Raw genomic sequence first — 72,089 nt, forward strand, 5'->3', positions numbered from 1 at the left:
TAGGGATTGCATTGAATGTGTAAATTGCCCTGGGTCACATGGATATTTTCACAATATTAATTCTTCACATCCATGAGCATGGAATATTTTTCCATCTCTTTGTGTCTTCCTCAATTTCTTTCAGAAGTGTTCTATAGTTTTTAGGGTAGAGATCCTTTACCTCTTTGATTAGGTTTATTCCTAGGTATCTGATGTTTTTTGTTCCAATTGTAAATGAGATTGACTCCTTCAGTTCTCTTTCTTCAATCTCATTGTTAGTGTATAGAAATGCCACTGACTTCTGGGCATTGATTTTTATTCTGCCAAACTGCCAAATTGCTGGATGAGTTCTAGCAATCTTGGGGTGGAGTCTTTTGAGTTTTCTATGTACAGTATCATTCATCTGTGCAGAGGGAGACTTTGACTTCTTTGCCAATTTGAATGCCATTTATTTTTTTTTGTTGTTGCCTGATTGCTGAAGCTAGGAATACTAGGACTATGTTGAATGGCAGTGGTGAGAGTGGACATCCTGTCTTGTTCCTGATCTTAGGGGAAAGGCTCCCAGTGTTTACCCATTGAGAATATTTGCTGTGGGCTTTTCATAGATGGCTTTCAAGATGCTGAGGAATGTTCCTTGTATCCCTACACTCTGAAGAGTTTTGATCAGAAATGGATGCTGTATTTTGTCAAATGCTTTTTCTGCATCTATTGAGAGGATCCAATCGTTCTTGTTTTTCCTCTTGCTGATATGATAAACCACATTGATTGCTTTATGTGTGTTGAACCAGCCTTCCATCCAGTGGATAAATCCCACTTGGTCATGGTGAATAATCATCTTAATGTATTGTTGTATCCTATTGGCTAGTATATGGTTGAGAATTTTTGCATCCATGTTCATCAGGGATATTGGTGTATAAAACTCCTTTTAGTGGGGTCTATGTCTGGTTTTGGTATTATGGTGATGCTGGCCTCATAGAACGAGTTTGGAATTATTCCATCTCTATCTTTCTGAAAACCTTTAGTAGAAGAGGTATGGTTTCTTCTTTAAACGTTTGATAGAATTCCCCAGGGAAGCCATCTGGCCCCGGACTTTTGTGTCTTGGGAGGTTTTTGATGACTGCCTCAATTTCCTCCCTGGTTATCAGCCTGTTCAGGTTTTCTATTTCTTCCTGTTCCAGTTTTGGTAGTTTGTGGTTTTCCAGAAATGCATCCATTTCTTCTAGATTGCCTAATTTACTGGTGTAAAGCTGCTAATTCTCAGTTTTTAAGATCTTTTGTATTTCCTTGGTGTTGGTGGTGATCTCTCCTTTCTCATTCATGATTATATTTTACCAATTTGAGTCTTTTCTCTCTTCTTTTTTAATAAGGCTGACTAATGGTTTATCTATCTTATTAATTCTTCCAAAGAACCAACTCCTGGTGTTGTTGATCTGTTCTACAGTTCTTCTGGTCTCCATTTCAATGAGTTCTGCCTGAGTCTTTATTAACTCTCTTCTTCTGTTGGATGTAGGATCTATTTGTTGTTTTTTCTCCAGCTCCTTGAGGTGCAAGGTTAGCTTTTGTATTTGAGTTCTTTTCAGTTTTTGGATGGTTGCTTGTATTACAATATATTTTCCCCTCAGGACTGCTTTTGCTGCATCCCAAAGATTTTGAACGGTTGTATCTTCATTCTCATTAGTTTCCATGAATCTTTTTCATTCTTCTCTAATGTCCTGGTTGACCCTTTCATCTTTTAGCAGGATGGTCCTTAACCTCCACGTGTTTGAAATCCTTCCAAACTTCTTGTGACTTAGTTCTAATTTCAAGGCCTTATGGTCTGAAAATAAACAGGGACGATCCCAATCTTTTGGTATCAGTTAAGACTTGATTTGTGACCCAGTAAGTAGTCTATTCTGGCAAAAGTTCCATGTGCACTTGAGAAGAATGTGTATTCAGTTGTGTTTGGATGTAAAGTTCTGTAAATATTTGTAAAATCCATTTGGTCCAGTATATCATTTAAAGCTCTTGTTTCTTTGGAGATGTTGTGCTTAGAAGATCTGTCGATTGTAGTAAGTGCTACATTCAAGTCACCAAGTATAAGTGTATTATTATCTAAGTATGTCTTAACTTTGGTTATTAATTGATATACTTGGCAGCTCACACCTTAGAGGCATAAATACTCATGATTGTTAGGTCCTCTTGTTGGATAGATACTTTAAGTATGATGTAGTGTCTCTCTTCATCTCTTACTACAGTCTTTGGGATAAACTTTAGTTTATCTGGTATAAGGATGGCTACCGCTGCTTTCTTTTGAGGACAATTTGAATGGTATATGGTTCTCCAACCTTTTATTTTCAGCCTGTAGGTGTCCTTAGGTGTAAAATGAGTCTCTTGTAGACAGCAAATAGATGGGTCTTGCTTTTTTATCCAGTCTGAAACCCTGAGCCTTTTGATGGGGTCATTAAGTCCATTCACATTCAGAGTTACTATTGAAAGATGAATTTAGTGTCATCATGATACCTATTCAGTCCCTGCTTTTGTGGACTGTTTTCTTGGAATTCATCTTTCTTTTACAGAGTCCCCCTTAATATTTCTTGGAGAGCCTGTTTGCTGGTCCCATATTCTTTCAGTTTTTGCCAGTCTTGGAAGATCTTTATCTCTCCTTCTATTCTGAAAGAGAATCTTACTGAATAAAGTATTCTTGGCTGCAGATTCTTCTCATTTAGGACTCTAGATAGATCCTGCCAGCCCATTCTGGCCTGCCAGTTCTTGTGGAGGGGTCTGCTGTTATCCTAATGCTTCTCCCTATAAAAGTTAGAGATTTCTTGTCTGTTGCTTCTTTAAGGATCTTCTCTTTATCTTTGGAATTTGCACGCTTAACTATTAAATGTTGAGGTGTTGAACGGTTTTTAATGATTTTTGGGGGGGGGGGTCTCTCTATTTCCTGGATCTGAATGCCTGTTTCCCTTCCCAGGTTAGGAAAGTTTTCATCTATGATTTGTTCAAATACATATTCTGGACCTCTGTTGCTTTTAGCGCCCTGGGAAACCCCAATTATACGTAGGTTTTTCTTCCTCAGGCTGTCACTTATTTCTCTTAATCTATCCTCATCATCTTTTAATTGTTTGTCTCTTTTTTCCTCAGTTTCCCTCTTTGCCATCAACTCGGCTGCCATGTCACTCACTTGTTCTTCCACCTCGTTAACCCTCGTCGTTAGGACTTCTAGTTTGGATTGCATCTCATTCAATTGACTTTTAATTTCTGCCTGATTGGATCTAAATTCTGCAGTCAGGAAGTCTCTTGAGTCCTTTATGCTTTTTCCTAGACCCACCAGTAGCTTTATAATAGTGCTTCTGAATTGGCTTTCTGACATTGAATTGTAATCCAGATTTTGTAGCTCTGTGGGAGAGAGGACTTTTTCTGATTCTTTCTTTTGAGGTGAGCTTTTCCTTCTAGTCATTTTGCTCAGTGCAGAGTGGCCAAAAACAAGTTGTATTGGGAAAAGGAAAAAAGAGAGGAGAGAAAGAAGGAGAGAAAAGATAGAAAGAAAAAAGAAAAAAGGAGGAAAAAAAGAGAAGAAATAGAGAAAGAAAAAGAAAGGGAAAAAAGGTGGGGGAAGCAAACAGAAATCAAAAAGCAAAAAAAAAAAAAAAAAAAAACACGGGGGAGTATCTTCTGATTCTGTATACTTTAAGTCCCTTGACTTCCCCTGGAACTTGTCCGTCTGGTTGGTTTCTGGGTGAGGGGCCTGTTGTGCTGACTTTCAAGTGTTAGCACTTGGGGGGCTGCTCTGCCCCCTGCCTGGTGCAGGGCTCAGTGGGGGGTTGTTTACCCCCTGAGGCCCCAGGAGGAACAACCCCAGTGGCCGCGGCCAGCTCTGCAGCCCTAGAGTCAGCTCCCACAGTAACTAGGGAGCTCTCGGTCTGCAGGGCCTGGAGGCCCCGGGGCGGGGCCGCTGATCTGCTCAGCTCAGGGCAGGAGTGTCCTTGTGGTCCTGTTCGCTCCCGTCCTCTGCCTGTCCCGGGGAGGCACTTGGGGAGCTGCTCTGCACTTGGGGAGCTGCTCTGCCCCCTCCCTGGTGCAGGGCTCAGTGGGGGTTGTTTACCCCATGAGGCCCCAGGAGGAACAACCCCAGTGGCTATGGCAGCTCTGGAAACCTGGATTCAGCTCCCGCAGGAACTCCGGAGCTCTCCGTCTGCAGGGCCTGGAGGCTTTGGGGCTGGCCGCTGATCTGCTCAGCTCCGGGCAGGAGCGTCCTTGCTGTCCTGGGCCGTCCCGGCCTCTGCCTGTCCCGGGGGGAGGCCGGATCCTGGGCTGTGTCCCGGCGCCCTGTGCTCCTGGGCCTGCACTGTTGGATTTGCGCTCCCGGCCCCGCAGCCCCCTCCGCGGAGCCACCACCCGAGCCCCTCTGAGCTGCTCCGGGTCCCGCTGTGCGCGCTGCAGCCCTTAGGGAGCTCCGCGCAGTCTCCCCGGGGCGCAGGTGTCTGTTACTGTCCCAGGGAGCCCCAGGGCATCCCCGCCCTCCTGGGTCCTGCTCCAACTCCCTGCGAGCCCCTTTCTGCCCGGGAAGGTTGGTGCAGCTCCTGCTTCTCCGGGACGAGGCTCTCCTGTCCTGGGGACATTCGCCCGGGCCTTAGCCCGGCTCCTCGCGGGGCCCCTCCCCCTGGCCTTAGCCCGGCTCCTCGCGGGGACCCTCCCCCTTGGATGCCTTTCGTTTCTTTATTTCTTCCCCCACCCGGTCTTCCTACCTTGATAGAAGCGCGAACTCTTCTCACTGTAGCATTCCAGCTGTTCTCTCTTTTTTTTTTTTAATTTTTTTACTTTTTTTTTTTTTTTTCTGTTCTCTCTTTAAGTCTCAGGCCAAATTCATAGATTTTCAGGATAATTTTAAGGTTATCTAGGTAATTTGGTGGGGACAGGTTGTTTGGGGACCCTACTCTTCTGCCATCTTGCCCCTCTTCCAAGGTGCGTATTTTTCATAATTTTTCTACAAAAATACAATGAAGTACATAAATTGGATAAAGCAAGAAGTACTGATTTTACCATTTTTCAATGATGTGAGTAATTGCATGAAAATTTCTAAACATCAACTGCAATATTTCAGATAAGACAACCAATAAATAAGACAGAACATGCAAATACATATTATAATCAAATGCAAACAAGACAGACAAAAGAAATTAAGATGAGCATGGATTATAGAATATATTTTACAATTGTATCAATGGTGGTGATATTGATAATCATGAATTATACATTCCATCTCCTCCCTTTAATACTCTTGCCACCTAAATATCTTTAAAAGAAGAAAAGGAGAGAGAGAAAGAAATGAATCACACAGTGATCACCAAGTTTGTCCTGCTAGGCCTTTCTGATGATCCTGACCTTCAGATTGTGATTTTCCTCTTCTTATTAGTCACATACTTACTAAGTGTCACTGGAAACCTGACTATCATCACCCTAACCTTGGTGGACTCTCATCTACAGACGCCAATGTATTTCTTCCTCCGAAACTTCTCTTTCTTAGAAATCTTATTTACAACTGTATGTATTCCTAGATTTCTGGGGGCAATTATCACCAGGGATAAGACTATTTCCTATAACGACTCTGCAGTCCAGCTGTTTTTCTTTATTTTAATGGGGGTGATGGAATTTTACATTCTCACTGCCATGTCTTATGACGGCTATGTTGCCATCTGCAAGCCCCTTCATTACACCACCATCATGATCAGGAAGGTCTGCACTCTACTTGTGCTCTGTGCATGGCTCGGTGGGTTCTTGACCATTTTCCCACCCCTTATGCTGAATTACTCCAGCTGAATTACTGTGCTTCCAATGTCATTGACCACTTTGCATGTGACTATTTTCCCCTTTTACAACTGTCTTGTTCAGATACGTGGCTCCTAGAGGTAATTGGTTTCTACTTTGATTTAGTTGCCTTGCTATTCACTTTGGCCTTGGTGATTTTATCTTATCTGTATATAATCAGAACTATTTTGAGAATCCCATCTGCCAGTCAGAGAAAAAAGGCTTTCTCCACATGTTCTTCTCATATGATTGTCATTTCCATTTCTTATGGGAGCTGTATATTTATGTATGCTAATCCCTCTGCAAAAGAAAGGGCATCATTGACCAAAGGAGTAGCTATTCTCAATACTTCTGTTGCCCCCATGCTGAACCCTTTTATTTACACTCTGAGAAACCAGGAAGTAAAACAAGCTTTCAAAGATATGGTCCATAAAGTAGTATTTTCTTCAAGTAAATGAAACATTTCTTCTGGCAAAAAAAAAAAGACACTCTAAAGAGTAACTAGGTAAAATCTTGACATTCCTAAATATCTAAGTTGGTATGCTTCTTCTTCTAGTCTCTTATATGCCACTTTGTAATTATTTAATAGGTGCCCACCCATTTTTTCTACTTCCATACCCGTGTTTCTCCAATACATGTTTATTGACATATTGTAAAGTATGGAAAGCTTTATTTCTCCTACAAAGTTTTATGGAAATGAAATGTATTTCTATAAGGCATACTGTATAGCACAATGTAAAAAATAGTGTTAATTTTGTTAATAAACGTCTCTAAAGTCCCTTATAGTTTCAAAATTCATGTGTGATTCTTGTGAATTTTCCAGATGTTTTTGGTGATCTCTTAACATTTAAAAAATCTATACTCCCTATACTATTGTATATTAAATTCAGTCCTTAGAAATCCTAAGTCATTGTGAATTACACTTTAAGTACAGAGCATAATATATTTTGCGAAATTTAGTGCATATTACGAGGTAAATATCGATCATGATATTGAGTACTATTTATAGAATTTCTATTTCTCTCTCATTTTTGAAAAAATATTGATATCTGTTAAAGATTTGAAGCAAATGCAATAAAACTAAAACACCTGTCACTTTTCTAATTTTTGAGCCCCTGTATGACAGTTATTTTGAGTAATTTGTCAGATGTATCTATATTTCTCTAGAGTCTGCTAATGAAGATTTTGTTTCTTTGGACCATTTTCCTCTGCTTCTTGACATTCCTTGTATCTTTATGTTGATATGTATGCATTTGAAAAAACAACCTTGTCTCACAGTCTTGTAAAACTGGATTTGTGCAGAGGAAGACCATCACCTCTGAGTCCGGCTTCAGTCCACAAAATTCTGGGGACCTCTTGAACCTTTTGCAAGAATATATCTTCTCAGACTTCCATGTGAATATTCTCAATGACAAGATTTTGCCTTCTTTTGGTTTCTCTGATGGAGTTTGTAATCTCTTGCTTGTTCTTTGTCTGTGTTAACTCATGTCCTTGAAGTAACAGCTCACCATCCAGATTTTTTTTCTCATCAGCCCACAGTCACCTAGAGTTTGTCAGTTGCCCTAAGTGAACAAACAAATGTGTTTCTCTTCCCTATTCCTTCTGCAATGCTCTTTCTTACTCTATGTAGATATGACTTTGTGAACTGTACTATTTTGCTTCTCTTTAAAGCATTTCTTTTCACATTTCCTTCAAACCTGGGATACTGACAACACATACACTTAATTTCTGTTTTGTCTAAAGAATTCTTTACTTCTTCTGGTTTTTTTTTTTTTTTTTTTTTTTGGATTTTCAACCCTCTGTTTATCTTTCCCTTCTGTTTTTGCATTCTGTCTACTTTCTTCACTAGAGCCCTTATCATATTAATCATAATTGTTTCAAATGTCCAGTCTCATCATTTTCACACCTCTGCCATGTCTGGTTCTCTGCCTCTTCAAAAAGAGTGTTTTTTTCCCTTTTTTATGCCCATACAGTTTTCTTGACACCCACATGTGATGCTCTGGTAAAAAGAACCACAGCAAGTATGCCTTTGGAAATGTGGTAGTCAGGCATGGGGGGAGGTGAAGCATTCTCTAGTCCTAAGGTCAGCGCTCAGTTTCTTAGTGAGCTTGGGCCTCTGGGAGGTGAACTTCATTAATTGTTTCTCAGTTTTTTCTCCCCACTTAAGCAGAACAGGAAGGTTAGTGTGAGCTGGAGTCAGGTATTTTCCTTCTCCCACATGGAAGGCTAGAAGATTCTGGAGTTGGGTATTTCCTTGTCCAAGGTCAGCTCAGCTCTGATAGTGTCCCAACAGGTTAGGCTCTGGTCATCTAGGTTCCTGTGAGGGCTGGATCTCTTAAGAATACAGCATTCTCATGTATTTCAAAATGGTCCCTTTTTCTCTCCCCTGACAGAAACATGAGGTGATTTTTCTCTGACACTCCACCTCTGAATCCTGTTGAGCTCTTAGAAGCAAATATCATGATGTGGACTCCCTGAGTTTCCCCACTTAGCCTCACAAACCATACATTTTACTTCAGGTTTTCTTCCTCTGGCACCAGACCCTAGGGCATTTTCTACTTATGAGCCTCTGCTCTCTTAAACCTTCACTTTTTGTACTTAGTTGTCTGATTTTCAATCATGAGGGCAGTGATTTTTCTGCTCAAAGGATCCAAAAAGGGGGATCCCTGGGTGGCGCAGCAGTTTAGCACCTGCCTTTGGCCCAGGGCACGATCCTGGAGACCCGGGATCGAATCCCACATCGGGCTCCCGGTGCATGGAGCCTGCTTCTCCCTCTGCCTGTGTCTCTGCCTCTCTCTCTCACTGTGTGCCTATCATTAATAAGTAAAATAAAATTTTAAAAAAATTAAAAAAATAGGATCCAAAAAGAGTTGATTTTCAGGCTGTTTATCTTTTCTTTTTTTTTTTTTTTTTTATTGGTAGACCCAAGTGGTGACTTGTGACTTCTTACATGCAGAGCTGGAAACCAAAGGTGTCACACGTCTCATAACACATTATTTTTCTGTTTTACCTCACATTTCTTTTTTTTCCTTTTTTTATAAATTATTTTTTATTGGTGTTCAATTTGCCAACATATAGAATAACACCCAGTGCTCATCCCATCAAGTGCCCCCCTCAGTGCCCATCACATTTCTATATGTCCTTTGCATGGGTATTCATCTGTCTCAAGAAACTCCTTCTTATGGAGACAGAGGGCTTCACTATTATGTTTTCTTTAATTATTTTTTAAAAATGGCAAATTCACTGATAATACTTATTAGAAAAGAAGAAAGGCCTTTAACAATTTTCCAATCTTGCAACATGACTAAATAGCAATATTTGAATTTGAACCTATCTGTTTTGGATCTAAGACTGTATTTTAAAAAATTCCTTATGATATACTACATCCCACTGATATTCTTATATATTATAGGTACTTACATATTAGACTAAAAATATCTTTTAAGCCCCAAAGTAACAAAATTTCGTATACTTGAAACTTTAATAGAAATTAAAGATACCTGTTAAAATAGCTCTTTTCATAGATACACTGACTATACTGATTAGCTGTGATATGAACAATTAGATCAATATCAAACAATTTTATTAAATACTATGGTTGAATCAGAATAACTTAGAATATTTAACAAGCAAAGAGTCACTATTTTTGGACAACTTTTGATGAACATGTGATCCAAGAGAAAAATTAGAAAATGTTGAATGTAAACTTTTGTATAAATTCATATCCAAAAAATGGCTAAAGAATAATGAGATCAGTAGTATATATGACTTGATATAATTGTGTAATATTCCTCATTAGAAAATGGCTTGGTGTAGTAAAAAAAGTTCTGAGCTGAGAGTCAGGTATTTTATTTATATCTTTCAGAACATTGCCTGCTCTTTTTAAAAAAAGATTTCATTTATTTATTTAAAGAGAAAGAGAGGGATCCCTGGGTAGCGCAGCGGTTTGGCGCCTGCCTTTGGCCCAGGGCGCGATCCTGGAGACCCGGGATCGAATCCCACATCGGGCTCCCGGTGCATGGAGCCTGCTTCTCCCTCTGCCTATGTCTCTGCCTCTCTCTCTCTCTGATGACTATCATAAAAGAAAAAAAAATAAAGAGAAAGAGAGAGTGACAGAGAGACAGAGAGAGCATGAGTAGGGCGGGCAACAGAGGAAGAGGCTTAAGAATCCCAAGCAGAATCCACGCTGAGCACAGAAGCTGAGGCAGGCTTCCATCCCAGGACCATGAGATCATGACCTGAGCCAAAATTAAGAGTTGGACACTAATTGACTGAGCTGCCCAGGCACCCCAGGACTTTGCCAATTATTATGTGACATTTTTCATGTCCTTTTCTCTCCTTGGCTTGCCCTTGAGTTTTGATACTTGCATGACAGTGGGAATCATATCTATCTTTTTCCATTTTATCCTCAGTGCTTTGTATACTATTTAAAGATAGTAGGTCCTTGAAAGATATTTGTTGAAGGAAAAAATAGTGATTGAGTCAACAGACTTCTTTTCTTGTCATTTCTTAAATGAGATAGAAAGAAATTGGATTTGTAAAATCTTGCCAAGTTCCTAGATATACTTCCATTAATTATGAGGTTAAACCCAGCACATCTTTTAAATGGAAAGGGACCTTCTGATTAGTAGATGATTTTCAAGAATTAGCACCATTACCATTATGGGAGAATGACTTCAAGTGATTCTTGGAAAAGATTGAAAAGTTCAATAAGTATCTAATCTGTATTTTTTTGGTGACTTGCAATGGGAAATCCATGAGCACTGAACTCTATCTCATTCTTTTTAATATTCTGTATTCGGTGTTTTTGAATTATTTATTTGACAATTAATGGTTTATAAAATCATTTTTATGGAAACATTTTAGTATATGATAAAATTGAAATGTTTTCATATAAGATTAAGTTGTTCCAGTATTTTACTCAGCAAGACAAGAAATGGGGCATCTATTTTTCAGAGAAATCTTGATTTAGGATAGTCAGGAGACCTCTCCCAAAGGCTTTGCACATTTAGTTATTTTTTCATTTAGACAGTCTGCAAAATATTCCATGTGCTTCTGGTTTATTTTTTATGCCCTTTCTATTTCTTTGGGTGATATCCCAAAAGTTTCCTGTTCCAATATTGATGCAAATTCATATAGTCCTTATGTACTTTCCTCCAGGCCCTCGTTGGCACGTTTTATTCACTGGAGTATTTGTCGTGAGACATGGGCTTATACGGTAGATAAAACATGTGCCTTATGCAGGGGAAAATTCATAGACTCCTTGTCCAGAAAGGCTTAAAGTAACTCCAGTTCAAACTTCTCTTCACTATCGTTGCTCCCATAGCTACCATGGAAAATGTGTAATAGGATATCAGCTATAGAAATAAAGTAATTCCAAATGTACTGAGAATGATTCTTAGGAATACTGAATCTCTTAACCTAAAACTGAAATAGTTGTCAATGTGCTTTTTGTATCATTTCAACCAGCTGATGCAGTGCATTTGTATGACAGAGGTAAGATTATAAAACCAAAACCAATGAAAAATTTCCTTTTCTTAGCACTGATTCATTAGTTCTTAACTTTTCATTAGCTATTATAGAATAATTTAGGGTTGCTATTTCTTTCCACGTATACCTAGTGTTATGAAGAATGAACATGTTACATTTCCTGTTTTTCATAATAATTTATTCCTTTATTAATTTTCAGAAAATTATTTTCTCTGAGTTTGATCTCCCCCACAGTATATAGGTTTCCTAAGTAGCCCATGCTTCATTTCCTGGCAGAAAATTAGACTTTCAGTTCTACCATTTAGTAGCTATATGATCTTGTTTATGTCATGTAACCTCTCTCATTGCCAGTTTCTTCAAATTAACATAGGGTCATCAAAAAAAGGTAGAGATAAGGGCATGATTTTTGTTATTTTGCAGTGGGGCTATATTCCTCAAATGTGATCATTTATTTTATTTTTGGGAATAATCAAGATAGTAGTTAGTAACTGCTGTCTAAAAATATATGCTATAATATTGTTGTATAGTTTAATTTTACTTATAATTATATTAGCCCTAAATAACTCCATGATATACTATTCTCATCTTAAAATAATAAAAAAAAACAAATTAAAAGTCAGAGAGATTAAGAAACTTGTATAGGGACGCCTGAATGGCTCAGTGGTTGAGCATCGATCGAGTCCCACATCAACGTCCCTGCAGGGAGCCTGTTTCTCCCTCCCTGTGTCTCTGTCTCTCTGTGTATCTCTCATGAATAAATGGATAAAATCTTTTAAAAAACCCAAAACTTGTATAAAGTCATAATACTATAATGTGGCTAAGTTATATTTTTTAAAAAGATTTTTTTTTTATTTTAGAGAGAGAGGAAGAGAACAATGGGGAGGGGCAGAGGGAGAGGGAGAGACAATTTCAGACAGACTCTGTACTGAGTGCAGAGTCTAAGGCAGGGCTTGATCTCACAAGCCTGAGATCACAACCTGAACGGAAACCAAGAGCTCACATGCACTGTGCCACACAGGCACCCCTACGTTGCATTTTTAATCCATTTCTCTTTGAATTCAAAGCCCACAAGTTGCCCCAATAATACCACACATTATAAAATAAGTTCTGATGCCATGCATTTTATAAAAATTCCTTTCCTTTGTTTTAAGTTGAAAGTTACCTGCAAATATAGATATATAGTTAACAAACTGAGATAATCAGAATATAAGGAGAACATCTTTATGAAAACCTACAGATTATGATGTGATTTAAGTGATTACTGTTTTTCCTTCATTATTCCTATTCATACCAGTTGGTGCTCTGATCTGACTTGGAATTCAAATTCATTTTCTAATAGGAAAAAAAGCAAAGGTCATTTATTTTTTTTCAGAGGCCTCAGGTAAACTGCATTCTGAACTAATTTTAAGAATACTCTAAGGCATTGCTAAGGTAATAATCTGAAAAAATCTACATTGGTTCTTAGGAGATTTTTTTATATTCAATCACTATGAAGTTCTTACATGAGATTAAATGTCACCAAACATTTTTTCATCATAAACAGAATGCGTCATTCCATGGGGAAAAATAGTACTTGGTACAAACCAAATAATTAATGAAGATATCAAATTAAATCAGAATTTTGCTCTCTTTTCTGACAAATTAGCCTAACATATAGACCTAACCTCAAGAAAAAGATTATCAAGTGAGAGAGAAAGATAGAGAATTGGAAAACTGTGTGTTAATGTTGTGGGTGCAAATTATCTTGAGGACATATGTGTTCACAACTATTTTTAGGACTTTTAACTTGAGATCTCAGCACACATAGCAAATGCAGAATGATAAAGTTAGTTTCCAATTATATTGCAGAATTTAGGGAGATTCTTAACATTACTCCAATTATTTTTTAAAAAATAAGGAAAAGCAATTTTCTTAATCCTTAATAGATCTTCTTAAACTGTTGCACTTTAAATTGGATGATTCAGAGAATGAAATTGTTCTTTTCTCTACAAGGCCATCCACTCTTAAAATTTATATGAAATGGCAGAAGTGTCCTAAAAGGCATTTATTTAAATAAGTGTAATAACTAGTTGGTGCTTATTATTTCATTCACATATCAGCTATTTCATTTAACACAATAGCAAGTATTCATTCATGAAATAGATAAATTCACTTTCACTTAACCACACAGGTAATTCAACAATAAGATATCCAGGATGGGTTAGCCTTCACTGAAACAAAAAGGGGTAGGGGCCACATTAAACTTGCAACCATAGCTTACATGTTATTGAAAAAAAAAGAAATGTGGGTGAGTAGTTAGGAGGGAAAGCCTAAAATTATATTTTAAAGTCTCAGATATATATTTCATTTTTCTACTGAAAACATCACAGAAATTGTTGAGAGATCAGAGCCTACACACAGCTGTTAATTATAGAGGGTTATTTATTGAGAACAATGACTCTTATGATCGAAATATCCATCATACACTTGAATTGCCATAAGTTTCTTTACAAAATATGTCATTGTAATGTCTGATTTCTCTTGTAAGAGCTCTTCAGCCTGTTTCCTCCAGTCCCTTAGAAATAGCAAGAGAAATGTTTGTTTCTTGTGAATCTCACATGCTTCCCCAGTAGTGTTAGAACTATCCATCTTAGCTGGAATTTGCCTAAACTTAATCGACAACAATATTTTTTGCTAAACAGTAAAGTGAGTGAAAAGAAGGCTCAGGCATGTAAGAGAAAAAAACTTAAATTTCACAGTGTTATAATGCATTATGTGCTACAAATCAGCAATTCTACATCTTAAAACTAAATATTCTATTGCAAAACTTCTCTCATGACTCTGAATTCAAAAATTTACTATTTAATGAGAATGCACAGAATAAAGGATCAGATAACAGACTGGTTTAATTTGTTGAAGGAACTTTTAGCTTCACTTTAAAATATATTGTTGTTATTATTATTATTATTCATGAAGAGAAAATAAATGGATTTCATGTGCTGTTTCATTGATTTCTCCAGGGTGTTGACAAAATAGAGCTTCTATAAGTGAATGCTGATATAAATAAAAGGAAAAATATAAAAATGTAATATAGGATAGAAAATAGAATACAAACAATATTTAGATGCAAAAAAACTTTGAAGGAAAAAACGTTCTGTAAAAAACAATGTTTATTTTAGATATTCATACAATTTTACTTCCTTAGCCCATGAAATATACAGATCCATTGTATTAAATCTCTGCTCTGGCTTTTCATATTCTGTACTCCCTAGTACCTGACGACATTTTGTCAATGAATTCATTGTCTGTGGCTTGGGACGAGGAGTAGGTGGTTGAAAGGAGAATATGAGGCAGAGTGAAAACAGAAATCTGTCACATTGTTAAAGATTTAACTTCAGTGACTTTCAAAATTTGGAGACCTCACCATTTGAGTGATCTTTTTCCTGACAGATCTGTCTTTTTTATATTACACTAGTGTAGTAAATGATAACACAAGAAATTAGGCAACAGAAATAAGGAAATAGGACACTTTTATTGTCGTTGGAAAAAGGACAAGTAGTTTCCCATTAAGAAGTGAACTCCTAGAAGAAGTGAATTTAGGGTACGTGATTTGGATAAAGTTTTTAAAAAAACTTTTTAGATTCAATTTCCATTCTGTGAAATAAGGATTTTATGGAGAAACATTCTCTGTAAAACAGTACTACATATGGTAAGATCTTACTTTAAAACATTTTACCTGCTTTTATTGAGTTGTCTTAAAGACATCCTAAATTAAATCAGTAGGGCATAATATGTTTATTTCTAGAGACAAATTCCAGAACAATCCATGGATTATCCTCTTTTCTACAATCTACTTGTTTTTTCCCCCTCTAGATTACAAAAGAAAAGGAAAAAAAATGAGAAACCACACAGAAATAACAGATTTTATTCTCCTGGGATTGTCAGATGACCCACAGCTTCAGGAGGTGATCTTTGTCTTTCTGCTTATCACCTACATGCTCAGCATCACTGGGAACCTGACCATTATCACCCTCACCCTGCTGGATTCCCACCTCCAGACCCCCATGTATTTCTTCCTCAGAAACTTCTCCTTACTTGAGATTTCATTCACAACTGTGAGCATACCCAAGTTCCTGAGCACCCTGATTACAGGAGATAAAAACATTTCCTTTAATGATTGCATGGCTCAGTTCTTTTTTTTCATCTTATTGGGAGTCATTGAATTTTGCCTTCTGGCTGCCATGTCCTATGACCGATACATTGCCATCTGCAAACCTCTGCATTACATGACCATCATGAATCCCAGAGTCTGCATACTCCTTGTCTTTGCTTCTTGGTCGGCTTCATTCTTAATCATATTCCCATTACTCATGCTGTTCATACAGCTTGATTATTGTAAGTCCAATGTTATAGACCATTTTACCTGTGACTATTTCCCCTTACTACATCTTTCTTGTTCAGACACTAGATTCTTAGAGATAGTGGGTTTTTCCTGTGCTGTTTTTACGTTAATGTTCACATTGGCATTAATAATTCTGTCCTACATATATATCCTCAGAACAATTTTGAGGATTCCTTCTACTAGTCAGAGGACAAAGGCCTTTTCCACCTGTTCTTCCCACATGATTGTCATCTCCATCTCCTATGGCAGCTGCATTTTCATGTATATTAACCCAGCAGCAAAAGACAGAGTGTCTCTGAGCAAGGGAGTTGCTGTGCTAAACACCTCGGTAGCCCCCATGCTGAACCCCTTTATTTACAGCCTAAGGAACCAGCAAGTCAAGCGAGCCTTCCTGGACAGGGCAAAGAAGATTGTATTTTTCTCAAGCAAATGAAAAAATAAAAGCGCTGTCATAAATTAGAGGCATAATGAAGAGCAAGTAAATAAAAACCATAGTTCTCAAAAGTCTAATACCCACATAGCCTCACTAGAGTTCTATTTCATTGCTTATATTTCTATTGCCAGCAGTTTGTTGAGGATATTTGAATACATATATATATTTTCCATTTAAATTCCACTCCCTTTTCATTGCATTTCCCTTCCTTTAAACTAGTCTTTCCACTCTATAACTATGAGACTGGCCTCATTTCCTTCTTTTAACTATTTTTAAATTTCAATTTTTCCACAATAATCTTAGAAAACAGAAATCTTAGAAATCTTAGGAAAAGAACAAGAATACAAGAGAAAATGTTTTATGATTTAATCAGGAAAACACTTTCTAGAAATTCAGAAAATATTGTCATGTTTAATATTATTTTTAATTTACTCTACAAGGACCATAAATATGCTTGACAGTCTTATTGGGAGATTACAGGCACTATCTTCTCCATATTGTAGCACACTTAGTAACTATATAAAAACAGTACAACTGAAGGAATGATGTAATTATACATATTTTTTGAGAGATCAAGAAGCATCTCTCATTAACCAGTTTAAAATTTTCTGTGCCATATAATTTCTCAACTTAAAACACAAGTATGAAGACACAGTTACTTAGGGAAAGCTTGAAGTAGTCCTTATTTCTTCAACTCCATAATTACCACATATACCATACCAGTTCTTTAAAAAAGCCTGAAGAAATAAAACACATACAATAATGTACATAACACTGAGCTAGCTTTTAAAAGTGTTCAAATAAAATGTGCATTTTATCACAACTAGACATTGTGTATGACAAAGAAATAATTGAACGTTTTCTAAAGCATTTGGCATTCATTTTCTTTTATTTTACATTAGGCCTTTTGACAACTATGTAAGAATCAATTTATTTGATGTGTACTGACTTTTCATGAAGTTAATGATAACACTTTTTGTTAAGGTTTACATGTTGAGCTTTCTTTTTTTAAAGATTTTTAATTTATTTATTCATTCATAAGACAGAGAGAGAGAGAGAGGCAGAGACACAGGCAGAGGGAGAAGCAGGCTCCACACAGGGAGCCCAACGTGGGACTCTATCCTGGGTCTCCAGTATCAGGCCCTGGGCTGAAGGCGGCGCTAAACCGCTGAGCCACCTGGGCTGCCCCATGTTGATCTTTCTAATGATAGGAATTCCTATGATGCAAAACCTTTTTTTTCCACCCAAAAAGATTCCTATAATTATTTGGGTTACACCTAGTAATATATGAGGTGCCAACATCATCTGTCAACTGATACACTTCTGATATTATAAATTCAAATAGAATAATAGCTCAGTTTGATGATGGTAATCAGTAAATGGGAGGTCAGCCAGACATTTTGTGGGAGGCTTACCTAGAGAGGATAATATACCACTGAAAATAATTAGCAATACACACTGGAATTATTCAAAAATATGATGTGAGTTCAGGATTTAGAGAAAATCTTTATTTTATTTTATTTTATTTATTTTTGCAAATTTTTTATTGGAGTCTTATTTGCCAACATGTAGTATAACACAAAAGTTCCTGTCAAGTTCCCCCCTCAGCGCCCGTCACCCTGTCATCCCATCCCTCCACCCACCTCACCTTCTACTACCCCTTGTTCTTTTCCCAGAGTTAGGAGTCGATTTAGAGAAAATCTTAATATATTTGGATCCCCTAACAATTTGATTTAATAAACTTTTAAAATTATGAACATGTTACAGCAAAACTTTATTTGTAACTGAAACCTGTCCTCCACTGTCTGAGGAGAGTGAAACCTGGTAGCCTGAACAATAGTTCATTGACCTAAAACATAGGCACTCATCAACCTCAGAATACATGGAGGTAATTGGCACATTATTAAAAAATCAGATGTCCTACTAGCTTGTGGATAAGAGGCTAACAGTTGTAATTAGTCTTCATCAAAATTAAATTATTAGGAGGCCTAGAGAAAAGCTAGAGAGCTATTAGGAACTAGGAATAAAACAGTAAAGGTAGAAAGAAAGTGAGAGAGTGATCAAGGAGGAAAGAGACAATTCAGCATCTAGAAGTTTGAGGAAAGATATGGAGAAGAAACATGTCTAATAAGATATTTCAAAAAACAAACAAACAAACAAACAAACAAAGCTATTTCAAATGAAGTGCAGTGCTTTGTGAGATAGAACCTCATTTCTTTTCCTGTAAGTAAATCAATAAAGATTTTGTTGCTCACAAATACACAAGTGATAGACACCAGATAGACACTTAACTAACTTCTTTCTGTCCCAGACTCTTTCTTTACCTGAATAGCACTGACCTTAGAGGGTTTTGTATTGTTGGCTTGCTTGAAAAAAAATGAGGTAATATGTATATGGTTAGTGCCTGGTAATCAAGAAAAGCTCAGAATAAAATATGAAAAGATTCACTATTTGGATACAAAAATAAAGGCAAAGGAATAGAATTTTCCTAAGTAGAAAATTAGTTTTACTATCTCTACTGAAATAGTGAATAAATATTTTCAATGCTTATTTTAATGTGTATCAGTTATACATTCAACATGGTGTCTATGTATTGTCCCATGTGTGAGCTAGTGGTTTGTTCATCCTTTCCCACTTCTTTCTTTTGTCCCATTATCTAATATTCTCATTTTTCACTACTGCAAATAATCTGCATTTCTGGCATTAAATGCACACATGTTTTATGTCCACATTTATAACTGTGAGGAAAATAAAGATAATTTGTTAAATGTAACATTATATTACATATTTATGTACATATAGATTCATATATACCTCTATACTATATTATTCTTCTAGTAATAAAAGTGACACCTCTCATTGACGGAACTGTGGAAATAAACTAGTTAAAAATATCCAATGCCAGACTTCCAGATATTTATTTTATTGATTCACAAAAATTCTCAATATGAGAAAATGTCATATGCACAAATATAAATACAGGTATAAACCTTCTCATCAGTCTTTAATAGGTTGTCCATTTCAGAAGACAATCAAGTCATACTAGAAATCCACAGTAGTGTTTTCCACCATTTCATTCTGGTAAAGAATTCTTCCTAGATTGCCAACATTCAAAGGATATAAGTATGCTAATTCTACTGAGACAAGTCCAGTTTCCGGGAGAAAAATGGATTCCTTGTATAATCACAGAAGACTGAAATTCTAAATCAAACTTTCATACACTCAATATCACATTGTTTGTATATTTGCCTATTTACCTCAATATTTTTGCTTCTTATACTTTTTAATCAATATTTGTAAAAATGATTCACCTTTATCTTTAATTATTCCTCTTCTTGGTACTCTATTTACTTAATGAATTCCCCTGGGCCAACAACAACAAAAAAGACACAGATAAAGTAAGTCCAGTTCCATTTGTGTAGCATACATAGAGAAGAACATTCCTTATCTTCTATTTTTCAAAGCAGCATTTGCAGGGAAATATAACAGCCCCTGAACCTAAGGAAAATACTACTCATATTTTGTAGATATATACTCATAGAATCACAGAATATTGATTTTAAATGTTTGCATGAATAGAAAGAAAAATGATTTAATATAGAAATATTTTGTATTATATGAAAAGAGGCAATGGAAAAATACTAGTCAATCCAGATATAACTGAATTTATACATGGAGTTTGAATAAGAGATGAAAAGCAAGAATGAGTTGTATTATAAAAAAAAGTCAGAATTTCACTTTTCAAAAAAAAGTCAGTATCAGGAATGAAGGATATTGTGAGTCAAAGAGAAGTATAATCCCAAAGAACCAAGAAAAAGTTAAGTCAACACACTTGTTCTGAGAGCAAAATAAAAATCAAATATTTTGCTAACTTGATTTACCAGTTCTGAAATTATGTAAATTTAGGCAAATCAGATGATAAAATTTGAGACTAAATCATCAAGAAGAATCAGGAAGTAAGTAAATTTTTTATTCTTCAATATAATATATATATTCAGTTTATTCAAATATTTTTAAAAACCATGTTTATACATGTTTATGGACTTACAACCCCTTCAGCATTGAAAATTAAATAATTGTTTACTACCAAGAGACTATTAATGAAATCCTAAAGCAGGAACACAGAAATAAATCTTGGATTGTTCATTTTTTCTTTTTTTTTCTTTTTTTTTAATTTTATTATTTATTCATGATAGTCACAGAGAGAGAGAGAGAGAGAGGCAGAGACATAGGCAGAGGGAGAAGCAGGCTCCATGCAGGAAGCCTGACGTGGGATTCGATCCCGGGTCTCCAGGATTGCGCCCTGGGCCAAAGGCAGGTGCTAAACCGCTGTGCCACCCAGGGATCCCTGTTCATTTTTCTAATTTGAAATTATATTCTATTATAGATAGGATTATTTTTTAAATTCCCTATTGGAAGGATATCTGCTTTCCAGTAAATGTTATTTTGGCCATCTACTTATTGATTTTCCATAGCAATATTGTAAAGAAAGAGAGAAAGGAAGAAAGGTATGCATTGTATGAATTAAAGTATTTTTAGGCAATTATTTAATTTAGTAATAGAAGATTACCTTCTTGTTCTTCTGCCTTTTTATCAGAAAAAGGAAAAAATTATGAGAGTGATAGCATCGATCAAATCTTTTAGAAAGTGATTCATGAGAGAATGCCAGTAAAACATTGCCATAAACATGCATGTTCCACAGTGAGATGATTACTGTGGTGTCTAATTGTTTAACCTTGTGAAAGTTGCCTAAAATATGTGGGCCTCAAAATACAGAATGTGTAGATGGGCCTAAACAACCCCTGTAAAATTTCAAATGCTTTATTTAGATTATTCATAATCCAGACTAGTTTTTATAACTGGGGGAAATAAAAAATCAATTAAAATATTTTCATTTTTTTATAAAAGGAGCTAAATATTGTAAAGAATAATTAGAGGCTTGATTTTAAAGAAACACTAGAAGAAATAGCTTCCACTTAAATGTCAGCACAAGATATATTTTTATCCATGGCCCATGATAGTGTATTTTCAGCAAAAAGAGATCAATATTTAACTTCAGATAATACTAAATGTGAGATCCAGTAGAAATTGGACAGTTGCTGAAGGAAAACATTTGTTTTTGGATTTCATAGATTACTCATCACTGTGGATATTTTTAAGATTCTATACTCTAACCTCAATACTGTTTTAACTTTTTATGTCCTATAGGGCACATACATTTTCCATTCTAAAGGGGGGGAAGAAAGGATCCTCAATGAAAAACCACACAGTACCCACAGAGTTCATTCTTCTAGGGCTATCAGATGACCAGAGTTTCAGATTGTGATTTTTCTCTTTTTAATTCTCACATACATATTCAGTGTCACTGGAAATTTGACCATCATCACTCTCACCTTGGTGGACTCCCATCTACAGACCCCTATGTATTTTTTCCTCAGGAACTTCTCTGTATTAGAAATATCCTTTACAACCGTCTGTATTCCTAGATTTCTGGGCACAATTATCACCAGAGACTAAACTATTTCATACAATAATTGTACAGCTCAGTTGTTTTTCTTCATCTTCATGGGCATAACTGAGTTTTATCTTCTAACTGCTATGTCCTATGATCGCTATGTAGCCATCTGTAAACCCTTGCATTACACGACTATCATGAACAAAAGAGTCTGCATTTTACTTGTCTTTTGTGCATGGCTGGCAGGATTCTTAAATATCTTCCCGCCAATTATTCTTTTCCTCCAGTTAGATTACTGTGGCTCCAATGTCATTGATCACTTTGCTTGTGACTATTTTCCCCTCTTGCAATTATCTTGCTCAGACACATGGCTCCTAGAAGTGATTGGTTTTTACTCTGCAATAGTGATTCTGCTTTTCACTCTGGCACTAATAATTCTATCCTACATGTTCATCATTAGAACAATTCTGAAACTGCCATCTGCCAGTCAGAGAAAAAAGGCATTTTCTACATGCTTCTCGCACATGATTGTCATTTCCATCTCTTATGGAAGCTGCATATTCATGTATGCCAACCCCTCTGCAAAAGAAAAGGCATCCTTGACCAAAGGAGTAGCTATTCTTAATACTTCTGTTGCTCCTATGATGAATCCATTTATATATACCCTGAGGAATCAGCAAGTAAAGCAAGCCTTTAAGGATACTATCCAAAAGGTTCTGTTTTTCTCCAGTAAATGAAAGTATTGCCATTAAAAGAATGAAGTTCTTGTAGATGCTACTATTCACACTTTCTCAAAACCCCGTTTCCTTTACTAGAGTTATCTATTTTACTCTTTTTTCTTCATTCCCATATTAAAATTTCCCAGTCATTGAACTCAATAAATTTGATAAACTGAATATCGTTTCAGAACTTTCTGTACATTCATGTGTTTTATTCAAAAGTATTTAGATGAAGGAATACATTTGGATTCGTGGTTATGGTTTTGAATGGAAGTGGTTTGCCTTTGAAGAGACACTGAGCATTTAGTTTGATAGAAAGATTGTCAGGATAGATGCAGATTTCTGAACTTTTCATTCTTATCCAGTAATAGGCATGAATGTTGGTAGAAAAATTTAATTCTATTTGTCATATCCATGAAATCAAATAAACACAATCACCAGGAGATTGAGAATAAAATATAAATATCTACTCAAATATTTTAAAAGATTAGAAATTCATACATAATACAAATATTTATACTGTTTATAATAATGATGATACTAATGAGAAGAGAAGGAAAGTAGAAGGGATAGAAGGTAACATAACACTTTTCAGCAATTCCTATATTCTATGTCTATTGTTTGTATTGACTCACTTAATCCTACCATCAACATCAATGAGATGTTTTTAATCACCATTCTCTTTTAGTCAGAGGTATTTTTCTTTAGGTAGATCAAATACCTCCAAAAATTAAAAAATAGGTAGACATCAGACAACGTAAAATATATCAAATGTATAAAATGCACAAAACTATGATAAACCAGTGAAAGTTCATCTTTCTGGACAATTGAGCTTTATTTGTGGCATCTAGAACTGACTTTAGAGTTTGGGAAGTATGGAAGAGAACTAACATCTATTGATAATATTCTACACATTCTATTTTATATTAAGCAAACCACAAATTTATTTTATTTATTTTACAAAACAAATTAGAAAGTGAGCCTTATTATCTCTAATTTATAGGTGAATGAACACAGTGAAATCAACATTGAGAGTTTTTTCTTCTTTAAATCTTATTTATTTATTCATGAAGGACACAGAGACACAGAGAGAGGCAGAGACACAGGCAGTGGGAGAAGCAGGCTCCATGCAGGGAGCCCAACGTGGGACTCGACCCCAGGATCGAGGTCCCCAGGATCACACCCTAGGCCGAAGGTGGCACCAAATGGCTGAGCCACCAGGGCCGCCCAGCGTTGAGAGTTTAACATATAGTGATGGCAGCTTTCAGAACTAGGATTCAGTACATTCATCATATACTCAGTTCGTTAACCTCAAAATCCAGACTTGTTCGGTTACTTTCATTTTCACATTGAGTTCCATTTGTAATAATTTATGAATAGAAGCTCATGTTCAATATTAGAATTGTTACATTAAAGGTCTTTTTAATGTGTGATGGGCTCATTCAGATTTTTCTTACTTATGGAAGGCATTGGGGGTAGTGATGAAAAGGGAGGATTATTGCTCTAAAGTATCTCAAATTCTAGTGGGGAGAAAAAAACAACGTGTAATTAAAATTTAGTTTGATAAATGCAGCAACTTAGGTGTGAGTAGCCTATAGGCCAGAGGATGTTATCATTGTGAAAGAAAATGTCAGTTTCCTGTCTTTCCTCTTAGCACAATTATGGTCAGTTTCACAATAATCACTAAATGTTGGCTCTTTTAACCCTAAAGCCACATGCATTGTCTGCTTTGGCTTTCACTCTTATTTCATTTCTTGGTCATTCTCATATATGTTATACCAGAAAAAAGTAACATTATTTCCGCAGTGAAAAGGGTTTTTGGGAATAGGATTATTATACTCTCAAGACTCTCCAAAATGGCTCCCTCTACCCTCAAACTGTATTGTGAATCATACATTCATCATATACTCAGTTTAACCTGCTAACACTCCATATCTATTACACTCTCAGATCTATTTTAAAGAATTTATTTATTTTTAAAAGATTTTATTTATTTACTCATGAGAGACACACACAGAGAGAGGCAGACACACAGGCAGAGGGAGAAGCAGGCTCCATGCAGGGAGCCCCATGTGGGACTCGATCCTAGGACTCCAGGGTCACGCCCTGGACTGAAGGCAGCGCTAAACCACTGAGCCACCTGGGCTGCCCTATTTGAAAGAATTTATATCGACCACAGTCTAGATTTCCAAGACTTTTTCGGGCATTTATCACCTTACATCTAGGAAACACTGAAGTATGTTTGTCAAATTAAATCCATGCACAAACAAGACAAACTAAGAGAAAAACCAATAACAATACTCAGTACCTGTATGTGGCTATTAACAGCTTGCTATGAGGAGAATAAGAATCTCAAAAATATAATTTCTTCCTAATTCTTATGGGGAATGTTCATTCAGATGTTATTTCTTTTTTTAATTTTTTTTTTATTGGAGTTCAATTTGCCAACATATAGCATAACACCTAGTGCTCATCCCACCAAGTGCCCCCTTCAGTGCCCACCACCCAGTTACCCGAACCCCCCTCCCACCTCCCCTTCCACTACCCCTTGTTCTTTTTCCAGAGTTAGGTGTCTCTCATGACAGATGTTATTTCTAAAAAGTCTTTCAAAACAACTACATTGCAGGCATGTGCTAGACATTTGGATCAATAGAGTGTACCATATCCACCTTATAAGATTTCAAGCAACACATAAATAAGTAGACATTTAGATATAGAACTGACCTTATATAAAAACGTATACCCAGGGCCATATAAATATAAAACATGGGGTTGCTCACAGCATTTGTAGTAATGCAGTAAGAATTCCAAAAGAAAATAAGAATTATAATTAAATGGGTATTCTGGGCAGAGAATAATGATTGCAAATGACAGTCGTGAAAGCAAGAGACGTGAGTAGTGAATCATGTGGAAAGAAACAAAGCAACAAGTAGCCATTGCTTCTCTTGTATGCTTTCCATGAAAAGCTAATTTTATTGACTCAATTTATCATGCACAGAAAAAAATTATGCTATGAAATAGATACTCACTTTCCTCATGTGAATACTACATATATTTATTTTCTTTGTTTAAATGGTAACAATATGGCTTACTAGGGCGTGCTGGCGCTGGGGCTTGCCCAGGTGCTTTTGAGGTGGAAAGCCCAGGTGTTTTTCCAATTCTCGAGCAAGGACACCAGGCAGTTGACGGTTACGTGGATGTTGTAACAAGTTCCTCACCTGGCCATGGCCACCGCCAGACACAGCACCTTCTCCATCTGGACTCTGACGGTGAGCCTCACTTCATCCCCTTTGGCCACCGTTGCTCTCACTGCGGGTCAGCCTGGAAGGGTCCTTGCCAGCTCGTTCAGGCCGGGACTGGAGACCTGTGGGGATGTGCTTGGCACAGATTCTGAAGCCAAAAAGGTGGCCTGCTTGCCTGCTTGCCAAAAAGGTGGCCAATAGTCTTGGCCTGCTTCCTGACTAATTTTTTATTCTTGTTGAGTTTGTTCAGCGTCTCAGGGTCCATGTGGAGAACACACACAATATTGGCCTCATCACTGCCAGTCCCCCAAAAGACTTAAGGAGAACTTGGGGCGCACAGTGGAATTAAGCCTGATGATGCCTGAGAAGTGTTTGTCCTTCTGAGCATCAGAGTTCTTCAAGCTGCCCTGCTGCTCCACCGTCTCTGATAATTTCAGGCGCTGGCGCTGGTACCGGGCTGGACTTCCCACACCACCGGTACAGGGTGTCGCTGGAGACTTCGCTGCTTGTCAAACTCCATGCTGCGGTAACCAGAAAAGAGAGCAAATTTATGTGTTTTAAACTATGTTGAACATTTTACTGGCCCGTCTAGGATTTTACTGATTCCTTTAAATGGGTATGTTTTTCTCCTCCTTTTAAAGAATGAGACAAATTTATAGGAAACTATGTATATATGGCCAATATACATTAGAACAGTGATTCAGATCAAAACTATGTCCCCCCACCAAAGAACCCATTGTACCAATTACTGGGGGAGAGGAGAAATCTTGCTCTATAAACATACACAAGGAAATCTTAGAATTTCACAATACGATACTATTTCTTTCATAATTCTTTCACAAAAGTACTAAATAAGCCCATCTAAAATGTCACTTGACGGGATGAGCACTGGGTGTTATTCTATATGTTGGCAAATTGAACACCAATAAAAAATAAATTTATAAAAAATTTTAAGTATAAGTGGAACTAGATGAAAATGCATGAAGCACAAAATAAATTATTTACTAGCAATTAAAAAAAATGTTAGGCCTGGCTTAAGGAGCTTTCTCTCCAAAATAGCAAATCTCAGAAAATTCAAAATGGAAAAGACAACTACTCCTTTGGAATTAACATAAATCCCTAACCTCAATGCGGAAAGTTACTTTCACTAAAGAAACTCAGAATCCCAAGCTCTTGGATTGGTACTGTCAGATATCACATATACCTGTGTAATAATACCATCTCTCATTGGCAAGACTCTGTCATTTTTGGATTTAGCACTAAGTTATTTAAAGAATCATAGAATATGGGATTGACAATTGATTCTCTCGCTTATAGATATTACTTAATCATTCTCCATTAGATTGATCTGAATCATAGTAAACCCCTGTATTCTTAAGTAATCAGAGCTCTTTGGTGTTCATCATGCCTTCCATCTCGCTATGATATATATCTCCAATTCCAAAAGTCCTCAAGCTCACATTGCTCTTTTTGCTCCATCTATAAAATTGGATGTATATTACTATAATTTACAGCCAAATAGTATCACATGAGCTTCATGGTACAGTATGGTTATCAATATGACTAGAAATTTTCACAATATACTAGAATTTCATCTTTCTTGATTATGTTAACAGACTATGAGCATTTTTCTTGAGAAGAGAATATTTTGTTCATTATTGACTACCAAAGGGCTTCTTATTATAGTGCAGTAATTTACTAAATTATGTGTTAATGACAAAGGAATGGAGGTCTCAAAATGCCTATTTCTATCTAAACTATTAATATCTCCTGCCTTGAAATTATCATTGCTCTGCTCTGATATCTAGTTTGAATACATTGCTATGCCTGGGCTTTCTAGAACTCCTTGTTTTTCATAACCATAGACAGAAATTGCTACAATCCTCAACAATAGCAGCACCTCTTAAACTCCTTACTTAACAGACAGAAACTCTTTTCTTTCTGGTTCTACTCTCAGGATCTCCACTGTGGACATATATAGGACAAAATCCTATCTTTTAATCATTAAGGTACCAGATTGAACCCTACAATTAGACTCTCATAGGTATTAAACTTTATTTTTAGTGGAGTTCAATTTGTCAACATATAGCATAACACCCAGTGCTCATCATACCAAGTATCCCCCTCAGTGCCTGTCACCCAGTCACCCCTACACCCCACTCACCTCCCTTTCCACTACCCCTTGTTCATTTCCCAGAGTTAGGAGGCTCTAATGTTCTGTCACCCTCACTGATATTTTCAATCATTTCCTCTCCTTTCCCCTTTATTCCCTTTCACTATTTTTTATATTCCCCAAATGAATGAGACCATATAATGTTTGTCCTTCTCTGATTGACTTATTTAACTCAGCATGATACCCTCCAGTTCCATCCACGTCAAAGCAAATGGTGAATGTTCATCCTTTCTGATGGCTGAGTAATATTCCATTGTATTTGGCCACATCTTTATCCATTCAACTTTCGATGGACAGCAAGGCTGCATCCACAGTTTGGCTATTGTGGAAATTGCTGCTAGAAGCACTGGGGTGCAGGTGTTCCGGCACTTCACTGCATCTGTATCTTTGGGGTAAATTGCCAGCAGTGCAATTGCTGGGTCGTAGGGCAGGTCTATTTTTAGCTCTTTGAGGAACTTTCACACAGTTTTCCAGAGTGACTGCACCAGTTCACATTCCCACCAACAGTGTAAGAGGGTTCCCTTTCCTCCACATCCTCTCCAACATTTGTGGTTTCCTGCCTTGTTAATTTTCCCCATTCTCACTGGTGTGAGGTGGTATCTCATTGTGGATTTGATTTGTATTTGCCTGATGGCAAGTGATGCAGAGCATTTTCTCATGTGCGTGTTGGCCATGTCTAGGTCTTCCTCTGTGAGATTTCTCTTCATGTCTTTTGCCCATTTCATGATTGGGTTGTTTGTTTCTTTGGTGTTGAGTTTAATAAGTTCTTTATAGATCTTGGAAACTAGCCCTTTATCTGATATGTCATTTGCAAATATCTTCTCCCAATCTGTAGGATGTCTTTTAGTTTGGTTGACGGTATCCTTTGCTGTGCAAAAGCTTCTTATCTTGATGAAGTCCCAATAGTTCATTTTTGCTTTTGTTTCTTTTGCCTTCGTGGATGTATCTTGCAAGAAGTTACTGTGGCTGAGTTCAAAAAGGGTATTGCCTGTGTTCTCATCTAGGATTTTGATAGAATTGTGTATCACATTTAGATCTTTCATCCATTTTGAGTTTATTTTTGTGTATGGTGAAAGAGAGTGGTCTAGTTTCATTCTTCTGCATGTGGATGTCCAATTTTCCCAGCACCATTTATTGAAGAGACTGTCTTTTTTCCAGTGGATAGTCTTTCCTCCTTTGTCGAATATTAGTTGACCATAACGTTGAGGGTCCACTTCTGGATTCTCTATTATGTTCCATTGATCTATGTGTCTGTTTTTGTACCAGTACCACACTGTCTTGATGACCACAGCTTTGTAGTACAACCTGAAATCTGGAATTGTGATGCTCACAGCTATGGTTTTCTTTTTTAAAATTCCCCTGGCTATTCAGGGTCTTTTCTGATTCCACACAAATCTTAAGATGATTTGTTCCAACTCTCTGAAGGAAGTCCATGGTATTTTGATAGGGGTTGCATTAATTGTGTAAATTGCCCTGGGTAACATTGACGTTTTCACAATATTAATTCTGCCAATCCATGAGCATGGACTATTTTTCCATCTCTTTCTGTCTTCCTCCATTTCTTTCAGAAGTGTTCTATAGTTTATAGGGTAGAGATCCTTTACCTCTTTGGTTAGGTTTATTCCTAGGTATCTTATGCTTTTGGGTGCAATTGTAAATGGGGTTGACTCCTTAATATCCATTTCTTCAGTCTCATTGTTAGTGTATAGAAATGCCACTGACTTCTGGGCATCTATTTTGTATCCTGCAACACTGCCAAATTGCTGTGTGAGTTCTAGCAATCTTGGGCTGGAGTCTTTTGGGTTTTCTATGTACAGAATCATGTCATCTGCGAAGAGGGAGAGTTTGACTTCTTCTTTGCCAATTTGAATGCATTTTATTTATTTCTGTTGCCTGATTGCTGAGGCTAGGACATCTAATACTATGTTGAATAGTGGTGGTGAGAGTGGACATCCCTGTCTTGTTCCTCATCTTAGGGGAAAGGCTCCCAGTGTTTCCCCATTGAGAATGATATTTCCTGTGGGCTTTTTGTAGATGGCTTTTAAGATGTTGAGGAATGTTCCCTCTGTCCCTACACTCTGAAGAGTTTTGATCAGGAATGGATGCTGTATTTTGTCAAATGCTTTCTCTGCATCTATTGAGAGGATCTTATGGTTCTTGTGTTTTCTCTTCCTGATATGATCAATCACATTGATTGTTTTATGAGTGTTGAACCAGCCTGCATCGCTGGGAAAAAGCCCACTTGGTAATGGTGAATAATCTTCTTAATGTACTGTTGAATCCTATTGACTAGTATCTTGTTGAGAATTTTTGCATCCATGTTCATCAGGGATATTGGTCTGTAATTCTTCTTTTTTTGGTGGGGTCTTTGTCTGGTTTTGGAATGAAGGTGATGCTGGCCTCATAGAACGCATTTGGAAGTACTCCATCTCTTTCTATCTTTCCAAACAGCTTTAGTAGAATAGGTATGGTTTCTTCTTTAAATGTTTGATAGAATTCCCCTGGGAAGCCATCTGGCCCTGGACTTTTGTGTCTTGGGAGGTTTTTGATGACTGCTTCAACTTCCTCTCTGGTTATCGGCCTTTTCAGGTTTTCTATTTCATCCTGTTCCAGTTTTGGTAGTTTGTGGTTTTCCAGAAATGCATCCATTTCTTCCAGATTACATAATTTATTGGTGTATAGCTGTTCATAATACATTTTAAAATCATATGTATTTCCGTGGTATTGGTTGTGATCTCTCCTTTTTCATTCGTGATTTCTTAATTAGAGTCTATTCTCTTCTACTTTTCTTTTTTTTTAAATTTATTTATTTATGATAGTCACAGAGAGAGAGAGAGAGAGAGAGAGAGAGAGGCAGAGACACAGGCAGAGGGAGAAGCAGGCTCCATGCACCGGGAGCACGACGTGGGATTCAATCCCAGGTCTCCAGGATCGCGCCCTGTGCCAAAGGAGGCGCCAAACCGCTGCGCCACCCAGGGATCCCTCTTCTACTTTTCTTAATGCAGGCTAATGGTTTATCTATCCTTTTAATTCTTTCAAAGAACCAACTCGTGGTTTTGTTGATCTGTTCCACAGTTCTTCTGATCTCTATTTCATTGAGTTCTGCTCAAATCTTTATTAACTCTCTTCTTCTGCTGGGTGTAAGTTTTATTTGCTCTTCTTTCTCCAGTTCCTTTAGTTTCGAGGTTAGCTGTGGATATGATTGTTTTTCCAGTGTTTTGAGGGAGGCCTGTATTGCAATGTATTTCATCTTAGGACTGCTTTTGCTCTGTCTCAAAGATTTTGAATGTTTGTATCTTCATTCTCATTAGTTTCCATGAATCTTTTTAATTCTTCTCTAATTTCCTGTTTGACCCGTTCATCTTTTAGCAGGATGCTCTTTAACCTCCACGTATTTGAGTTTCTTCCAAATTTTTTCTTTTGATTGAGTTCAAGTTTCAAAGCATTATGCGCTGAAAATATGTAGGGACGGATCTCAATCTTTTGTTGTTGGTGGAGACCTGATTTGTGACACAGTATGTGGTCTATTCTGGAGAAAGTTCCATGTGCACTTGAGAGGAATGTGTATTCAGTGCGTTTGGATGTAAAGTTCTGTAAATATCTGTGAAATCCATCTGGTCCATTGTGTCATTTAAAGCTCTTGTTTCTTTGGAGATGTTATGAATAGAAGATCTGCCATTTGCAAGAAGCCTGTGATGATGTCTCCCACTATTAGTATATTATTATCTAAGTATGTCATTACTTTGGTTATTAAGTGATTGATATACTTGGTGTCTCCCACCTGAGAAGCATAAATATTCATGATAGGTCCTCTTGTTGGATATAGATCTTTTAAGTATGATGTAGTGTCTCTCTTTATCTCTTACTACAGTCTTTGCAATAAACTTTAATTTCTCTGTTATGAGGATTGCTACCCCTGCTTACTTTTGGGGACCATTTGAATGATAAATGGTTCTGCAACCTTTCGTTTTCAGGCTGGAAGTGTCCTTATGTCTAAAATGAGTCTCTTTGAAACAGCAAATAGTTGGGTCTTTTTTTTTATCCAGTCTGAAACCTTGCATCTTTTGATAGGATCATTAAGCCCATTCACATTCAGAGGTACTATTGAATGATATGCATTTAGTTTTGTAGTATTACCTATTCAGTCCCTGCTTTTATGGATTATTACTTTGGGCATCCTCTTTCTTTTACAGAGTCCCCCTTAATATTTCTTGCAGAGCTGGTTTGGTGGTCACAATTATTTCAGTTTCTGCCTATCTTGTAAGCTCTTTATCTCTCCTTGTATTCTGAATGAGAGCCTTGCTGGATAAAGTGTTCTTGGCTGCAGGTTCTTCTCTTTTAAGACCTGAGTATATCCTGCCAGCCCTTTCTGGCCTGCCAGGTTTCTGTGGAGAGATCTGCTGTTATCTGATATTTCTCCCCAGGTAAGTTATGGATCTCTTGTCTCTCACTGCTTTAAGGATTTTCTCTTCATCTTTGGAACTTGCGAGTTTATTAAATGTTGAGGTGTTGATCGGTTTTTATTGATTTTAGTGGCCACCTCTCTTTCTTCTGGATCTGAATGCCTGTTTCCCTCCCCAAATTAGGGAAGTTCTCAGCTATAATTTGTTCAAATATGCTTTCCGGTCCTCTGTCCCTTTTGGCACCCTCTGGAACCCCAATTAAATGTAGATTTTTCCCTCTGAGGTTGTCATTTATTGCCTATTACCTTTCCTCATGATGTTTGGTTTTCCCTTTTTCCCTCAGCAACCTTCCTTGCCATCAGTTTGTTTTCTAGTCACTAACTCTTTCTTCTACCTCATTAACCCTCATCGTTAGGACCTCCAGTTTGGATTGCATCTCATTTAATTGATTTTTAATTTCAGCCTGATTAGATCTAAATTCTGCAGTCATGAAGTCTCTTGAATCCTTTATGCTGTTTTCCAGAGCCACCAGTAGCTTTATAGTTGTCGTTCAGAATTGGTTTTCTGACATCAAATTATAATCCAAATTCGGTATCTCTGTAGCAGTGAGTACTGTTTCTTTTTTTTTTTTATAGAGTAGTGTTTCTGATTCTTTCTTTGTGTTTAGTTCTTCCTCCTAGTCATTTTGCTCTGTGCAGTGTGGCTGTATGAGTGGGCTGCGTCAAGAATATCAACCACGACCTAAGTAAATTTCACCCTAGATGATTCTGCTGAGGTCAGAGGCCAGAAATTGAAAACAAGAATCAGAATATATAAAAAATAGTGAAAGGGAATAAAGGGGAAAGGATAAAAATAAGTGGGAAATATCAAAGGGACAGAACATGAAAGACTCCTAACTCTGGGAAACGAACTAGGGGTGGTGGAAGGGGAGGTGGGCGGTGGGTGGGGGTGACTGGGTGGCGGGCACTGAGGTGGGCACTTGATGGGATGAGCACTGGGTGCTCATTATTCTGTATGTTGACAAATTGAACACCAATAAAAAATAAATTTATTTTTAAAAAAAGGACCATTAGAGTGAAAAACGAATTTTAAAACAATGTAGTAAAAGTAAAAGACCAGGAATCCTAAAGCAGGAGAAAGAAAAAGAAAAAAAAGAAAAAAAAAAGAGGGTGGTGATTGGGAAATGTTGATGGTGACGAATTTGTAATGGAGAGAGAATGTAGTCTACCTGAGGGTTTCTAGAGGGTGTTCCTCTTGTTTCTGAGTATATTAAATTCTGTATATTAGAAGATCCTCAGTCCCAAATTTATATAAACCAGAAATACTTGTAGAAGGTCCCACCACTGACCACCCAAACATAAATGAGATAGAAGAGGGGGACAGAATGGGAATGAGGACTCTCACATGATGAACCAGCACGGTGTTACCACTTGGTTCTGGGTGCATGCTGGTCATGTTTTAGAAGGTATTATCTTCCCTCATTGTAGAACAAAATGAGGCAGAGAAAAAAACGAAAAGCACAAAACAATAAAACATATCTTGTATATCTCCCCAAATTATGTTGATTATGTTGAAGGGAATATAGAAGTGGAAAACATATCTAGGACCTGTCATTGTAGAAACATGAAAGTGAAAACAGAAGAAATTTAAAAATGAAGAGGTGGTGAAATATCGTAGTTAAGGTGGAAAAAAGAAAAAAATTGGAAATTTACAGTCTGATATAAAAACGAAGTGTATTGGGAAAAGGAAGAAAAATAATAGGAGGGTTACCCCCTGGTTGTATATAATGCATATCCCTCGACTTCCTCTGGAGCTTTCCAGCACTGCTCCGTGAAGAACTAGCTCTTCCCCTGTCCTTCCAGCTGGTCTTCTGGGGGAGGGGCTGCTCTGCTGATTCTCAGGTGTGTGCACCTGGGGGAGCAGCCCCGACCCCCTGCCAGGTGCCGGGCTCAATGGGAGCTGTTGACCCCGTGAGGCCTCTGTCCCCTGGCAGGCCCAGCTCCATCCCAGGCACCAGGTGGCATCAGGAGGAACAACCACACTGGAAGTGGCCATGTCTCCAACTCTGGAGTCAGCTCCCCGAGTAACCACCAGTAGTTCCCATTATTCACTGCCCTAGATGCTCCTGGGGTGGGGGGCACTGACCTGCACAGCTTGGGGACGCCCGGGGGCAGGAGCGTCCTCCCTGTCCTGTGCCCTCCCTGCCCCTGCCTGTCCCTGGGGGAGCACAGGATACTGGGCTGTGTCCCCCCCCCGCGCCCTGGGCTGCAGGGTTTGGGCTGCTAGCATCGCGCTCCTGGGGCTGAGGCTTCCAAAGGCAGCAGGGCGCAGCGCCCCCCTCCGCCCTGAGCCCCACTGAGCCCCCTCCACCCAGAGCCCCACTGCCCCCCTCTGCCCGGAGACCCCCGCTGCCCCCCTCTGCTTGGAGCCCCCCACTGAACCCCCTCCACCCGGAGACCCCCACTGCCTCCCTCTGCCCGGAGACCCCCGCTGCCCCCCTCCACCTAGAGCCCCGCTGCCCCCCTCCACCCAGAGCCCCGCTGGCCTTGCTCCACTCGGATCTCCGCTGCCCCCCTCCGCCCGGAGCCCCCTGCTGACCCCCTCCGCCCAGAGCCCCCGCTGACCCCCTCCACCCAGAACCCCCCACTGACCCCCTCCGCCTGGAGCCCCCCCCGACCCCCTTCCCCAGAGCTTCCCCAGAGCCCCCCGCTGCCCCCTCCGCCCAGAGTTCCCCGCTGCCCCCCTCCCCCGGATCCCGCCGCTGACTCCCCTCCGCCCGAGCCCCCCACTCACCCCCCCTCCGCCCGGAGCCCCCCGCTGACCCCCTCCCCCAGAGCCCCCAGCTGCCCCACCCGCCTCTCCCCGAGGCCCCACCGGGCGCGCTTCAGCCGGTTCCCGAGCTCGGCCGGTCTGTGGTGCGCTTCTCGCAGGCGCACTTCCTCTGTTAGTGACCCCGGGAGACCGGAGGCCTCACTGCCCTTCTGCACTCCTGCTCCTGCCGAGGATCCCTGCTGAGCGCCTTTGCCTCCGGGAAGGATCCAGGGTGGACTTTTTAAAATTCCCGCCTCTCGGGATCCCTGGGTGGCGCAGCAGTTTGGCGCCTGCCTTTGGCCCAGGGCGCGATCCTGGAGACCCGGAATCGAATCCCACGTCGGGCTCCAGGTGCATAGAGCCTGCTTCTCCCTCTGCCTGTGTCTTTGCCTCTCTCTCTCTCTCTCTCTCTCTCTGAGGCTATCATAAATAAATAAAAATTAAAAAAAATACTTTAAAGTTCCCACCTCTCCGGGGCGGGGCTGTCCTGTCCCGAGGCTCCCGCTGCCCCCTAGCCCGGCTCCTAACAGGGCCCCTCCCTCACTTGATTCTTGTTTTTTACCCGCCTTTCTACCTTGTTAAAAGAGGAAACCCTTCACACTGTAGCATTCCAGCTGTTCACTCTTTAAATCTCAGGTCGAATTAGTAGATTTTCATAATGATTTGACAGTAATCTAAGTCAGTTGGTGGGGCTGGGGGAGTTGAGGCACCTACTCCTCTGCCACTTTGCAAACAAAATTTAAAACAAAGTAGTAAAAAGTAAAAGGCCAAGAATCCCAAAGAAGAAGAAGAAAAGAAAAAAAACGAAAAGGGAAAAAAAGAAGAGAAAAAAAAAGCAAAAGTAAGGAGAAAATAAAAGAGAAGAAAAAAGGGGTGGGACTGGGAGATGGTGGTGGTGACGAAATTGTAGTGGAGGGAGAATATAGTCTGCTTGAGGGGTCCGAGATGGTGATCCTCTTGGTTCTGAGTTATTAAGTTCTGTATGTTAGAAGATTCTCAGTCCCAAATTTATATAAGCCAGCAATACATGTAGAAACCCCAACATTGACGCCCTCCTCCTGAATATGTTTTTTAACCATGGATAGAATTACTGGAAAACTATACAAAATTCTTCTAAGTGCTGTGCTTTCAAAAATTTCCAACATGTTATCAATATCTTGTTAGGTGTACAAACCTTAGATGAATTGATGTACAGTATTTGTGTGTGTGTGTGTGTGTGTCTGTGTGCGTGTGTGTGACTTCACACATTGTACTTCATTAGTGTATGGCTGAGTTTACTTACCAGAGCACACAGTCGAAGGAATTGAAAACTTTATTAAATGGAATGACTAGGCGCTGTGCTTTTCTATACATGTTTTGAGTTTTGATGCCTAAAAACAGATTCTGTAATCCTATATTTCTGTAGAAGATTGGTATGGGGTATTCCATAAAATGATTGAGAAGGGTTAAAAATAATTTTCTGACCTCAAATATCAGGGTAACTATTAAAATGTTTAGAATAATACAATTTTCCATGTAGAGGGGATTATAGATGCAGGGGTAGCAAATGAAAGAGACATGCCACGAACCTTCCTTTCCTGTGGCTATAGCACGTCATTGCAAATAAGTTGCATAGTTATTTCTCAAAAAGTGAGGACATGACCTCAGAATCCTTCTCAACCTCATGCCAATACCATAAGAGTTGACCTATGAGATGAGATTTATTTCTACACCTGATAGAGCTAACTTTCTCACTTGTGAGATGAAGCAACTGAAACCAAGAAAGAGAAGGGAATTCTCCCAGGTGACTCAGTGAATTGGGAGAAATTGAGATCTACGTCCCCGTTCAGTTAACTTTCCATGCACCGTGCTGTCTACTTCCTTGTCCCTGTCCTGGTCACGGTTTCCATACTAACTTATGCTCTCCAAACAAACATGCCAGAAACTAGGAACACCTTATGGGAGTACAAGCAATATCACACCCAGCAAGGAGATTCATGGCATGTATATTCCCCCCAGCTGAGAAAGCTGCATCCTTCTCGCAGTCACCATAAAATGTTTTCCGACAGCCAATCCTCATCCTAAGCGAATCATACACATCCTTTTTCTTGGATATCAATCTTATTCTCAATCCCCTAGTATGCACTCTTTGGCAAGCATCCAGAAGTGATTTTGGCTGAAAGTCTTCAGGCCCCTGACACCCCTGCTTACTGCTGCTTCTACCTCACAGTTGCCCAGATAAAGCTTGAGGCTGCTTAAAGCTCCAAGGCCTGGGTTCCAAATACTTTAATGCTTCCTCCTTCTTCCTTTCTGTGTGGCTGTTTGTAGAGCTGCCCAGAGGAAAATGCGAAAGGGCCACCTTTTTAAAACTGTGGTAAGAAGACTTAACATGAGATCTACTCTCAAAATTTTAAGTGCACAACACAGTATTGTCGGCTATACGCACAGTGTTATACAGCAGATATCCTCCCCACTGTCAGGTTTAATCTGATCAGTAGTGAAAATGAAATAGAGAGGCCAGGGAAAGTTGGTCGAAAGATGTGGTTTTTGTTTTTGTTTTTGTTTTGTTTTTGAAACAGGTTTTTAATGGGATGCGTTCTTGGGCAAGGTTCCAGGGCCCTGCAAGGGAGTGAAGCCAGGGAAGTCTCCAGCCGGTGAAGTCGCGCTCCGGGGAGGACAAGGGGGCTTTTTTTAAGGGGGAGGGGTAAGCGGTTGTGTGTCTGCATGGGGTGATAGGTATTAGGGCATGTCACAGGTGGAATCGCTATGGGGTGATAACTGCTTATGCCCTTATATGGGGTCTGGGTAAGGTATGGTTCAGGTTTCCTGCATAGGTCCTGTCTCCCCGCTGATGGCGTGTCCTTGGGCGGTCTGCTGCTGGTGGGAAAGTTCTGAGGTGGGGGTCACAAGAAGGAGGACCCGCTGCCATTTTATTGGTGCCTCCGGATCCCCCTTGATCCCGCCGGCCCAAAACCCACTACCATTCCACTTTCTAATTCTCTGATTTTGACTGGTCTAGGTATTTCATTATTAGTGAAATTATACAATGTTTGTCCTTTTGTGTCTGGCTCATGAAAATTAGTATAATATCTTCAAGAGTAATTGATATTGAAATTTATGTGTCAAATTTCCTTCCTTTTTATGTTGGCTTACTATTACATTATATGTGTACACCACATTTTTTTTAAGCCATTCATCTATCAATGGACATTTAGGTTATTGCCATACCTTGGCTATTGTAAATAAGGCCACAAAAAAAAAAAAAACATCTCTTTGAGATTCTGATTTCAATTATTGTGGGCACACAGCCAGAAGTGGATTTGCAAGATTAATTGGCGATGCTATGTTTAATTACATAAATAAATATATTTTAAAAATCTGCTTCCAAGGATGGTGGGGCAGTGGTACTTACACTCTCCCACGTAGGGGTGGAAAGTATTCATGTTCTGCAAGCTGAGTTTGTGTTTAAATAAACATTCTTGTGTTGGGCTGGTGGGATCAAGGGGGATTCGGAGGCACCAATAAAATGGCAGCAGACCCCCTACCTTGTGGTCTCCACCTCAGGACTTTCCCATCACCAGCAGACCAGCCGAGGACATGTCATCAGGGGGAGCCTGGACCTGTGCGGGAAACCTGAACCATACTTACCCAGACCCCACATAAGGGCATGGACAGTTATTGCCCCAGGCCGATTCCACCAGTAATATGCCTAATACCTATCACCCCATACAGACGCCCAACCCCTTCCCCCTCCCCCCTTAAAAAGCCCTCTTGCCCTCTCCTGGGCGCTACTTCCCCGCTCTCCGCTCCCCCCCCACACCCCATGGGCCACAGAACCTCTGAAAGCGCGTCCCATTAAAAGCCTGTTTCGACCAAATTCTACCCTTAAGGTCGAATGATGGGCCACTGGAAATCCGACTGCCCCGGTGTCGGAGGATCCTCGGCACCTCCACGTGGAGGAAACCCTGAACTGGTAAGTCCGGCCTTCCAACTACTTGGATTGGATGATGACTGACGAGGACATCCCCCTAACCCAGACTGAGCCCAGGGTCCTGCTCTAGGCAGCGGGTAAGTGCATCTCTTTCCTGTTGGACACAGGGCGACCTACTCTGTTCTGCCTTCCTACTCAGGGGCCAGTTTCCCCTCTCCAGGTGTAGTGGTGGGAATTGATGGCACCTCCTCTATTCCACGGACTGCCCCACTCCTCTCTTGGAGTCTGGATGGGTTCCCCTTCTCACACTCCTTCCTTATAATTCCTTCCTGCCCAGCCTCTCTCCTTGGCCGGGATATCCTACACAAACTCAAGGCCACCACTCCTCTTTCTCCCTCACCCGTTTCTGCTCACCTCCTCTTCATCAAAAATCCTGACATCTATCAACTTCTCCTCATCTAAATCCTGCTACCCTCCTACCTACCCCCTCTACTAACCTAGAACCCTCACATTCCTGTCCTCAACTCCTGGAAGAGCTGACTCCTCCACATCCAGAACTTTCTGATCAACCCCTCCCTAACCCTGACTGAATACTCTTTGTGGATGGTAGTTCTCTCATCGCCCCGGATGGCCAGAGACACGCAGCATACACTGTCATTACCCTAGACGCCATCCTAGAGGCAGTTCCCTCCCCCTCGGGACAAGCTCTCAGAAGGCAGAACTTAAAGCTCTCACCAGGGCTCTTCACCTGTCCAAAGGGCAATGAGTTACCATATACACTGACTCCAAATATGCCTCCCTCATCACACATACAAATTCTTTCCTCTGGCAAGAGTGAGGGTTTCTTACAACCAAGGGAACCCCCATAATCAATGGGTCCTTCATTTCAAAACTACTCAAGGCCCTCAGCCTTCCCACTAAAGTGGCCATTGTCCACTGTCTTCGACACCAATCCTCCAAGGACCCGGTGTCCCAAGGCAACAACAAAGACTACTCCACTGCCTGCGTCACTGCCTTAGGCTCCTCACCAGCTCCCCTCCTCTTCCTTAACACACCACATTCCCCCTCTTACACAGACGAGGAAACTCGGATACTAAAAAGGATGAGAGGAATAGCCGGGGGAAAAGGCTGGATGTTCATTCAAAAGAAACTCGCTCTTCCAAACCATTTAGCTCCCATGATCATTTCAGACATACATCAACCCCTACACATTGGTCCCAAGGCCTTACACCAGTTCCTATAACCCCTTTTCCACTCTCCACATCTCCAAAAGGTAATCGGAGTGGTGCATCAGTCTTGCAAAACCTGCTCCACTGTAAACACTCAAGGTGGAATTCGCAGGCCGGGACCCAATCACCAGCTCCACAGCCACCAACCTGGTGAGGACTTGCAGCTTGACTTTACTCACATGCCACGCCATAAACTCTTTCCCTACCTATTAACCTTAGTGGACACCTTTACAGGGTGGATAGAGGCTTCCCCCATAGCTCGGGAGATGGCGGATGTGGTGGCCACCATACTCATCAAGCACATCATTCCGAGATTCGGCCTCCCACGGACCCTACAATCTGACAACGGCCCAGCTTTCATCTCCAGCATCACCCAGCAAGTCTCCGAGAGCCTAAATATTACCTGGAAACTCCATATCCCATATCATCCCCAGTCTTTGGGTAAGGTAGAGCGGGCCAATGGCCTTCTCAAGGAGCATCTCACCAAACTTACCCTTGAAACCTGCCTGTCCTGGCCAACCCTCCTCACACTGGCTTTAACAAGGCTCAGAGTTACCCCTAGATGGTCGTCAGGTCTAAGTCCCTTTGAGCTTCTCTACAGGCAGCCCTTCCTGCTCACTCAAAATCTTCCATCATCACCTCCTCCTCTCCTATCTTACTTACCTTACCTAGCTCTTCTAAGAGCCCTCCTGTGGGCCCATGCAGATTCAGTCACCCCTACTCCAGGAGAACCCACACCAGTTACTCCTCAAGCCCTGGCCCCAGGGGATAGTGTCCTGCTGAAAGAAATACACCCAAAAACTTTACAGCTTAAGTGGACTGGTCCCTATACGGTGGTCCTTACGAGCCCCACAGCCACCAAACTCATAGGACACCACACATGGGTACAAGTCTCTAAATTAAAATGAACCCCCTCACAAGGTGTATGGACAGCACAACCTTTGGGACGTACTCAAATACGGCTTTTACACCATCCTCCTCCTCCTGGTCCTACATCCTAGTCACTCTACCACTGCCCCTGGGTTTAGGTGGAGGTTTTACATGACAGAAACCTGGGACTAGGAAATCAGGTCTCACCTTATTTCTACCACTGATTGTCAACCACAGGGCTGCCAGGCTCTCATCAATTTCTCCATCCCATATTTACAGTCAATTCCTGTATCCAGCTCTGATCCTATAATCTGTTTCACCTATGATCAGACCCGTCCTACCTGCCAAAATTACTGGGTTGAAACCTATGGAGGCCGTCCTTATCACCTTGGCCACTCCTGTTGGGACCCTTTCACTGGCACCTCTGCAACCAGTGACCCACGATGCCGCTTCTACAGACAACACAATAAGTATATCCTAATTTATTCCAGACCCTTGGGATTCCCGCTGGGCAACGGGGGCAACTGCAAAATTCTATCGATGGCCTTTTTCCTCCTACCCCACTGCCTCTCTCTGAATCTATAGAACATACGTGCAGGTCTCACTTCCACAAATCCAGTCTGCCCTAAGTAACCAAGCTCACACCATACATGAACAGGAACAACTTCTCCAAACCCACCTACAGGCTAACCCAGCTCAGGACCAGGGCCCCTTCTCCTGGATAAAACTTATCCAACAAGGCACTTCCCTCGCCAGCCTTTCTGCCATGGGCAATCTGTCCCACTGTTTAATCTGTGCAACCTTGGGTAAAGTCCCCCTGGTGGCCGTTCCCCTCCCTAATGCATTTAACTGCACCAACCTCACACCCACGGGACATTATCCCTCTCTCCGTGACATTCCCTTATTCACTGAGCCTCTCAACTACCAATTCCCTTTCTGTTATTCCACCCCTACTCCTTCCTCTGCAACGTCACCCTATCTAATGTTACCTCTCATCACACCCCTATTGGCGGTCTCTTTTGGTGCAACAGCACCCTTTCTAAATCTCTCAATACCTCTGCCTCTCTCCTCTGTCTGCCTATCTCCCTGGTTCTGAGATTATCTATAGTCAGGCAGAAGTAGCCTTCTTTGCCAGCCCCCTGGAGAAGCAGAAACGAGTGGTTTTTCTCCCACTAGTTATCGGGGTCTCCCTGGCCTCAACCCTGGTGGCCAAGGGATTGGGGATGGGGGCCTTAATCCACTCTGTAGATTCCACCAGGGACGTATCTGAAAGGCTTCAGAAGACCATCGAGGCCTTGGCAGAGTCTCTGGCTTCCCTCCAACACCAGATAACCTCAGTGGCCCAGATGGCCCTCCAGAATTGATGCGCCTGGGACCTCCTCACTGCAGACAAGGGCGTTTCTCAACAAAGAATGCTGTTACTACAGCAATGAAACAGGTATAGTTGAGGCCATTCTCCACACCCTTGCTGAAGTTCCTGAGTCTCTCCAAGCCCGGTACCACCCCGGCAGCCCAACTACACCCCAATGGTGGCAGACCCCACTAACCACATGGCTCCTCCCCCTTCTAAGCCCACTCCTAATCATCAGCATATTATTAATGGTGGCCCCTTGGATTCTCTGATTCATCCAGGAACGAATTCACGAGATGTCTCGAGTATCTGTAAACCGACTCTTCCTACACCCTTACTCCCGCTTGCCCACTTCTGAGGGACCCCATGACACTCCCTACTCAGCAGGAAGTATCAGATCTGAACTAATGCCTTATAACAACAAAAGGATCGGAATGTTGGGCCAGCGGGATCAAGGGGGATCGGGAGACACCAACAAAATGGCAGCAGACTCCCCACCTTGTGGTCCCCAACTCAGAACTTTCCCACCACTAGCGAACCACCTGAGGACTCATCATCACGGGGAGCCTGGACCTGTGCAGGAAACCTGAACCATACTTACTCAGACCACATATAAGGGCATGGGCAGTTATTACCCCAGGTTGATTCCACCAATAATATGCCTAATACCTATCACCCCATACAGACACCCAACCCCTTCCCCCTCCCGCCTTAAAAAGCCTGCTTGCCCTTCCCTGGGCGCAACTTCCCTGGCCCACGACTTCCCCGCTCTCACCCTCCCCTGTGGGCCATGGAACCTTGCCCAAGAGAGTGTCCCATTAAAAGCCTGTTTTGACCAACTTTTGCCTGGCCTCTTTATTTCACTTCAATACCAATCGGATTAAACCTGACACTGACTAAAGATGAACTATAAACAACCATACTCTAGAAAATATACAAATATGCATGAACATTTTAAGTGTCTAAAATTATGATCATTAACTCCTTTGTGGAAACTTAACTGTCAAAAGGTAATATAGGTCAAAAATGCCTAAGTGTATATGTGTGTCTATGCATTCTAATATTACTTACACTGGGGGAAAAATTTTCAAAGATTTGATTGATTGATTTATATTTTGAGAGAGACACACACAGAGAGAGAGAGGGCAAGAGAAGTGAGAGAGGGAAAAATATTCGAGTAGACTCTCCGCTGAGTGCAGAGCCTGACACAGAGCTCAATCCCAGTACCCAGGAGATCATGACCTGACCTGAAACCAAGAGTCTGAGGCTCAAGCGAATGAGCCACACAGGCATCCCCTGGGAAAATTTTAAATGCTTGGGAAGGGGGCAAGAGGGTGGAAGAGTAGGGTCCCCAAGTCACCTGTCCCCACCAACTTACCTAGATAATTTTCAAATCATCCTGAAAGCCTACGAATTCGGCCTGAGATTTAAAGATACAACAGCTGGAATGCTACAGTGAGAAGAGTTCACGTTTCTTTTCTTTTTTTTTAATTTATTTATGAGGCAGAGACACAGGCAGAGGGAGAAACAGGCTCCAAGCACTGGGAGCCCGAAGTGGGATTCCATCCCGGGTCTCCAGGATCGCGCCCTGGGCCAAAGGCAGGCGCCAAACCGCTGTGCCACCCAGGGATCCCAGAGTTCACGTTTCTATCAAGGTAGGAAGACAGGGGAAAAAAAATAAAGACCTCCAAGGGGGAGGGGCCCTGCAAGGAGCCGGGCTAAGGCCGGGGCGAGTGCCCCCAGGACAGGAAAGTCCCATCCCAGAGAAACAGCAGGAGCTTCACCAATCTTCCCGGCCGGAAAGGCGCTAGCAGGGAGTTGGAGCAGGACCCCAGGAGGGCGGGGATGCCCGCAGGCTCCCTGGGACACTAACAGACACCTGCCTCCAGGGAGAGCGCCACACCCCACGGCTGAGCTCCCTAAAGGGCTGCAGCGCGCGCACGGCTGGACCAGGGAGCAACTCGGAGGGGCTCGGGCGGAAGCTCCGCAGGGAGGGGGCTGCGCAGCCCAGGACACAACCCAGGATCCTGCGATCCCCCTGGGACAGGCAGAGGCCAGGAGGGCACAGGAGAGTGAGGACGCTCCTGCCGCTGAGAGAGCTCTGCAGATCGGCGGCCCAGCCCCGGGAGCATCCAGACCCCTGTGGACTGGGAGCTGCGGTAGTTACTGCGGGAGCTGACTCCAGGGCTGGAAAGCTTGCCGCCGCCACCGTAGTTGTTCCCCCTGGGGACTAACAGTATAAACATACCCCCACTGAGCCTTACAGAGGCCTCATTGGATAAATAGGATAAACAACTCCCACTGAGCCGTGCACCAGGCAGGAGGCTGAGCAGCTCCCCTCAGGTGCTCATCCCTGAGAATCAACAGAGCAAACCCCTCCCACAGAAGAGCAGCTAGAGGGACAGGAGAAAAACAAGTTATTGATCAAACAGCACTGGAAAGTTCCAGGGATAGTCCAGGGATTTACAGTATATAGAATCAGAGGATAATCCCCCTTCTTTTTGTCTTCCGTTTGCTTCCCCTCCACCATTTTTCCTTTCTTTTCTTCTCATTTTTTTATTTTTTCTTTTTTTTCCCTCTTCTCCCTTTTTCTCCTTTTCCAAATAAAACTTGTTGTTGGCCACTCTGCACAGAGCAAATGAATAGAAGGAAAACCTCACCTCAAAAGAAAGTATCAGAAATAGTCCTCTCCCAGAGTTACCAAATTTGGATTACAATTCAATGCCAGAAAGCCAACTCAGAAGCACTATTTTGAAGCTACTGGTGGCTCTAAAAAAGCATAAAGGACTCAAGAGACTTCATGACTGCAGAATTTAGATCTAATCAGGTAGAATTTAAAAATCAATTAAATGAGATGCAATCCAAACTAGAAGTCCTAAAGACGAGGGTTAACGAGGTGGAAGAATGAGTGAGCGACATAGAAGACAAGTTGATGGCAAAGAGGGACACTGAGGATAAAAGACAAAAACAAATAAAAGATCATGAAGATAGATTAAGGAAATTAAGTGACAGCCTGAGGAAGAAAAATCTACATGTAATTGGGGTTCCAGAGGGTGCCAAAAGGGCCAGAGGGCCAGAATATGTATTTGAATAAATCATAGCTGAAAGCTTTCCTAATCTAGGAAGGGAAACAAGCATTCAGATCCAGGAAGTAGAGAGATCCCGCCCTAAAATCAATATAAACCGTTCAACAACCCAAAAATTAATAGTTAAGCTTGCAAATTCCAAAGATAAAGAGAAGATCCTTAAAGCAGCAAGAGAAAAGAAATCCCTGACTTTTATGGGGAGGAGTATTAGGGTAACAGCAGAACTCTCCACAGAGACCTGGCAGGCCAGAAGGGGCTGGCAGGATATATTCAGGGTCCTAAATGAGAAAAACATGCAACCAAGAATACTTTATCCAGCAAGGCTCTCATTCAACATGGAAGGAGAGATAAAGAGCTTCCAAGACTGGCAGGAACTGAAAGAATATGTGACCTCCAAACCAGCTCTGCAAGAAATTTTAAGGGGGACTCTCAAAATTACCCTTTAAGAAGAAGACCAGTGGAACAATCCACAAGAACAGGGACTGAATAGATGTCATGACGACACTAAACTCATATCTTTCAATAGTAACTCTGAACGTGAACGGGCTTAATTACCCCATCAAAAGGCGTAGGGTTTCAGACTGGATAAAAAAGCAGGACCCATCTATTTGCTGTCTATAAGAGACTCATTTTAGACAGAAGAACACTTACAGCCAGAAAATAAAAGTTTGGAGAACCATTTACCATTCAAATGGTCCTCAAAAGAAAGCAGGGGTAGCCATCCTTATATCAGATAAACCAAAATTTAACCAGAAGACTGTAGGGAGAGATGAAGAGGGACACTATATCATACTTAAAGGATCTATCCAACAAAAGGACTTAACAATCCTCAATATATATGCCCCGAATGTGGGAGCTGCCAAACATATCAATCAATTATTAACCAAAGTGAAGAAATACTTAGATAATAATACAGTTATACTTGGTGACTTCAATCTAGCTCTTTCTATACTCGATAGGTCTTCTAAGCACAACATCTCCAAAGAAACGAGAGCTTTAAATGATACACTGGACCAGATGAATTTCACAGATATCTACAGAACTTTACATCCAAACTCAACTGAATACACATTCTTCTCAAGTGCACATGGAACTTTCTCCAGAATAGACCACATATTGGGTCACAAATCGGATCTGAACCGATACCAAAAGATTGGGATCGTCCCCTGCATATTCTCAGACCATAATGCCTTGAAATTAGAACTAAATCACAACAAGAAGTTTGGAAGGAACTCAAACACATGGAGGTTAAGGACCATCCTGCTAAAAGATGAAAGGGTCAACCAGGAAATTAAGGAAGAATTAAAAACATTCATGGAAACTAATGAGAATGAAGATACAACCATCCAAAATCTTTGGGATGCAGCAAAAGCAGTCCTAAGGGGGAAATACATCGCAATACAAGCATCCATTCAAAAACTGGAAAGAACTCAAAAACAAAAGCTAACCTTACACATAAAGGAGCTAGAGAAAAAACAGCAAATAGATCCTACACCCAAGAGAAGAAGGGAGTTAATAAAGATTCGAGCAGAACTCAACGAAATCGAGACCAGAAGAACTGTGGAACAGATCAACAGAACCAGGAGTTGGTTCTTTGAAAGAATTAATAAGATAGATAAACCATTAGGCAGCCTTATTAAAAGAAGAGAGAGAAGACTCAAATTAATAAAATCCTGAATGAGAAAGGAGAGATCACTACCAACACCAAGGAAATACAAACGATTTTAAAAACATATTATGAACAGCTATATGCCAATAAATTAGGCAATCTAGGAGAAATGGACGCATTCTTGGAAAGCCACAAACTACCAAAACTGGAACAGGAAGAAATAGAAAACCTGAACAGGCCAATAACCAGGGAGGAAATTGAAGCAGCCATCAAAAACCTCCCAAGACACAAAAGTCCAGGGCCAGATGGCTTCCCTGGGGAATTTCATCAAACGTTTAAAGAAGAAACCATACCTATTCTCCTAAAGCTGTTTGGAAAGATAGAAAGAGATGGAGTACTTCCAAATTCGTTCTATGAGGCCAGCATCACATTCATTCCAAAACCAGACAAAGACCCCACCAAAAAGGAGAATTACAGACCAATATCCCTGATGAACAAGGATGCAAAAATTCTCAACAAGATACTGGCCAATAGGATCCAACAATACATTAAGAAAATTATTCACCATGACCAAGTAGGATTTATCCCTGGGACGCAAGGCTGGTTCAACACCCGTAAAACAATCAATGTGATTCATCATATCAGCAAGAGAAAAACCAAGAACCATATGATCCTCTCATTAGATGCAGAGAAAGCATTTGACAAAATACAGCATCCATTCCTGATCAAAACTCTTCAGAGTGTAGGGATAGAGGGAACGTTCTTCGACATCTTAAAAGCCATCTATGAAAAGCCCACAGCAAATATCATTCTCAATGGGGAAGCAGTGGGAGACTTTCCCCTAAGATCAGGAACAAGACAGGGATGTCCACTCTCACGACTGCTGTTCAACATAGTACTGGAAGTCCTAGCCTCAGCAATTAGACAACAAAAAGACATTAATGGCATTCAAATTGGCAAAGAAGAAGTCAAAGTCTCCCTCTTCGCTGATGACATGATACTCTACATAGAAAACCCAAAAGTCTCCACCCCAAGATTGCTAGAACTCATACAGCAATTTGGTAGCGTGGCAGGATACAAAATCAATGCCCAGAAATCAGTGGCATTTCTATACACTAACAATGAGACTGAAGAAAGAGAAATTAAGGAGTCAATCCCATTTACAATTGCACCCAAAAGCATAAGATACCTAGGAATAAACCTAACCAAAGATGTAAAGGATCTATACCCTCAAAACTATAGAACACTTCTGAAAGAAATTGAGGAAGACACAAAGAGATGGAAAAATATTCCATGCTCATGGATTGGCAGAATTAATATTGTGAAAATGTCAATGTTACCCAGGGCAATATACACGTTTAATGCAATCCCTATCAAAATACCATGGACTTTCTTCAGAGAGTTAGAACAAATTATTTTAAGATTTGTGTGGAATCAGAAAAGACCCCGAATAGCCAGGGGAATTTTAAAAAAGAAAACCATATCTGGGGGCATCACAATTCCAGATTTCAGGTTGTACTACAAAGCTGTGGTCATCAAGACAGTGTGGTACTGGCACAAAAACAGATGCATAGAGCAGTGGAACAGAATAGAGAATCCAGAAGTGGACCCTGAACTTTATGGTCAACTAATATTCGATAAAGGAGGAAAGACTATCCATTGGAAGAAAGACAGTCTCTTCAATAAATGGTGCTGGGAAAATTGGACATCCACATGCAGAAGAATGAAACTAGACCACTCTCTTGCACCATGCACAAAGATAAACTCAAAATGGATGAAAGATCTAAATGTGAGACAAGATTCCATCAAAATCCTAGAGAAGAACACAGGCAACACCCTTTTTGAACTCGGCCATAGTAACTTCTTGCAAGTTACATCCACGAAGGCAAAAGAAACAAAAGCAAAAATGAACTATTGGGACTTCATCAAGATAAGAAGCTTTTGCACAGCAAAGGATACAGTCAACAAAACTCAAAGACAACCTACAGAATGGGAGAAGATATTTGCAAAGGACATATCAGATAAAGGGCTAGTTTCCAAGATCTATAAAGAACTTATTAAACTCAACACCAAAGAAACAAACAATCCAATCATGAAATGGGCAAAAGACATGAACAGAAATCTCACAGAGGAAGACATAGACATGGCCAACATGCATATGAGAAAATGCTCTGCATCACTTGCCATCAGGGAAATACAAATCAAAACCACAATGAGATACCACCTCACACCAGTGAGAATGGGGAAAATTAACAAGGCAGGTAACAACAAATGTTGGAGAGGATGCGGAGAAAAGGGAACCCTCTTACACTGTTGGTGGGAATGTGAACTGGTGCAGCCACTCTGGAAAACTGTGTGGAGGTTCCTCAAACAGTTAAAAATATATCTGCCCTATGACCCAGCAATTGCACTGCTGGGGATTTACCCCAAAGATACAGATGCAATGAAACACCGGGACACCTGCCCCCTGATGTTTATAGCAGCAATGGCCACGATAGCCAAACTGTGGAAGGAGCCTCGGTGTCCATTGAAAGATGAATGGATAAAGAAGATGTGCTTTATGTATACAATGGAATATTACTCAGCTATTAGAAATGACAAATACCCACCATTTGCTTCAACGTGGATGGAACTGGAGGGTATTATGCTGAGGGAAGTAAGTCAATCAGAGAAGGACAAACAGTGTATGTTCTCATTCATTTGGGAAATATAAATCATAGTGAAAGGGAATATAAGGTAAGGGAGAAGAAATGTGTGGGAAATATCAGAAAGGGAGACAGAACGTAAAGACTGCTAACTCTGGGAAACGAACTAGGGGTGGTGGAAGGGGAGAAGGGCGGGGGGTGGGAGTTAATGGGTGACGGGCACTGGGGGTTATTCTGTATGTTAGTAAATTAAACACCAATAAAAAATAAATTAAAAAAAATTAACGACAAATACCTACCTTTTACTTCAACGTGGATGGAACTGGAGGGTATTATGCTTAGTGAAATAAGTCAATCAGCGATGGACAAACAGTATATGGTTTCATTCATTTGGGGAATATAAAATATAGTGAAAGGGAAGAAAGGGGAAAGGAGAAACAAGAGCTTTAAATGACTCACTGGACCAGGTGGATTTCACAGATATTTACAGAACTTTACATCCAATCGCAACTGAATACACTTCTTCTCAAGTGCACCTGGAAGTTTCTCCAGAATGGACCACATACTGAGTCACAAATCAGGTCTCAACTGATACCGAAATATTTGGATTGTCCCCTGCATATTTTTAGACCATAGTGCTTTGAAATTAGAACGAAACCACAAGTAGTTTGGAAGGATTTCAAACACGTGGAGGTTAATGACCATCCTGCTAAAAGAAGAAAGGGTCAACCTGGAAATTAGAGAAGAATTAAAAAGATTCATGGAAACTAATGAAAATGAAGATACAACCATTCAAAATCTTTGGGTACAGCAAAAGCAGTTCTGAGGGGGAAAGACATCGCATTAAAATCCTCCCTGAAAGCATTGGCAGAGAAGTCGTCAAATTCTCCCCCTTTGCAGATGACATAATACTGTACGTGGAAAACCCCATATACTCCACTCCAAGATTGCTAGAACTCATACAGCAATTTGGCAGCATGGCAGGATACAAAATTAATGCCCAGAAGTCAGTGGCATTTCCATACACTGAGACTGAAGAAAGAGAAATTAAGGAGTCAATCCCATTTACAATTGCACCCAAATGCATAAGATACCTAGGAATAAACCTAAGCAAAGAGGTAAAGGATCTCTACCCTAAGAACTGCATAACACTTCTGAAAGAAATTGAGGAAGACACAAAGAGATGGAAAAATATTCCATGCTCATGGATTGGAAGAATTAATATTGTGAAAATATCTGTGCAACCAGGTCAGTTTATACCTTCAATGCAATCCCTATCTAAATATCATGATATTTCTTCAGAGAGTTGGAACAAATAGAATTGTGTGGAATCAGAAAAGACCCTGGATAGTCAGGTGAATATGAAAAAGAATACTAGAGCCGGGGGCATCACAATGCCAGATTTCAAGTTGTAGTTCAAAGCTCTGATTATCAAGACAGTATGGTGTTGGCACAAAACCCCTGTGATCAAGACCGGAGCTTATATCAAAAGTCAGATCTTTAACGGACTGAGCCTACCCGGTGTCCCCGTTTAGTTGTTTAGCTCAATCAAAGAAATATTCCCTATGGAATTTTTAGTTGGAATGCTATATATCAAAAGTCTTCAGTAATTCTAAAATTATTTCATAAGCAGTAGAACTAAGTGCTTATTTCTCTTTTTTAAAGATTTTATTTATTCATGAGAGAAAGAGAGAGAGAGAGAGAGAGAGAGGCAGAGGGAGAAGCAGGCTCCATGCAGAAAGGCTGATGCAGGACTTGATCCTGGGTCTCCAGGATCACGCCCTGGGCTGAAGGCAGCGCTAAACCGCTGAGCCACCAAGGCTGCCCGCTTTCTTCTCAGTAGTCTCTGCCCATTTCCCTGTCATATAATAAACTGATTCCCCAGAGTGTTAGAAGTGATACAAGGCATAGGAATATGAACATTAGAAAATGTATGTTTGGTTTTACCTGGATTCTCTCCGCCCCCAAATACTTCATCATTATCCTGCTGGATAATTTTCTTAGACTTCTCCTGGGACATGAGTCCCATAATAAACCTATTAAAATATACTAACCAAAGTTGATCTTGTGCATGATTCATCAGTACCCTATTACTATTTTCCCATAAGTCATTAAGAATTTATGTCAAAGGATGTTTCTGAAATAAAAAAAAAAACATTTCCATAGAAAAATACATTAGAGGTGCTAAGTTTACCTTTTCCTCAGGAAAATAAATGGAAATCGCCCTCTGTGAAATAGTAGAATAGCTTATCAAAAAATAATTCTAGGTTCTTTTCCTTTTATGACTTTTATCTGAAGATTTGGTAATATGATAGCAGGTGGAATATTTCAGAATTCTAGATTTGAGAGGATGTTGAGGTAAAACATGAAAAAAATTCTATTTTTAGAATAGAAACATCTATTTCTATTAGATGTTTTGGGGTGAAACATCAAGGTTTTTATAAAGAAATACACAGCTTTGTGGGAAGACAATGAAAATAGTTATTTCTCCATGAAGCATTAGCCTACCACTTGTTTGTTTTTTTATTTAACATAATTGAGTACATTAGTTTTCATTCAATATTTCACATTAACCATCAGTCTTTTGATAATGTTTAAGTATTCTCAGTTTTTATTTGTCGGATGTTTCAACTTCTATTCATTATATAGCAGTGAGTGGTGTGTTGAATATATATTCAATAGTTAAATTAATAAATTGAATTGTAAAAATATTTTAAATGGTAATTTTTACCAATTAACTGAAATATGTGGAACATGGCATATTTTCCTTAATGTGGGTACATTTATACTTTAGAAAGACTTGATGGATAGTCCTGGTGTGGTGTCCAAGATAGTTCTAAATAATCTATGCAAAGTGTTTGTATCTAATTTCTATATATGAGTTCTTCTGAACTTCATTAACAATATTTTGTGAACATATTCTTAGATGTTCAACTGTTAACTAGATTTTAAAAAACTATTAGGAATTTTTAAATAATGAAGTGAAAATGACAGTTAATTAAATTTCATATAAAGATACCTTTCTTTAAAATTTTAATTCCAATATAGTTAACATACCGTGCCATATTATTTTCAGATGTATAATGCAGTGATTCAACAATTCCATTCATCATCGAGTGCTCAGCATAACAAGAGCATTCCTTAATCCCTATCACCTATTTCACCCATCTCCCCCTCCCCTCTGGTAACCATCAGATTGTTCCTATAGTTAAGAGTCTGTTTCATGGTTTAGAAAACATCATATTTTTAAAGAATCAAGAATAAAGATAGGAGTCCAAAGGCTCAATTAGTATCTGAAAATAGAATGTATAACGGCTTGAGAAAATATGGGTACTACTTATATAAACTATTTGTTTAATACAAATACAAGTTCAGAATACAACATTAGAATGACCTGATCTCTGAATTTTTGCAATGAAAATGGCAATAAATAAACTGATAGAGGTAGTATTCAGTACTTCCCAAAAAGAACCCTCAGAATTTTCACTAGAAAGTATTAATTAGGGTTGGGTTGATCACTAATTTCCATCAGCAGTAGGAATTTTATGCTCAGAAAAGATGACATAAGAAAAACATAATGTCTTCTATATTTTAGGGGGAAAAAGTGAAGCATGAGAAGAGCTCATGCCCAATGAGTACAGTTCCCATGTAACATTTGTAAAAAAATGGAGGCAGGGTAAACGTGTAGCAGAGAATTAGAGGACATTATTCAGATGTCAATAATCTGACAATCAATCAATAAGATTGATATTAAACACAGAAGGTATACCCATAAAATATATAAAAGAATTGGGGAAAATGAAGAATGTATTTACGGAAGAAAAAATGTTTAAGCTGCGAGGTACTTTTTGTGAAAATAACATTAAGAAAATAGGGGCAGATATTTAAGCTTGTCTAACTGATTTATTATTGTCTGTATTGATTTTCTCAGTAAGATTTGTGAAAGCTCAACCACCCAGAAATGAATAATAGAACATCAGTGACCAACTTCATCCTCCTGGGTCTGACCGATAATCCAGAAATACAGGCTGTAAATTTCCTCTTTCTATTTCTCACCTACGTACTGAGTGTTACTGGAAATCTCACCATCATCATTCTTACCCTGGTGGATTCCCACCTGGAGGCTCCCATGTATTTTTTCCTCTGAATTTCTCCTTAGAAATTTCATTCACTTCTGCCTGTAATCCTAGATTTTTCATCAGCATCGTAACTGGAGACAAATCTATTTCCTATAATGCTTGTGCAGCTCAGCTATTTTTCTTTGTCCTCCTTGGCTAACCAGTTTTTCTTCTGGCTGCTATGTCCTATGATCATTATGCGGCTATCTGCAAGCTTCTACATTATACAACCACCATGAGTAACAAGATTTGCTACCAGCTTGTAGTCAGCTCTTGGGTGGCTGGTTTCTTGGTAATCTTCCCACCACTAGCCATGGGTCTGCAGTTGGATTTCTGTGACTCCAATGTCATTGACCACTTCACCTGTGATTCTGCTCCTTTACTCCAAATGTCTTGCACAGACACAAGTACTCTAGAGCTCATGAGCTTTGTTTTAGCCATACTTACTCTTATGTCCACTTTGATGTTAGTAATTCTCTCCCACTCTTACATCCTTAGAACAATTCTGAAAATCCCTTCAGCTCAACAAAGAAAAAAGGCCTTCTCAACCTGCTCCTCCCATATGATAGTTGTCTCTATCTCTTATGGGAGCTGCATCTTCATGTATGTCAAAACATCAGCAAAGGAAGGGGTTGCTTTGACAAAAGGTGTGGCTATGCTCAGTACCTCTGTTGCTCTCATGCTGAATCCATTTATTTACACTTTAAGGAACCAGCAGGTGAAAGAAGCATTTAAGGACGTTGTGAAAAAGATACTTTTCTCAAAACCATTGATCTGATGTAATTTATAACTAAAATATTGTGAAAAATTTAAAGTGGGAAACCTCAATCAAGCCGACTTTGGATGCTAGAAGAGGGAGCTGGAAGCGGGGAGCCATACCACTCAATATCAACTACAGGAAGAATTGTCAGTCACAGACCTCAGCAGAAAAATGGAGGGCAGGAAACAATAATCAATTACAGGCCCCAAAGAGGAAAGATGTACACTGCTTCTCTAACAATAAATCAACTACTCTTGCAATTCAGCCGGTGAGAGATCATCATCACCCTAAATACTTGCTTTTCTCAATAAACTTTTGTTCAGAGCAACTCTTCCCAACCTCCACCTTCTTCTCCAGAAAATAACATTCTTCTTTGTTGGATTTGCCCATAGCTTTCATGACCCAAACGGTAATTCTCTGTTATTCGTTATTCCCAAATAAACCCATTTTTTTTTCTGGTAAAATAACCAGCTGTTTTGTTTTTAAGGTTAATACTATACACACAGCAATTTTGCCGGAGAACCAATAGAAAATTCATTGTTTTACTTCTTCTCTCTTAGTTTTATCACTTCTCAGGAATACAGTTATTTATGGCATTTTGGATTCAGTGTTCCTATATTATAAATTCTCTTTATATGAATTTAAGCACAAAATCATCATGGAATGATCTGTAATGTTTTCCCATGACATAATACAAAGAAATGACTGAATCACTTCTTATATAAATGTATATGCTTCAAGTATTATATATGTGTTGCTATTTATCCCTGCATCATTTATTCAAAAAGCATATGGCATTAGTATTTTTTAGTTATTAAATCATATGTATATTGATTGCCAACATTTATCATAATACCCAGTGCTCATCCCACCAACTGCCCCCCTTAGTGCCCATCACAGTCACCCCAACCCCCTGCCCACCTCTCCATATATATGTATGTGTGCATATGTATATTATATAAACTCTGTCATTAAGAACAAATTTCATGAGTGAAGAAATTTTTTAATTGGGGTTATTACTTAAAGGAAAGACAATAACATGCAACCATCCTTCTATTAATCATAATAAAGACAACTAGCATCATTTGGTTTGGTAATGAAGCTCTCTAGGGACCTTTACCCAAGCCTGTGGTTTATGAGGATATATAAACATACATCTTAGCCGATAGTATTGTTTTTTCTCTAAATTGTCTCAGTCTAATTTTGATAAGAGTCACCTATTGTAGTATATGGGATTATATTGCTGCCTATCGCACATAAAAAATAAGCCATCTCCCCTTGCTTAAAAAAGAGAGGGAAAGAGTTCTTAGGCAAAGAAAATACCATCCAATTTTACTAGTCAACTTCATTTGGCCTATTTGGTTGTATGCAAAGCACACATAACTTTCAGATTAGATAGATTCAGATAAAGGCCAAGTCCACCTAAGGATGCATATTAACAATCTGTAAACGGTGGCATCCTCTTGGTACATTTATTTATGAAAGTGAAATGGAAGCTTTTTGCCTTGTCCAAGTGACATATCTGATCATATTTGGATGCTACCAACCACAATCATACACACACACACACACACACACACACACATATACCACAATATAAATTTAATCACTTAAAAATTATTAAGGTGATTAGTGGTTACTAGTGTCTGGTATTTTCAGGTGCCTTGTGGGAAGTAGCCACACTCTTATCATCAGCATACTAAGACACTGAGAAAAATAGGATGATATAGATAATACATATCATTTTCCTTTTTCATTTGTTTGTTCCTTTCTTTTTACCTAGACATGAGGATACATAATGAATCATCCCTTCACCTAAAAGCAACTTTGACAAGTCTAATTGCTATAGACCAAATGTATTTCTACTAAGTTATACTGCTAAATTCTGGCTTCAAAGTATTGTGTGTGTTTTTATGATATGCTTAACTTCCTTTAAATGACTTCTACCAAGCTTATTTAAGCACTCAGTTTCTTGGTTTTATTTTAACTACAAAGTTGCATGAATTTTTATTTTACTGATTTTTTATTTACTTGACGAGCACAAATTAAGTAACCTAAAGCTTATTTCAGGAGCCCAATAAATATTTGATATTATTATATCATATAATCTCTGTTTTTTAGAACACCCTTCATCCCTCAAGTTGAGGAACCATACTCCTTTTTTTTTCATTGGAGTTCAATTTGCCAGCATTTAGCATAACATCCAGTGCTCATCCCACCAAGTGCACCCCTCAGAGCCCATCACACAGTCACTGCAAGCCCCGGCCACCTGCCTTTCCACTACCTCTTGTTCATTTCCCAGATGAAGGCGTCTAAATTTTTGTCACCCTCATAGATATTTTCACTCATTTTATCTCCTTTCCTCTTTATTCCCTTTCATTAATTTTTATATTCCCCAAAGAATGAGACCATGTAATGAATGTCATTCTCTGATTGATTTGTTTCACTCAGCATAATACACTCCAGTTCCGTCCATGTCGAAGCAAATGGTGGGTATTTCTCATTTCTAATGGCTGAGGATATTCCATTATACACATAGACCATATCTTCTTTATCCATTCATCTGTCGATGGACATCGAGGCTCCTTCCACAGTTTGGCTATTGTGGACATTGCTGCTAGAAACATCGGGGTGCAGGTGTCGTGGTGTTTCACTACATCTGTAACTTTGGGGTAAATCCCCAGCAGTGCAATTGCTGGGTCGTAGGAGAGATCTATTTTTAACTCTGTGAGGAACCTCCACACAGTTTTCCAGAGTGGGTACACCACTTCACATTCCCACCGACAGGGCAAGAGGGTTCCCCTTTCTCCACATCCTCTCCAACATTTGTTACTTCCTGTTTTGTTACTTTTCACCATTCTCACTACTGTGAGGTGGTATTTCATTGTGGATTTGATTTGTATTTCCCTGATGGCCAGTGATGAGGAGCATTTTCTCATGTGCTTGTTGGCCATGTCTAGGTCTTCCTGTGTGAGATTTCTGTTCATGTCTTTTGCCCATTTCATGGTTGGATTGTGTTTCTTTGCAGTTGAGTTTCATAAGTTCTTTATAGATCTTGGATATTGGTCCTTTAAATAATACGTCATTTGCAAATCTCTTCTCCCATTCTGTAGGTTGTCCTTTAGTTTTGTAGACTGTTTCTTTTGCTGTGCAGAGGCTTCTTATCTTGAAGTCCCAAAAGTTCATTTCTTTTAATAATAAATTTATTTTTTATTGGTGTTCAATTTGCCAACATACAGAATAACACATTCCCACCAACAGTGTAAGAGGGTTCCTTTTTCTCCGCATCCTCTCCAACATTTGTGGTTTCCTGCCTTGTTAATTTTCCCCATTCTCACTGGTGTGAGGTGGTATCTCATTGTGGTTTTGATTTGTATTTCCCTGAAGGCAAGTGATGCAGAGCATTTTCTCATGTGTGTGTTGGCCATGTCTATGTCTTCCTCTGTGAGATTTCTGTTCATGTCTTTTGCCCATTTCATGATTGGATTGTTTGTTTCTTTGCTGTTGAGTTTAATAAGTTCTTTATAGATTTTGGAAACTAGCTCTTTATCTGATACGTCATTTGAGAATATCTTCTCCCATTCTGTAGGTTGTCTTTTAGTTTTGTTGACTGTATCCTTTGCTGTGCAAAAGCTTCTTATCTTGATGAAGTCCCAATAGTTCATTTTTGTTTTTGTTTCTTTTGCCTTCGTGGATGTATCTTGCAAGAAGTTACTGTGGCTGAGTTCAAAAAAGGTGTTGCCTGTGTTCTCCTCTAGGATTTTGATGGAATCTTGTCTCACATTTAGATCTTTCATCCATTTTGAGTTTATCTTTGTGTATGGTGTAAGAGAATGCTCTAGTTTCATTCTTCTACACGTCGAGTTGTCCCCACACCATTTATCGAAGAGACTTTCTTCCAGTGGATAGTCTTTACTGCTTTGTCGAATATTAGTTGACCATAAAGCTGAGGGTCCACTTCTGGGTTCTCTATTCTGTTCCATTGGTCTATTTGTCTGTTTTTGTGCCAGTACAACACTGACTTGATGACCAAAGCTTTGTAGTACAACCTGAAATCTGGCATTGTGATGCCCCCAACTCTGGGGTCTTTGGGGCTATTTGGGGTATTTTCTGATTCCACACAAATCTTAAGATGATTTGTTCCAACTCTCTGAAGAAAGTCCATGGTATTTTGATAGGTATTGCATTAAACGTGTAAATTGCCCTGGGTAGCATTGACATTTTCACAATATTAATTCTTTCAATCCAGGAGCATGGAATATTTTTCCATCTCCTTGTGTCTTCCTCAATTTCTTTTAGAAGTGTTCTGTAGTTTTTAGGGTATAGATCCTTTACCTCTTTGGTTAGGTTTACTCCTAGGTATTTTATACCTTTGGGTGCAATTGTAAATGGTAGTGACTCCTTCTTTTCTCTTTCTTCAGTCTCATTGTTAGTGTATAGAAATGCCACTGACTTCTGGGCATTGATTTTGTATCCTGCCACACTGCCAAATTGCTGTATGAGTTCTAGCAATCTTGGGGTGGAATCTTTTTCTACGTACGGTGTCATGTCATCTGAGAAGAGGGAGGGTTTGACTTCTTTGTCGATTTGAATGCCTTTAATGTCATTTTGTTGTCTGATTGCTGAGGCTAGGACTTCTAGTACTATGTTGAATAGCAGTGGTGAGAGTTGACATCCCTTTTGTGTTCCTGATCTGAGGGGAAAGGCTCCCAGTGCTTCCCCATTGAGGATGATATTTGCTGTGGGCTTTTCATAGACGTTTTTTAAGATGCTGAGGAATGTTCCCTCTATCCCTCCACTCTGAAGAGTTTTGATCAGGAATGGATGCCGTATTTTGTCAAATGCTTTCTCTGCATCTATTGAGAGGATCATATGGTTCTTGGTTTTTCTCTTGTTGATGTGAAATACCATTTTGATTGCTTTATGAGTTTTGTACCATCCTTGCATCCCGGGGATGAATCCCACTTGGTCATGGTGAATAATCTTAATGGACTGTTGGATCCTTTTGGCTAGTATCTTGTTGAGAATTTTTGCATGTTTGTTCATCAGGGATATTGGTCTATAATTCTTTTTTATGGGATCTTTGTCTGGTTTTGAAATTCAGGTGATGCTGGCCTCATAGAAAGTGTTTGGAAGTATGCCATCCCTTTCTGTATCTTTTGGAACAGCTTTAGTAGAATAGGTTTTGTTTCTTTTTTAAGCTTGGTTTAATTCCCCTGGGATGCTATCTTGTCTTGGACTTTTGTGTCTTAGGAGGCTTTGGATGACTGCTTCAATTACCTCCCTGCTTATTGGCCATTTCGGGTTTTCTATCTCTTCCTATTCCAGTTTTGGTAGTTTGTGGTTGTCCAGAAGTGCATCCATTTCTTCTAGATTACCTAATTTATTGGGGTATAGCTACTCATAATAAGTTTTAAAATCATTTGTAAGCCCTTGGTATTGGTTGTGATCTCTCCTTTTTCATTCGTGACTTTTACAAAAATATTTATTTATGATACAGAGAGAGAGAGAGAGAGAGAGAGGCAGAGACACAGGCAAAGGGAGAAGCAGACTCCATGCAGGGAGTCCGACTTGGGACTCGATCTCGGGTCTCCAGGATCAGGCACTAGACTGAAGGTGGAGGTATACCGCTGAGCCACCTGGGCTGTCCTTCATTCGTGACTTATTAATTAGAGTCTTTTCTCCTTTGTTTTAAATAAGGCTGGCTAAGGGTTTATCTATCTTATTAATTCTTTCAAAGAACCACTTCCTGGTGAGGTTAGCTTGTGTATTTGAGTTTTTTCAAAAAAAATTTTTTTTTTAGTTTTTTCAATTTTTGAGGGAGGCGTGTATTGCGATGTATTTTCCTCATAGGACTCCTTTCGCTGTATTTCAAGATTTGAACAGTATCATCATTTTCAGTAGTTTTCATGAATCTTTTTAATTCTTCTCTAATTCCCTGGGGGACCCGTTCATCTTTTAGCAGGATGCTCTTTAACCTCCTTGTGTTTGAGTTTCTTCCAAATTTCTTCTTGTGATTGAGTTCTAGATTCAAAGCATTGTGGTCTGAAAATATGCAAGGGACAATCCCAATCTTTTGGTATCGGTTGAGACCTGATTTGTGACCCAGTATGTGGTCTATTTTGGAGAAAGTTCCATGTGCACGTAAGAAGAATGTGTATTCAGTTGCATTGGCATGCAAAGTTCTGTAAATATCTGCGGAATCTACCTGGTCCAGTGTATCATTGAAAGCTCGTGGGTCTTTGGAGATGTTGTGCTTAGAAGATCTGTCAGTTGGAGAAAGCTCTGTCTTAAAGTCTCCCAGTATTAGTGTATTATTATCTAAGTATGTCTTAACTTTGGTTATTAACTGATTGATATACTTGGCAGCTCCCACATTTGGGGCATAAATATTCATGATTGTTAGGTCCTCTTGTTGGATATGCCCTTTAAGTATGATATAGTGTCCCTCTTCATCTGTTACTACAGTCTTTGGGATAAACTTTAATTTATCTGATGTGAGGATTGCTGCCCCTGCTTTCCTTTCAGGACCCTTTGAATGGCAAATGGTTCTCCAACCTTTCCTTTACAGGCTGTAAGTGTCCTTAGGTCTAAAATGAGTGTCTTCGAAACAGCAAATAGTTGGGTCTTGCTTTTTTAACCAGTCTGAAATCCTGCATCTTTTGATGGCATCATTAAGCCTATTGACATTCAGAGGTACTGTTGAAAGATAAGAATTTAGTGTCATCATGATATTCAGTCCCTGTTTTTGTCGGTTGTTTCTTTAGGCTTCATCTTTCTTTAGAGGGTCCCCCTTAATATTTCTTTTGAAGCTTGTTAGGTGATCACATATTCTTTAGTTTCTGTGTATCTTGAAAGCTCTTTATCTCTTCTCCTATTCTGAATGAGAGACTTGCTGGCTCTCTGGAGAGAGAAAAAGCATTCTTGATGGCATGTTCTTCTCCTTTAGGACCCTGGATATATCCTGCCAGCCTTTCCTGCCCTGCCGGGTCTCTGTGGAGAGGTCTGCTATTAATATAATATTTCTCCCCATATAAGTTAGGGGTCTCTCGTGTCTTGAGGCTTTAAGGATTTTCTCTTTATCTTTGGAATTTGCAGGTTTCACTATTAAATGTCGAGATGTTTTTTTGGGTTTTATTCATTTTGGTGGCCCCTTCTCTTTCTCCTGTATCTGAATGCCTGTTTCCTACCACAAATTAGGGATGTTCTCTGCTATGATATTTTCAAATATGCTTTCTGGCCCTATGTCCTTTCTGGTGCCCTCTGGACCCAATTAAACATAGACTTTTCCTTTTGAGGCTGTCATTTATTTCCATTATCCTTTCCTCATGATCTTTTAATGGTTTTTTTCTCTTTTTGTCGGCAGCTTCCTTCCTTGCCATCAACTTGTCTTCTGTGTCACTTACTCTTTCTTCTACCTTTTAACCGTCATCCTTACGACCTCCAGTTTGGATTGCATCTCATTTCATTGGTTTTTCATTTCGGCCTGATTTGATCTAAATTCTGCAGTCATGAAGTCTCTTGATTTTTTACGATTTTTTCCAGAGCCACCAGTAGCTTTATAATTGTGCTTCTCTATTGGCCCTCTGACATTGAATTGTAATCCATATTCTGTAACCAGTGGCAGAGAGTACTGTTTCTGATTCTTCCTTTTGTGGTGAATTCTTCTTTCTAGTCATTTTTCTCAGTGCAGAGTGGCTGTATGAGCGGGCTGCATCAAGAATATCAACCACGACCTAAGTAAATTTGACTGTAGATAATTCTGCCAAGGTCAGAGACCAGAAATTGAAAACAAAGATGAGAATGAAATAAAACAAAAGGACCACTAAAGTGAAAAACACATTTTACAACTAAGTAGTAAAAAATAAGAGGCCAGGAATCCTAGAGAAGAAGAGATGAAAAGGAAAAGAAAAAAAAAAGAAAGAAAAACGGGTATGAAAAAAGGGGGGGTGGGATTGAGAGATGGTGGTGGCGAAGAAGTTGTATTGGAGGGAGAATTTAGTCTACCTGAGGTGTTCTAAGGGGTGATCCTCTTATTTCTGAGTATATTGTTTGGTATATTAGATGATGCTCATTCCCAAATTCATATAAACCAGAAATATTTGTTTAAGGGTGCAATATTGACCACCAAAACATAAATGAGATAAAAGAGAGGGCAGAATGGAAATCAGGCATCTCACAGGATGAACCAGCATGGTGTTACCACTTGGATCTGGTATATGGTGGTCATATTTTAGAAGGTATTACCTTCTGCCATTGTAGGACAAAATGAGGCCGAGAAAAGAAAAAACACAAAACAAAAAGAGCATATTTTGTGTATCTCCCAAAATTGAGTATGTTGAAGGGAATCTAGAAGTAGAAAGTATATCTAGAACCTGTAATTGTAGAAATATCAAAGTCAAAAAGGAAGAAATTTAAAAATGAAGAGGTGGTAAAATATTGTAGTTAAGGTGAGAAAAGAGAAAAAAACTGGAAATTTACAGTCTGATATAAAAATGAGTTGTACTGGAAAAAGGAAGAAAATAAAAAAAAGGAGGGATACCCTCTGGTTCTACATACTGTAAATCCCTTGACTTCCCCTGGAGCTTTCCAGTGCTGCTTGGTCAAGAACTTCCTCTTCCCCTGTCCTTCCAGCTGGTCGTCTGGGGGAGGGGCCTGTTGTGCGGACAATCAGGTGTGTGCACCTGGGGGATCTGCCCCGCCCCCTGCCAGGTGCACAGCTCAGTGGTAGCTGTTTATCCTGTGAGGCCCCTGTCCCCTTGGCCCCACTCTGTCCCAGGCACAGGGTGATACGAGGAAGAACAACACTGGGGGCGGCCGTGTCCCCAGCTCTGGAGTCAGCTCCCCGCAGTAGCTACTTGCAGCTCCCAGTCCGCACTGGCCTGGATGCTCCGGGGGCAGGGGGCGCTGACCTGCACAGCCTGGGGGCGCCTGTTGTTCACTGTCCTGTGCCCTCCCTGCCTCCTCCTGTCCCAGGGGGAACGCCGGATCCTGGACTGTGTCCTCTGGCACCCTGGGCTCCGGGGCCAGTGCTGCTAGAGTCGCGCTCCCGGTCTGCGGCTCCCGAAGGCAGCCGGGCCCAGCCCCCTCTGCCTGGAGCGCCCTCCTGACCCCCCTCCGCCCGGAGCAGCCTTCTCCCCGGGGCCCTGCCCTCCACCCTCCAGCCCTTCACCGAGCTGGGCCCACAGGCTGAGTCATGCTCTCCCCAGCTGCACTTCCTCTGTTAGTGACCCTGGGAATGTGGAGGCCTCACTGCCCCTCCTGTGGTTCCCCCCGAGTTCCCTGCTGACCGCCTTTCATCCGGGAAGCATCTGGTGCAAATTTTTAAAGTTCCTGCTTCCCCCGCGCGGGGCTCTCCTGTTGCGGAAGCTCCCGCCGGCCCCCTTAGCCCGCCTCCTTATAGTGCCCTTCCCCCACTTGATTCTTTTTTATTTTTTTTCTGCCTCCCTACCTTGTTAGAAGCTCAAACCCTTCTGTCTGCATCGTTCCAGCTGTTCTCTCTTTAAATCTCAGGTCGAATTCATAGGTTTTCATGATGATTTGAAAGTTATCTATGTAAGTTGGTGGAAACAGGTGACTTGCGGACCCTACTCCTCCACCATCTTGCCCCGCCCCCTTCCTTCAGGATTCTGACAAACATACCATTTCTCCATAATGTCTTCAATATCACACCATTTGTCACATGCGACTTGTGAGTGTGAATTTCAGAGGACACTTAGTGCATTTTCACCCAGGAAAGGATACGAATGTTAATTAATAAATAGGTTAAGAAGGTGGCATCCAATTATAATGGAAATTTAACTTTTTCTAAGAATAAAGTCATGAAAAAGTTGAAGTGAATAAATATGTATTCCATTTCTGACAATGCTGAGCTAAGTGGTTCATATCAAACTATCTATTCTAAGTTTTTAAAAAGATTTTAAAAATGTTTTAAAGTACAGTTAAATACTTTTCAGTTAGGACGTATGCTCATACTAGAATTCAACAACAAGAAAATGTACAACTCAAATGCTGGAGAGGGATTTGAACAGAGACTTCACCAAAAATGAAACACCAATGGCATAGAAGCACATAAAAAGATGTTCAAGATCATATATCACAAAGAAATTAGAAATTAAAGCATCAATGAGGCACTGCTTAAAACCTATTAAAAATGTTAAAAAAAAACACTGACCACATCAAATGCTGGCAAGGATGTGTATCAACAGAAAAATCTCATTTATTGCAAAACTGTACAGCCACTTTGGAAAAGAGCTTGGTAATATCTTAGACAGCAAAACATACTCTTGCTCATACAGTCCAGCAATTTTACTCCCAGTAAAACTATTCTCAGTAACTGATAGAGAAAATAGATAATAATAAATATGTAAAAACTATAAAACATATCTTTAAGGATAAAACACTTGGCAAGTTTAATATGCAAATTAGAACGAATTGATACATATAAAATACTACATCCAAATACTCCAGAATTGTTATTTTTAAAAAAAGATTTCATTTATTTATTCATGACACACACACACACACACACACACACAGAGAGAGAGAGAGAGAGAGAGGCAGAGACACAGGCAGAGTGAGAAGCAGGCTCCATGCAGGGAACCTGACGTGGGACTCGATCCCGGGTCTCCAGGATCAGGCCCTGGGCTGAAGGTGGAGCTAAACCGCTGAGCCACCCAGGCTGCCCCAGAATTGGTATTTTATGTAAGTCGTTGTAGGATATTTACTGAGACTACCCATATATTGAGCCATGAAACTGTTATTAAAAATTAAAAAGGAGTGAAATAATACACAGTATAAATTCTCATCAGATGTTAATAAAGAAGAAAAAACCATGGAAAATCACCATATATTTGAAAATAATGAAATAGCATCTAAATATGACATTGGGCAAAAAATAAATCACAACAAATATTAGAATGAACATTTTATATGTCATACAAAATATAAAGTAACAAATTTGTGCAGTAAGTATAAAGTGATTATAGCATATTTAGATCCAAGTGCATTAGAAAAAAAATGATCAGAGCTTAAAATCAACATTAAGCATTAATCCAAAGAAGTAAAAAAAGCATGACATTATACCTAACTAAATTAGAAAAAAAGAAAGTAATAAATATTAAAGCAGAATATTATAAAAATAGAGAAGAAACAAATAGACAATGAGCAAAACCTTTTGTTAAAACCTGTAATGCCCAAAAAGGAATGACTACATGGACTAATGAGATCATTAAATTTCTCTCAAGGGTGGGGCACCTAGGTGTCTCAGTGGTTGAGCATCTGGCTTCAGCTCAGGGCATGATCCCAGGGTCCTGGGATGGAGTTCTGCATCAGGCTCCCTGTGGGGAGCCTGCTTCTCTCTCTGCCTATGTCTCTACCTTTCTCTGTGTTTCTCATGAATAAATAAAATAAAATAAAATAAAATAAAATAAAATAAAAAAATAAAATAAAAATCTCTCTCAAAGGTGACTAAAAGAAAAGAAGCAAGGAATTTTTTGGGGGTAAATCCCCAGCAGTGCAATTGCTGGGTCCTAGGGCAGGTATATTTTTAACTCTTTGAGGAACCTCCACACAGTTTTCCAGACTGGCTGCACCATTTCACAAAGATACAGATGCAATGAAACACCGGGACACCTGCACCCCAATGTTTCTTTTTATTTTTTTAAAGATTTATGTATTTATTCATTCAGAGAGAGCGAAGAGAGAGGCAGAGACACAGGCAGAGGGAGAAGCAGGCTCCATGCAGGAAGCCGGATGTGGGACTCTATCCTGGGTCTCCAGGATCACACCCGAGGCTGCAGGCAGCTCTAAACCGCTGTGCCACCGGGGTGCCCCACCCAAATGTTTCTAGCAGCAATGTCCACAATAGCCAAACTGTGGAAGGAGCCTCGGTGTCCATCGAAAGATGAATGGATAAAGAAGATGTGGTTTATGTATACAATGGAATATTCCTCAGCCATTAGAAATGACCAATACCCACCATTTGCTTCAACGTGGATGGAACTGGAGGGTGAGATGCTGAGTGAAATAAGTCAATCGGAGAAGGACAAACATTATATGTTCTCATTCATTTGGGGAATATAAATAATAGTGAAAGGGAATAGAAGGGAAGGGAGAAGAAATGGGTAGGAAATGTCAGAAAGGGAGAAAGAACATGAAGACTCCTAACTCTGGGAAAAGAACTAGGGGTGGTGGAAGGGGAGGAGGGCCGGAGGGTGGGGGTTAATGGGTGACAGGCACTGAGGAGCACTGGGTGTTATTCTGTATGTTGTCAAATTGAACACCAATAAAAAATAAATCTATTATTAAAAAAGCAAGGAATTCAATCATAGTAGGAAATAGAGTGCACATAACTACACACAACATAAGCATACATTAAAATAATTATAATTTTTCCAATAAACTTATAAGTAGTTTTGAAATCTCTACAAAATAATACAGCGAAAAATATAAAGTCTGAATACTCATATATTGAATACAAACTTTGAATCTCCAAAGAAAATTATCTCATAAAACTTCCAGAATATAACAATATTTGGTAAATATTTGAGAAATTTATACCGGTTCTCCACAGACATTTCCAGGTCATAGCTAAAGGAGATTTCATTTATTCATGAGAAATACAAAGAGAGAGGCAGAGACAAAGCAGATGAAGAAGCAGGTTCCATGCAGGGAGCCCGATCGGAACTCGATCCCAGGACCCCAGGATCATGACGTGACGCTCAACCGCTGAGCCACACAGGCGTCCCAAAACCATAATCTTGATACGATACTTGATGATGATATTCTAAGGGGCTCTCAATGGCTGAACTCAAAATAAAATCCACAGAAAAGGAGCTTGTTCATGCAGTGTATTCTGGTCAGCTTCCCCGGACCAAAAGAAGAACGAAGAGACCAAGTAGAAACTAAATGGCCCTTAAATTCCTCTATCAGGGATGAAGAAGGATGTGATCAGAGATGGACAAACAGGAGGTTTCTAAGGTACGGCTAATATTCTGTTCCTCAACCTAGCTTGTGGATACCTCTACAATGATACATTGTTTTGTACGCATGGTAGAGTTTTATAAAATAAGTTTTATTTATTTATTTATTTATTTATTTATTTATTTATTTATTTATTCATTTATTTTATAAATTTATTTTTTATTGGTGTTCAATTTGCCAACATATAGAAATAACACCCAGTGCTCATCCCATCAAGTGCCCACCTCAGTGCCCGTCACCCAGTCACTCCCACCACCCGCCCTTCTCCCCTTCCACCACCCCTAGTTCGTTTCCCAGAGTTAGGAGTCTTTCATGTTCTGTCTCCCTTTCTGATATTTCCCACTCGTTTTTTCTCCTTTCCCCTTTATTCCTTTTCACTATTTTTTATATTCCCAAAATAAATGAGACCATATAATGTTTGTCCTTCTCCGATTGATTTATTTAAAAGCTGTGCAATGATGCAAGTGTATGGCATTGCAAATCCAATTGATGAATCCATGGAAAAATCATTAAAATTTACTCATAATATATGTGTGAAAAATCTAAGAGAATCATCTGGGAAAAAGATGACCTACCTGTTATAAGATATATTTAAGATCAAGGCCTTTCTAAATGCAAAAGTATTAGTTATATTACATATATCAGCCTACTACATATAGTAGTAAAAAACAGGTAAGAGGATGGAAGGAAAATTTTTAAATATCCAGCACTAAAACTTTCTGAAGTTGTACAATATTATTTGCTTGATAGGATTCATTCTTCTTTTTTCAAATCCAACCTATAAAGTCATAGTTTTCATACATCTTAAATTCATTATTTATCCTCTTTCTATTCCCCAGACCAAAAATTTGAATACTTACCAGCGTGAAAGAACCTGCTTCAGGGCACCTTGGTGGCTCAGTCCATTAAGTGTCTGCCTTTGGCTCAGGTCATGATCTCAGGTCCAGGGATGGAATCAGGCTTCCTGCTCAGCAGGGGATCTGCTTTCCCCTCTTCCTCTGCCCCTTTCACCCCACCTCCATCCAACTCCCACCTCCCTCGTAGGTGGGATAAAATCTCTCTTTCTCAATAAGTAAATAAAATCTTAAAAAAAGAACCTATTCCTATAATATATTGCCTCCCACAACATAAATCCTAATAATAAATAAAACTTTATTGTGTGAAAAATATTAAAATGAAGAATAATTATAAAAACAAATACTTGCCTCAATTAAAATATAAAATGAAAATTAGGAAAAGACATTGAAGTGATGCTGGTATAATAAAAAGTAATAAAAAGTAGAGATTAGCTTTATTTATTCAAGCATTTTGCACAAAGGGCATTTTCTCCTGCCTTTACTGTAGGAGTTTTCATTCTTAATCATGACAAATGTTTTAATCATGAGCCCTAATCTACCATCATCAATCATAACTCCCAAAGCAATTAATATGCAACCATACAAGGTCTTTCCAGATTTCTAAGCAGTCATCTCATCTCCAAGCTACTGTAATTCCTATTTCCCCCTTATAATTGATCAAAAGCAACATTTCTTAACCTGTCCTTCAAACCTTAGTTTATGTCTTAAAATATTTTCACATGGGTTCCTCTTAACACATATTTCGAATTCTCAGGGGCAGATATTTCACAACAGAAATTTTAGAGCCATGCTTCCAATTAAGTGAAATATTTTTGAGTCATCCATGGTCTTAACAAGCATTGTCTGTAGGCAGGATAAAAATATGTTTGCCATATATGTTTTTTCCTGTTTGCCAAATGTAGGTAAATACTCCTGCAATTAAAAAAATAAATTCAGGGGTGCCTGGGTGGCTCAGTGGTTGACTGTCTGCCTTCAGCTCATGGTATAATCCCAGGGTCCTGGGATCAAATCCCACATCAGGCTCCTGTGGGGAGCCTGATTCTCCCTCTGCCTATCTCTCTGCCTCTCTGTGTGTCTCTCATGATTAAATAAATAAAATGTTAAAATAAATAAATAAATAAATAAATAAATAAATAAATAAATAAATAAATAAATTTGTTCTTCAATGTTATTGAACATAGTAATTTTTCAATACATACCAGACATTTTACAAACAAAATTATATCATGCGGGATTAGGTAAGGCAAAATATTTTGATTATTAAAGTGTCATATACCCATATCTTTAGAAAGTGTAGTAGAAGATTGGGTTAAGCTTGCACAATTTTTCTCATTAGTACGATGGGTACCTGATCTCTGATGCTGTTGTTCTTATTGTCTCAAAGGAGAGCATCCCTGCAGCTATTTTAGCTGCTTTGCCAAAGTTCATTAAGCAAAATATTCCTTGGTGACACTAGAACTCAGGTCTCTAAGGATCCTTTACGTTATTCATAAACATGATCTCAGGGCATCCCCAGAAGATAGAGCAAAGGACCATAAATATCATTATTTTTGGAGTAGAAAAGCCAACCCCTAGCTCAGAACAATCAGAGATGACTTCCAAAACCCTGAGGAAATTTGTTTATTCTCTTTCCTTACGTTAAGTTTTCTTCTCTTCCTGGCCGAGACCAAAGGAAAATGCTTCCAATGTTTAAAATAAGAGTCTCCAATGACAGTTTTTATATGATATGAAAACAGAAAGCTCAAAGAACTCAAGACCCTCCAGAAAATGCCTGGAGAGTGACTATGAGTTGATAATCCCATTGGACCTGGGCTGAGGCACATCTTCTCCGCACAACACAGTGAAACACAGGAAGAGCTGCCAGCTGAAGCCACCAGTAATTACCCAGAGTAAGTACTGTAGGTAGACATAAGAGTTACTTTCTCCTATAGGAGGTAAGAGAAAGAAACATTTGCTGGCATTTCTTCTGTAATATGGTTACTTAAGCTTGTTTCAACTTTTAATGTGGAAAATTGTAGTAGACATGTTGTGAACTATGCAATAGCCCTTTGTAAGACTTAAGATCATATAGCCAGAGCTATATTTTTGCATCCATAATTACTCACCCGTGTAGTGTAATTTCAAGAACATACAGAAATATACCTTCCAATCCTTGGAATTTGTACCCCAAAAGAATATTACATTGCTTAAAATGTCCACATTTTCTAATTTGTAAATATTCTCTTGCAATGAAAAATTTTAAAAGAATTAATTTAATCCTTCCCAAACATCTGTTAATTCAACAAAAATATTCCCTTAATATCTAATTCCTCAATAACAATAATTTGAGTAATTGGATGACTGGAGGAGAGAGAGGCCATTTTTATTGTTCATGGAGCACAATTTGTTCTCTAGATAATGACTTGTATGACACTGTTCAAGATAACAAAGTGAAAAGAATATTTCACAAGTGCAACTTTTGCCTGCTGTGTATCCAGAGAGGAAGGATGGAAAAGGAGATGAGAGCAGGATGTCAATTTTTAGTTACTTTGTAGTTTGTTCTACTTCTTGCCCTTTTTGTAGCCCTGAAGTAGTCAGAGAGCATCAATTCTTAGATAAACCAAAATCAAAGGACAGGCAAAGAATAAGCCATAGTAAATTATTAGCACACTGTTTTATTTGCACAAAAGAGAAACTGTTAATAAATTGATTTTCTAACACAAGCAAAAATAGAATTTGCCCAGAGATTGAGGGGATATGAAAAATCTCAGGGGCCCCTGGGTGGCTCAGAGGTTGGGCATCTGCCTTTGGCTCAGGGTGTGATCCCGGGGTCCTGGGATCGAGTTCCACATTGGGCTCCCTATGGGGAGCCTGCTTCTCCCTCTGTCTGTCTCTGCCTCTCTCTGTGTCTTTAAATTATTTTTTTAAAAAGAAAGAAAAATCTCAGGAAGTTTGAGAACAAAGAACTCTGCTTTTCTTTCCTTGTATAAGCCACTGATTTGTATGAGCGGCTCACAAAGAAATCACTCTCTAGGCGTGGAAGGGTCATCCGTTATTTGGATATTTCAGAATTCCTTTTTGAGGTTGACTGATTCCAAACTCCTGAGATTTCCATTACCCAAAGAATCTCGTTCATGCTCACATATCCTAGGGGTGATAGAGTAACTAGTATACATCCAACTCCCAATTCATAATCACCACAAAAGAGAGCAATTTACTGTTACTATATTATTATATTCTACATCTTGGAAGTGTTAATGCAAATAAAGAGTTGAACATTGTGCTACTGATGTGTGACTGATTGATGGAAAAGGAGATAGAGAAAGGAGTATTGACAAGGCAACGAAAAGTTGAATGAAAGTGTTTTTAGAGGCCCTATGGCAGTTTCAAGGCACAGAAATGGGAGAATACCATTTTCCCTTACAAAAAGTTGGTTTATTGGTTTGTCTCTATGCTTAGGCATTTGTTTCTCTAAAAATTGGTTCTACATAGCACAAAAAACTGGACAGCTAAATGAATTTCTAATATGTGTATAAAAAGATGGGTGAAATTCATACTATGAATATTAAAAGACACTTCATTTATTGATTGCATGTTATAAAAGGGTCAGTAAGAGATAAATAAGTTTTTGGGTGTAGAAAGGGAAGTAGATTATTTAAATGAAGAAATAGGTTCTATCTTGAGTACACTCACAGGAGTTAGGGCAATTCGAATCATCCTGATGTTGCAGTGTAAGCCTGTTAATTATCATTATTGCCTAAAATTTTCTCTCCTTTAAAAAATAATAAAATGCAGACTGAGTTAAATTATACATAAGG

General features: G+C 39.6%; 2 protein-coding genes and 2 pseudogenes across 2 annotated transcripts; all 4 read left to right on the forward strand.

The window, feature by feature from the left end:
• Positions 1 to 5,286: 5,286 nt before the first annotated feature.
• Positions 5,287 to 6,224, forward strand: OR6C3I (olfactory receptor family 6 subfamily C member 3I). Its single transcript, NM_001388939.1, is given in 2 exon segments — positions 5,287 to 5,762; positions 5,765 to 6,224. Coding segments are annotated over 2 exon segments (936 nt in total).
• An 8,907-nt stretch (positions 6,225 to 15,131) lies between these two features.
• LOC119878280 (olfactory receptor 6C1-like) lies at positions 15,132 to 16,070 on the forward strand. The gene has a single exon (XM_038588939.1). The coding sequence runs from the start codon at positions 15,132 to 15,134 to the stop codon at positions 16,068 to 16,070; it is 939 nt and encodes a 312-aa protein (XP_038444867.1).
• A 5,254-nt stretch (positions 16,071 to 21,324) lies between these two features.
• On the forward strand, positions 21,325 to 22,262 carry LOC119869209 (annotated as a pseudogene).
• A 31,272-nt stretch (positions 22,263 to 53,534) lies between these two features.
• Positions 53,535 to 54,469, forward strand: LOC119878278 (annotated as a pseudogene).
• Positions 54,470 to 72,089: the final 17,620 nt, after the last annotated feature.

This window comes from Canis lupus, unplaced genomic scaffold, assembly GCF_011100685.1.
Source record: "Canis lupus familiaris isolate Mischka breed German Shepherd unplaced genomic scaffold, alternate assembly UU_Cfam_GSD_1.0 chrUn_S1356H1536, whole genome shotgun sequence".
Taxonomy (NCBI): Eukaryota; Metazoa; Chordata; class Mammalia; order Carnivora; family Canidae; genus Canis; species Canis lupus.

Coding starts and splice junctions, on each gene's coding strand:
- LOC119878280 (XM_038588939.1), top strand. CDS start 15,132: ATGAGAAACCACACAGAAATAACAGATTTTATTCTCCTGGGATTGTCA.